Source organism: Muntiacus reevesi, chromosome 22 (genome assembly GCF_963930625.1).
Source record: "Muntiacus reevesi chromosome 22, mMunRee1.1, whole genome shotgun sequence".
Classification (NCBI taxonomy): domain Eukaryota; kingdom Metazoa; phylum Chordata; class Mammalia; order Artiodactyla; family Cervidae; genus Muntiacus; species Muntiacus reevesi.
In genome coordinates this window covers 13,820,105-13,891,009 of record NC_089270.1, presented here as the reverse complement: position 1 = coordinate 13,891,009, position 70,905 = coordinate 13,820,105, and the positions used below count along the sequence as shown (strand labels likewise).

General features: G+C 52.4%; 1 protein-coding gene across 1 annotated transcript; it reads left to right on the top strand.

Annotated features, from left to right (window-relative positions):
• Positions 1-19,763: 19,763 nt before the first annotated feature.
• Positions 19,764-70,543, top strand: PPP2R2C (protein phosphatase 2 regulatory subunit Bgamma). The gene is made up of 6 exons (XM_065914258.1): positions 19,764-19,863; positions 25,080-25,257; positions 43,302-43,466; positions 53,591-53,760; positions 59,381-59,472; positions 69,373-70,543. Exons 2-6 carry the CDS (start codon positions 25,098-25,100, stop codon positions 69,662-69,664), a joined length of 879 nt encoding a protein of 292 aa, XP_065770330.1. The 5' UTR covers positions 19,764-19,863; positions 25,080-25,097; the 3' UTR covers positions 69,665-70,543.
• The last annotated feature ends 362 nt before the right edge of the window (positions 70,544-70,905 follow it).

Here is a 70,905-nt window from a genome sequence, read left to right as displayed (position 1 = left end):
AATAGGACCTGCCTTTAAAACTATCATAATCGTGATGGAATATTATTCAGCCATGAAAAGGACTGAAGTCCTGATTGGTGCTGCAACACAGATGGACCTTTAAAACACGATGCTGAGTGAAAAAAGCCAGACACAAAAGGCCATACACTGTGTGATTCCATTTATGTAAATGTCCAGGGTGGCAAATCCTTAGAGATGGAAAGCAATTGAGTGGTCGCCAGGGGAGGAGGGAGGAGGGAATTGGGGAAAGACTGCTGCTAAGAGGTATGGGGTTTCTGTTTGGGGTGCTGGGAATGTTCTGGAATGGATAGTGGTGATGGCTGCATAACACAGTGAATATACTAAGAACCCCCTAGTATACATTTTGAAATGGTGAATTTTGTGTTACCTGAATTGCATCTCAACTTTTTTTAATGCTAAAATTAAAAAGTTAAATTGCTTTTTAATTAAAAGCAATTTAATTTTAATTGCTAAAATTAAAGCAACAATGCTAAAAAGCATCATGTTGCCAATGCCTTTCCCAAGAGATGAGGAGCCAGAGTGAGGACTCACGAGGGGAACTGTGTCAGGCAAGTGAGAAGTGAGTGAAGGGAAAAGACGGAGGCCCTTCCCACCCCCTCACCACCACCCCCACCCCCCGCCTGGTCAGCTTCTGCTTTTGTGGCATTTACTTAAAAAACCCTTCCCAACAGTTGCCAACATGCCAGACCCTGGACAGGGCACAGAAGGGAAGAGCCCACCTATGTTAGCAAGAGACACACATGAGGATAGGCGTGCTGCTAAACCCAAGTCAGATCATGACTCCCTGGCTCAAAATGCTGTATGATTTCTCTTTCACTTAAGTAAAGTCCCAAGCCCTTCTTTGCAAGGTCCAGGGACCTGGAGAGCCGTGCTGCAGTCAGATCTGGGAGTCATCCCAGATCTCTGAGCTCATGTTTTGACCCTGTTACCTTCACACATGGCCCTCCTTGCTGACGTGCAGCACACCAAGCTGTCTGCTACCTCAGGGCCTTTGCAGGTTCCATGCCCCCAGATATCCATGTGGCTCCCTCTCTTACTTCCTTCAGGTAGGAGTCTGTTTAAATGCCCCCTCCTCCAGGAAGTCTCCCCTGACCTTCCTAACTAAAAGTACCTCCAACCCTCCCATTCCTTATCAGACTTTAGTTTTTATCTTAGCTCTTATCTCCTCCACAGAAAAATCACATAGTCATGAATATGTGTTTAGTGTCTATTTTCTCCATTAGAGAGTGAGCTTCTTGTGGGGCATGAACACTCTGGGTTCCCAGTGTTTACAACATTGCTTGGGATACAGTAGGTACTCAATTTTTTTAACTTCTTCTTGTGATAACGTATACAGAAGGTTTACGACTTTATTTTCAAGGATACAGTTTAGTGACATTAATTCCATTCACAGTGCTATGCAACCATCACCACTATCCATTCCCAGAACTTTTTCATTATGCCAAACAGAAACTCTGTTCTTTTTTTTTTTTTCGTTTAGTCTTTTATCCAACAGTCCATATTAAAAACATCAAAGTCTAGTCAACAATTTCCTTTAAAGGATAATTTAAACCACAACTCCCCATTAATCTTCTTTTGAATGAGTCAGTTAGCAATGGGCAGACTTTCTGGGTGCTTGCCACATGCAGGGTAAACCTTCCAGCAGCCTTGGAGGGTGTGGAAGGCCATCTCTTTTTCAGAGACAACCAAATCAATGCAGAGAGGTGAAGTGCCTTACCCAAGGTCACACGGCCATTAAGAGTGGGATTTGAACACAGATCCTCCCCTGTGCCAGGTGGTACCAGCACCGTGGCATAACTACACTTCAAGGACATGATAACATCAGCCAGCCACAGGCCATCCAGCTTCTCCCCACCCAGGCTTCCCTCTGCAACCCGTCTCCAAAGGTCATTGTGACTGTCATGACTGTCACACAGCCGTGTCCGACTCTTTGCGACCCCATGGACTGTAGCCCGCCAGGCTCCTCTGTCCATAGGGATTCTCCAGGCAAGAATACTGGAGTAGATTGCCATGCCCTCCTCCAGGGGATCTTCCCAACCCAGGGATCAAACCCAGGTATCCCGCATTGCAGGCAGATTCTTTACCCACTGAGCCACCAGGGAAGCCCCCCCCCCAAAGGTCATTATCTGAGCCAAATATCCCCACCATCCTCACGTCTGACTGGCTGATGACCAATAGGCACATTTGGGGACCATCATTTGAGGTTTCAACCTTCCATTTCACCTAGAGTTCTCTGAGCAGGTCCTGAGATAATTGAATTATTATTATTAGCTTAACCTTTAAAATTAATTAACACTAGGCCCAGTTTAAATGTTCACTCTGGGTCTTCTATTTGGGTGTGCTTTCCTTTTACAAAGCTAGCTTGATGGAGGTGTGTTGGGTCCAGGACTCCCCCACATGGCCCCATTCTGGACATGGAGAGACGAGATGAGGCATCATGGGCAGTTCCCAGCACAGCCATCAGGGCTCTTGGTCTTTGTAGTTCCCAGTGCCGCTCATTCTCAGAAAAGGAGGGGGGTGCAAATTTAGAGAGGCGCTGACCTGCCCAGGGTCACCAGAGAGAAAGAAGTGAAATAGGCACCACATCCCGGGTGCAGGGTGGATGTCCCAACTGTGGGCTGGGACCACGGCTCCCGAGTGACTCTCTGCCTGTGGACCCCTGGGAAGGAATGCCTCCTTCCTGCCCTAACGTGAAAGGTCCAGCCCCTCACAGACAGAGCCAGGGTCCTGGCCCTCCAGCTGCAGGGCTGGGAGGTGGGTGCAGGTACCCACTCCACACAAACTCCCCTCAAACCTCCCACAAGCCCCTTCCCATCTATCTCCATGCAGGTGACCTGTCCAGGGAGGCCTGCCTTGGCCCAGGCGTGGCATCCCAGCTGTCTCCACCCCACCTCTGACCCCAGCCCTCGCCCTCCACCAAGCTCGGGATGCAGGGGGGATCTTCTCACCAGACTTGCTTGTGAGATGGGGGCCTGGGTAGGTCCATGCCTTCCTGATCACCCTCAGAGGGCTAAGTGACTTCTCATCCCACACCCAGTAATGAATGTCCAATCCCAGCCGATGGTCCAGACATGGCATTTCTCCTGTGTCCCCACAGCAGGGCCTGTTGGTGCAGTAGGAAAGGAGCTGGGGTCCTCCAGCTTCTGCCCACAACCCCCCACTGGCTGTGAGGCTGCTGGTCCTTTTGCCTGCTCTGGGTGGGCCTGGCAGGTGGACACAGATGCCCGCTTCTCTCATGGGTCCTGCGCTGGAGATCTGGAAGTTTCCTGCCAAGCTACCTTTTGCAGAACCCTGGACATGGGCAGTCACAGCTGTACGTCTCGTGGTTTTCCTCACCTCCTGGACACACTGGCCTCCCTCTGCTGCTTTCTCCTTGATCCCTGGGGAGCGAGCAGGCATGGCTAAGAGGACCTATGCCAGCTCTCTTCTGTCCCCAGGAAGCACACGGGTGAAAGCCATTGGTCTTCCACATTCCCAGCAGAGTCAAAGTCCAGACCCCAGATCCCTTTTGCTCTCAGAGTCTTAGGCCAGAGTCTCCTACCTTCAGGAAGCATCCTTTGGAGTCCTGTGGGGGTCTCCCTAAGCTTGGGGAGGGAAGATGTGGGTGAGGACTCACCCCTTAGGACCTGCTATCTCCCAAGAAATGTCTTCACCAATCTCCCTGCCCACCATCTCTGATCCCTTTAAATGCCTTGGGAAGCACCAGGCCAGAGAGTCAAGTGCTAGAGCCAGCCTTGGCGTCAATCCCACCAGGTGGGCAGCTTTTGGTCACTTATTAATCCTCTCTGTGCCTCAGTTTCTTCATCTGTACAATGGGAACAATCCCTCCAGTAACTTCATGGAGGAAAGGCCATTCATGACACGTGTAACGCGCTAGAACAGTTCCCAGGAAGTAGCACCGGGGTTAGTATTTGTATAAGCCCTTCTGGTCCATCGGGTCCCAGCGCCGCAGAGTGGGTTCTCAGGACTCACTCACCTAGTTCTGCAGTCCTGATGCCCATCTGGCCGGTGCCTCTGTTGGAGCTGAGGTAGGAGCAGCCCCATGTCTGCAGCCTGTTCTCACCTGCCGGAGTCAATGAGAGCATTCCCATCTTACAGGTGGGGGGAGGTGAGACTCACTCCAGGCTACACACCCGCTGAGCAGGGAGTGAGGCCTTGAGCTGGAGCCGGTTTCAAGCTTCTGTCCTCCTGTGGCCTCACACCCTCCCCCACCCCCCGGGCGGTCACAGGGCTCCTGTGAGAGGCTGTGATACGAACAAAGGGACCCAGAGGGCAGCACACAGGACTCCGGCGGCTTCAGCAACACGAGCTGAGGCCAGGAGAGTGAGTAGGGTTGTTGGCTGAGCTGTGAAGGGGCAGCTTGGCCATCAGAGCACAGAGCAGACAAGGCATCTTGTTGGGGTGGGGATGGCATGGGCTGGTGGGTGCGAGTCCTACTGGAGAAATAGACTACAGCTAAGAGCTTTTGCTGATCAGGAGAGCCTTTCCTTTTGAATCATTTCCCCACCTCTAAAAATAAAGATGATCTCCAAAGCAGACCAGGGGCAGGGGGTGGGGATGGCCATACTCTGCCAGCAGCCCTTTTGTCTCAGTCAGCTGCTGCTGCGTAACACACACATCTCTGTGGCTTCAAACCGCAAGCCTGCACTTTCACCCGAGTCTGTGGGTCAGCTGGGTGTCTCCTCGCGTATTGGTGGTGCTCATTCTCGTGTGTGGGCTTCCCAGGTAGCTCACTGGTAAAGAATCCGCCTGCCAATGCAGGAGACATGGGTTCGATCCCTGGGTCGGGAGGATCCCCTGGAGGAGGGCATGGCATCCCACTCTAGTATTCTTGCCTGGAGAATTCCACAGAAAGAGGAGCTGGTGGGCCACAGTCCATGGATTTGCAGAGTTGGACACGAATGACCACATGCACCCATGCATTCTCGTGTGGACTGTAGCTGCAGGTCAGGAGGTGTCTCTGCTGTCCCTGCTGGGCTTGATGCCGTGTTCAGTGATGGACCAGCCATGGGCTGGCCTAGGATGGATGGCTTCGGCTGCACCAGCTCTTCCACATGGCTTCTCGCCATCATCCAGCACCAAAACCGCTTCAGGCCCAGGCTTGGACCAGCACCCCCTACCTTCCTCTGCATTCTGTTGGCCAAAGCAAGTCACAGGCCAGAGTAGAGTCAAGGATGGGGGAATGGTCCCCACCTCTGGATAGGAGGAGCCCAGAAATCACATTGTAGAGGAAGTGAATAGAGGAAGCCGCTGAGGGGGCATTGACATCATAAATCTGCCACCCTTCCTGTTCTTCAAGACACCACTCCTGTGTGACTATGGTTCCACGAGGCATTCCTGCTTCCTACCCCTTGCCATCCTGAAGTCGTCACTTTCCCTGGCCACCTCTTCACCTCCCACACATCTCCCTGGACCTGGAGCAGCCCTTGAGAACTGGCTCGGCTTCTCTCTGGGTCCTTATCCCCAGGATTCACTCTGGCCCCTCCTCCCATGCAAACCCATACAAAGATGCTGGGTAAGCTTTGCTCATGGAGTCCCATCCTTGACGGATGCCGGGCACACGGAGCCTCCTTCCTCTCACCAAACACCCTCATCAATAGCGGACAGAACCTGTTTCCTCTCCCACCCGCCTCCCCCCGCAGCAGCCCTGATGACTCCGACAATACTAATTAAATGCAGCAATCCCATCAGAAGGATCAAGCTGGGCTTTCCATGGGCCCCCTCTCCGCCGTGAGCTCTGACGCTGATGGATCATTAATGGTGTCGACAGCACTTACCGTGATGGATGGTGAGGGACGAACGGGGGAGGAGTCCCCCTGACGAGCAGCTTAATCTCCTCCTCCAGTTTGCAGCCCTCTGCCAGGGTTTCCGGGGAGCTTTCCTGTCCACAGAGCTGTGTGAATTTCACAGAAACCCTAGAAGAACTGTGACCAGGCGACGATGACAGCTCCTGTTTTATGGAGGAGACAGTCAGGGCTCAGAGAGGGTGTGGTTTGGGTGAGGCTTCCCAGGTGGTGCTAGTGGTAAAGAACCCGCCTGCCAATGCAGGAGAAGTAAGAGATGCAGGTTCCATACCTGGGTCCGGAAGATCCCCTGGAGGAGGAAATGACAACCCTCTCCAGTACTCTTGCCTGGGAAATCCCATGGACAGAGGAGCCTGGTGGGTAGTCCATAGAGTTGCAAAGAGTCGGACACGACTGAAGTGACTTAGCACACACACACAGTATGTACTAAGGTTGGGACTGGAATATCTTCCTCTTGATGAAAAAGTCACAGTGGGCGTCTTTGAGCTCCAAGGGCTGATCTTCCCCCAAGCGGTGCCAGGAGCAACTGCAGCCCAGGGCGGGGCCTGGGTGCTCCAGGCCTTTGTCCACACAGTCCTGTTTCCTCTCTGTTCTCTCTGCACATTGGTTGGAGCCTCTGTGACAAACTGCCACACACTCAGTGGCTTGAAAGAACAGTGGCTTCTTTCCTCACAATTCAGGAGGCTGCGAGACTGAAGTCAGGGTACCCGTAGGGTCGTGCTTGCTCTGAAGGCTCCAGGGAAGAATCTGGTGCAAGCCTCTTCCAGTTCCTAGTGGGACCAGCAATCCCTGATATTTCTCAGCTAGTAGATGCAGCACTGCAGTCCCTGCCTGCGTTGTCACAGAGCCTTCCCCCGTAGGTCTGTGTGTGTCTCTACATGGCCTTCTTCTCAGGACACCAGTCAGTGGTATAGGGCCCACATCATCCAGTAGGACTTTATCTTAACGGAATCATCTGCAAAGACTATTTTCAAATAAGGTCACAGTTCCCTGGTGGCTCAGATGGTAAAATATCTGCCTGCAATATGGGAGACCTGGGTTCCATCCCTGAGTTGGGAAGATCTCCTAGAGAAGGAAATGGCAACCCACTCCAGTATTCTTGCCTGGGAAATCCCATGGATCGAGGAGCCCAGTGGGCTACAATCCATGGGGTTGCAAAGAGTTGGACATGACTGAGTGAATAACACTTTCACAGGTACCAGGGGTTAGGACATCTACGTATGTTTGGGGGACCCAGTTCAACCCACAGCATGGTCTTTGACTGCCCATCTCTGGCTCTGGCTCTCCGTGTGGACCTGTCACTGGGCTGGTTGCTTGGGACACCACCCCTGACTTCTCCCTGAGCCCATACTGGACCACAGGGTGGCTTTCTGGCTCCCAGACCAGGTGGCTCTGGGCTTGCACCGATAGGGCTGCGTTGCACCCAGTCCCAGAGGATTGACTGATGGCTCTTTGTCCAGTGTGTCCAAGCTGCCCCTTTCCACTCTGCCTCACCATCTGGGGGACTCCCAGAGCTGCAGCAGAGGGAAGAGGGGACCGCACAAGTAGAAGGACGCCATGGGTTTTCATGTGGCTGTCATCACTCACAGCAGGAAGGCCTGGAGCACCTGCCAGTCATGGGTGGGCTTGGCAGACCTCTCCCAGTGGCTGATTTGGGACCTTGAGCCTGAGGCATCAGATGCTGGCACCTTGGCCCTACAGTGTGGGGACAGGCTCCTGCCAGGGGAGTCCACTGCAAAAGCTCTGCACCATATGGGACTTCGGCAAGTATGTCGCCTCTCCATCAAGTTTTCTTATCTCTAAAGACAGAGCAGCAAGAGGTCAGTAGGCTTGTCCTGAGATTAAATCACTGGTCCATGAAGAGCTCTCATCAAAGTGTCTGTATTTTTCCTTTATCCTTGAAAAGTATTTCCATGAATACAGAAGTCTGGGTTTACGGGTGTTCAGATTTTCCTAAAAGCCTCTGGACTCCATTATTTCTGATGAGAAGTCGGCTGATGGGAAGTTATCTGATTCTTGGTGCCTCTGAATACAATATGTGATTTTTGTTCTTGCTTCTAACAAAATTTCATCTTTGTTTTGGTTTACAGCAGTTTGAAGTTTAGTTGTGATTTATTGGTATTTATCCTACATGGAGGTAGCTGAGCTTCCTATATTTGTAAATGAAAGACTTTCAACATATTGAGGCATTTTTCAGTCACTATTTCAAGTCATCTATTCTCTCCTTTCCTTCTGGAACTCTAAATGTATATATATAAAGACTTGTTGATGTTGTCCCAGAGATTCCTGAGAATCTGTGTTTTTTCCTTTTTATTTTCTTTCTGTTCTTCAGATTGGGTAATTTCTATTAATATATCTCCAAGTTCACTAACTCTTCTGTCATCTCAAATTTCCTGTTAAGCAATTCAGTGATTTTCCTATATGGCATTTTCAGTTATAGATTGTTTGTTTAGCTCTTTTTAAAATAGTTTGTATTTCTCTGTTGAAATTCTCTTTCTTTTCATGCAATGAGAGCAAATTTTCCTTTATATCCTTGGACATAGTTGTAATAACTATTTCATTTGCTAATTCTGATATCCAGGGAACTTCAGGATCTGTTTCCTCAGTTGTCTTTATATTCAGTTTGGGTGATATTTTCCTATTTCTTTGTATATCTTCATATAATTATGCAGAATATCCTTGGTGTTGAGAATGATGATACTACAGAGATACTAGATGTTTGCTATGTCCCTCCAAAGAGCGTTTTTGTTTTGCATTTGCAAACAGTTAACTTGGCTGAGGACTTCCTGGGTGGCTCAGATGGTAAAGAATCTGCCTGTAATGCAGGAGACCTGGGTTCGATCCCTGGGTTGGGAAGACCCCTTGGAGAAGGGAAAGGCTACCCACTCCAGTATTCTTGCCTGGAGAATTCCATGGACAGAGGAGCCTGGTGCAAGCTACAGTCCTTAGAACTGCAAAGAGTTGAACACAACTGATTGACTCACACACACACACACACACACACACACACACACACACATAACTTGGTTGAACTCAACTTGAAACTCAGTCCCAGCACAAATCCCAGTTCACTTCTTTCAGACTTAACATCTCTGCATGCAGTCTGTTGTAGGTGTGCAGTTTGCAACCAGCTAAACACTGGAGCAGAGTTTATGTGTTGCATTTGGGGACTCCTCTGTAAACCCCTTTTCCAGGATTAAGTACCTCATGTTCCAGCTATGAGATCTTCCCCAGATTCTGTCTTATCGAGTCGAAGAGTATGACATTCTATCTGAGTTTCAGTAGCCACAGACCAGGACCTGTCCTAAGGCTAAAAGCCACAAAAATGAGAAGCTCACCCAGTGCTGCCTCTTATTCCAATTGCTATCTCCACTGCAGGGTCTACCATCCAGGGAAGGGCACATAGTGGGCATGAGACCATAGATGTAGGAGGGACCACTGTACAGGGGAACAGGACAGCTCTCCAGGAAGCCTTCCTGGGGCAGGTGATATTGAGGCTGGAGATGTGTCAAACATTCTAAAATGAAAGGATGGACTTTCTGATCGCGTGGTTTTACTGGTGAGAACCTCCGCCTCTCAGGGGAGGCAACTTTTCCGAAGGCGAACTCTAGAAGACACTTAACTGTAACAATGAGTAGATGTTAAACACCCACCAGCCCCTTCCTGGGCCTGGGGAGGCACTGCCCTGGCCTGAGGTCTGTAGCTGCTCTGTCAGTGTTTGCAGAAGGGGACTGGAGGGCCCGGTGGTCAGGACTCCCAGGTCTGCACAGTGAGGTTGAATGTCACCTTTATCTGGCACATTTCTGAACTAGCCACTGTGATTTCTGTGGAGGCCAGAAGCAAAGACAAGAGAGAGTTTTGATTTTCTGTCCAGCAAATTTTGGTCATTCATCATTCCTTGGTGTTATAGTCCTCTGTTGTTGTTGTTCAATGGCTAAGTCATGTAACACTCTTTGCAACCCCATGGACCATAGCACGTCAGGTTCCTCTGTCCTCCACTATCTCCCAAAGTTTGCTGAAATTCATGTCCATTGAATCAGTGATGCTGTCTAACTGTCTCATCCTCTGTCACCCCCTTATCCTTTTGCTTTCAGTCTTTCCCAGCATCAGGATCTTTTCCAGTGAGTCAGCTCTTCGAATCAGGTGGCCAAAGTATTGGCACTTCAGCTTCAGCATCAGGCCTTCCAATGAATACTCAAGGTTGATTTCCTTTAGGATTGACTGGCTTGATTTCCTTGCAGTCCAAGGGACTCTCAAGAGTCTTCTGCAGCTTTTGCAGTTTGAAAGCATCAATTCTTTGGTGCTCAGCCTTACTTATGGACCAAATTTCACATCCACACATGACTACTGGGAAAACCATAGCTTTGACTATATGAACCTTTGGTGGCAAAGTGATGTCTCTGATTTTTACTACGCTGTCTAGGTTTGTCTTTGTCATAGCTTTCCTTCCACAGAGTAAACGTCTTTGAACTTCATGGCTGCAGTGACCATCTGCAGTGATTTTGGAGCCCAAGAAAATAAAATCTGTCACTGCTTCCACTTTTCCCCCTTTTATTTGCCATGAAATGATGGGACCAGATGCCATGATCTTGGTTTTTTAATGTTGAGTTTCAAGCCAGCTCTGTTACTCTTTTCTTTCACCTTCATCAAGAGGTTCTTATAGTTCTTCCTCCTTTCCAAAGGCTCTCATCTCCACCATCTCTCCTGAGTTTCTAATCCTGGGCAGACTGTGCTATAGCCATGCTACAGATGACAAGACTGAGTCTCAGAGAAGTGATGTAGCCCATCCAAGCCACATAGCCCATGTGATGAAGCCAGGACTCCAACCCAGGACTTCTGGCTGGTCCATGAACAGCTCAGGGGGTTGTCACTGTCAATGGGCCCCCATCCATCTCCTCAGCTGCCAACAGAAATAATAGTCATATCTCCCTCAGGGGCTGGCGTGAGGTTCAAAGGAGGCAGCGGATATAAAACTGACATATAAATTGTAAATTTCCTGCCGACGTTAGTGTCTGTTACTGTGGTAACTTCCCAGCATTTATATGACCACATTTACTCTGGATACCAGTGGTTACATTGGCATTTTCGTTTAATAGCGTTGTTATTTTTCCATCATAAAAATAATATATATTGTGCATGTGTCCTAACTCATTAAATTGCATACACTAAATAATATGCATTTTGTGTATATCAATTACAACCTCAGTAAAGCTATTAAAAATATACTCATTCATTACAGAAAATCTAGAATACATGGAAAAATAGAAAGAAGAAGGAAAAAATTTTTCTTTCCGCTACCTTAAAGCAGCCTCTGTTTAACATGGCAGCTCAGCTGGTAGACAATTCACCTGCAGTGTGGGAGACCTGGGCTTGATCCCTGGGTTGGGAAGACCCCCTGGAGAAGGAAACAGCTATCCACTCCAGTATTCTGGCCTGGAGAACTCCATGGACTGTATAGTCCATGGGATCACAAAGAGTCGGACACGACTGAGCGGCTTTCAAAAGCTATTAAAAATATATTCATTCATTATAGAAAATATAGAAAACATGGAAACACAGAAAGAAGAGGGGGAAAAGTTCTTTCAGCTACCGTAAAGCAGCCTCTGTTTAATGTGGTAGAAAATTCTCTTCCAGCTTGTTTGCCCTCTGCCCAGTTTGTTTGCTATCTAACATGGCTGTGATCACTGGGCTATATAATTAAAAACACTTTATACACAGTTCTATATCCTGCTCTTTCCCCCTAAGGGACTGTTGACATGAAGCAGTGAGAACCAGCCCCACGTGTGGGAACCGGGCCCTGCTGGCCTGTGGCTCCGGCTGTTACCTTCCTGTGTCCCTGGGCCAGGCAGGCTGTCCACTCAGGGACAGTGCTGAGCAGCTGGGGACTGATGCCCTTCCCAGTTCCACATTCAACAAGCATCTCCTTGGTCCCCAAGAGCTGGTCTCCTCGCTTTTTATCTCCCTTTGTCCCATTCCAGTATTCTTGCCTGGAGAATCCCATGGACAGAGGAGCCTGGCAGGCTGCAGTCCATAGGGTCACAAAAAGTCAGACACAACTGAAGCAACTTGGCACGTGCACACACGTCTTTACATTGAATGACATGTGCTCTGATCCTGATCAATGAGTACACGCAGCCCAGCATCCTGCCTCTGAACCACCTTCCCTCTGTCCCCACTGTGATGTCCTTTCGCCATCAGAGCTGGCCTTTCCCTGGGGCTCAGAGGCCAGTGTGGGTCAGGCACTTGATTGGAAAAGGAAAAGGTGTGTATGGAATTGGAAACAGGAGTGGGAAAACCACTCGAAGTTAGAGAGCAGGTCTTGAGACCAAAGGTAGCTGGTATTTTGAGAATCAGCAAGGAACCCAGATTGGGATGGAAGAGCTTGGCTGAGAGTAGTGGAGGATAAGGGGGTTCCTTACCGTTTGCTGAGTTAAAACACAGAGCATTCAACAATAAACACTGGTTATCACACATCTGCCAAGGGTTTCGGAGAAGGCAATGGCACCCCACTCCAGTACTCTTGCCTGGAAAATCCCATGGACGGAGGAGCCTGGTAGGCTGCAGTCCATGGGGTCGCTGAGTCAGACATGACTGAGCAACTTCACTTTCACTTTTCACTTTCATGCATTGGAGAAGGAAATGGCAACCCACTCCAGTGTTCTTGCCTGGAGAATCCCAGGGACGGGGGAGCCTGGTGGGCTGCCGTCTATGGGGTCACACAGAGTCGGACACGACTGAAGCGACTTAGCAGCAGCAGCAGCAGCCGCCGAGGGTTTGGAACTGTAACATGAAGGAATGATGAATGACCAAAATTTATGCAGAAAGTCAAAGTTATTTATCTTTGCTTCTGGCCTCCACAAAAATCACAGTGGCTAGTTCAGAAATGTGCCAGATAAAGGTGAGATTCAGCCTCACTGTGCAGACCTGGGAGTGCTGACCACCAGGCCCTCCAGTCCCCCAAGCTTGCTTGGGCTGGGTGAGCTGGATGGCCATGCTGCAGGCCTGGGCAGGTCCTGCTCCAGGAAGCAGCAGAGACTCAGAACAACTGCTTGTCTGCTGGCATCCCGTAGGCCAAAGCCAGTCACAAGGGGTGGTACCCCACCAAGTGCCAGGATTAGGTACCAGACAGGGTGAAGGTTTGGGCTCCTGATATGGCCTGCCTCTGGGGGCTGCAAGTCACTCAAGGCTTTAGACATTCTGACACCTTTGCTTTCTGTTGGTGGGGAGCTTCTAGAAAGTTCTGAGAAGGCTCCCTCTGGGTGCTCTGTCAGGGCCAACTTGTGTTCTGGCTGGGAGAAGTAGAGGGGCCCCAGTAGGGGACTGTCATGGTCCTCCAGGCAAGAGGCAGGAGAAGGGATGGAATGTGGATGTATCTCGAAGGCTGAGCCAATAGGATTGGACATGGAGGGTGAGAGATAGGAGTCAGGATGATCCCAAGGCTCAGGCCCGAGCCAGAGGGAGAATGCAACTGCTATTGCTGGGGTAGGAAATGATACAAGGAGGGGGTTTGAGCAGAAGCACCCCATGATTTGGCAGCCTTAAAGCTGGCCCTCTCCCTGGCCACTCTAAGGAGAACTCAACATAGGCGAGAGGAGGGGAAGAGGGATACCAGCCAAGGGACTGGCCGAATGCCTCCCTGGGGCCACCGCCAGGAGGAGTGGTCAGTTCTGCAGTTTGTTTGAAAGTAGATCCACTGTGCCAAAGCCTGACCAAGACTTTGGGTGTGTGCAGAGTCCAGGCCAAGAATGTGATGATGATGGGAGTCCCATTCCTGGGAACCTCAGTGGGGAGCAGGGAGGACTACAGTTAGTCTCCGTGGCCCCCAGAGTCGGGCTAGTGAGTTTCAGATTTGCATCCGGGTCACCTGGTGAGCACAGAAAGCAACCCCCTTTCAACTGTTTCTGAAGGGAAGGGGAGGAGGAAGGAAATAAAGTCTCCTGTGAACAAGTCTCGGTCCTACAGCCATTGGGGAAGGGAAGGAGGCCCCAGGCAGAGCTCCTACTGCCCAATGAGGGCCCTGGGGGGCGGGAGGGAGCAGTTCCGTCCACCTACACATCACTGGGTCCTAATGAGCCACGCCTTCCTGTCTCTGTTCCCCCCCCCGCCCCCCACCACAGCCGATATCATCTCTACCGTCGAGTTCAACCATACTGGGGAGCTGCTGGCCACAGGCGACAAGGGTGGCCGAGTCGTCATCTTCCAGCGGGAACCGGAGGTGCGGTGGGGCCTGGAGGGAGGCAGGGCTACTCAGCCTGGGCTTTAACCCACAGGGTGCCACGTGCAGCACCCCACCGGGGTGCCTGGGCTGGAAGGAAAGGGTGCCCTGGCATGCAGGGGTGGGACCCGGCAGGTCTCAGGGAGGGAACCCACCTGGTCAGCTCAGAGTACCATATTCTGAACCCCCTGTGCTGAGGGGTCACTGTGTCCTAGACCCTGGAGAAACAGACTCCTGATTAAACTGCCCTCTGCCTGTGGGGGCTTCTCTGGTGCCTCAGACAGTAAAGAATCCACCTGCAACGCAGGAGACCTGGGTTCGATCCCTGGGTTGGGAAGATCCCCTGGAGGAGGGCATGGCAACCCACTCCAGTGTTCTTGCCTGGAGAAATTGCCATGGACAGAGGAGCCTGGCGGGCTATAGTCCATGGGGTTGCAAAGAGTCAAACATGCCTGAGCGAATAATGACAGCACTGCCTGTGTGAGCTGGAGCTGTCCCAACCAGAGCTGGGTGGAGGGGAGGAGGGACCTTCCCCAGCCGTGGGCCGTCCCTCCTAGGGTTGATGATTTGACTCAGCCCAGGGCCTTGCCCCAATGAGTTCTGTTGTCTGGAACAGCCTGCCTGGAGGCATGTTTCTGAGTCACTGGAAGAACCAGGTGGTTAAAAGGCCGTATTTGTTGAGCACCTGCTACATGCAGACACTGCATATGCTTCTCCCATTTACTCTTCACTGCCCACCTCCAAGGGTGGGGACTGAAACCCCATTTCCTAAATGAGGACCTTTGCAGAGTCACCCAGCCAGTAAGCAAAGTCCAGGGATAGAAAGCGAGACTGGGTGTGGTCTGTCGGTCACACACAGCACCCTGCTTCCCAGAGGGGGCTGGGATCAGATGCTGAAGCCAGGATGGTGCCACACCAAGGCAGTGAGGGGAGGGGGAGGGAGGATAGGAGATGCCGGACGAGAAAGAGAAGGAGACGAGGGGGCCGGAGGGAAGGATGAAGGGGTGACGGGCAGAGAGGCTGAAGGATCACTCTCCTCCCTCCAGTTCCTCAGCATCGTCCCCATGCCGAGGTGCCCTGAGGCCTGCCTTCACCCACGTTCATTCCCATAACCCTCCCTCACCACCACCCTAGAGGTGCCATTCGGCGCTATTACCATCCTCAGCCTACAGATGAGGAGACCAGAGCTCAGAGGGTTTGCAGTAACTTATCAGGGACACACAACCAGAAGGCAGATAGCCGGGAATTGGTTATCTAAGCCCAGTCCTGTGGCTCGAGCACTCTGATTCATGAGAAGGACCAGAGGCCTCCACTGGAGATTGCAAAGTCGTCTGTTTTTGCCAAACTGCAGAAAGAAATTAAATTGGCAGAGGCAGGTTTCTCAGTTTTGAATATTTCTCCTTTAATTTTTTTTCCTAATCCCAGTCCCACTGACCTTTGCCATAGCCAATGCTAATAGGAGATGAAGTGAATGAGAGGCAAAAATATTGAAGAATGTTGAAGTTTTCCAAAAGTAAAAGAGGAAAAAAATAGAAATAGATACTCTCAAAAGGTCAACAGGAAACTTGAAGCTGTGCTTGGTTAAATTTTTTTTTTTTTGGTTGAATTTCTTTATTTTGCTCCCAAGTAGTTATAGTTTCATGTTGTCACATAAACCTGAATTTTCTACCAAGAAGTGGTCCCTAGTGCCTGTGATAGACTCACCAGCTGACTATTTGGGGAACTCCATCAGAAGGTCCTTATTCTAATGAGTTTGGCTGCCTAAACTGGGAGGGGAGCCCGGACCTCAGGAAAGTCGGTGTGTGTGGCGGGGGGAGACAATACTTTATCCCAGTCTATCCCTATGCCTGACATTGCAGGATGTTCTGCTCTAATGTTAATTCTGCTCCAAAATTCATTCATTTCTCAAGCCAGGCCCAAGTTAGACCCAAGGATGTAAGGAACAGGTCAGACCTCAGGTCTGTCTTCGTGCCAGACAGACCTCAGTGGAGTGAGTGACCACTGTGTGGACACCTGGCCTTGGGGGAGAGGGTCGATTCACCTCTGAGCCTCCACTTGCTCATCTATAAAGTGGGAGGAGTTTTGCCCATCATGGAGGGGCATCAAGGATAGAACGAGAGGAGGCATGAGAAGCACTTAGTGTCCCATGCATAGTAGGTGCTCAGTAAACGCCGGCTCCCTTGGTTGTCCTTCTTCTTACTTGTTGCCCTGAGGGGGCAGTGGGGCTGGGCCAGGGCCACAGCGCAAGGTATTGGACATTTTAAAGACAGAGCTTCCTTGGCCTTGGCCATGGCCGTGCCGGGCACTGTGCGGGTTCGGCCAGCTCCCGCCCCACCATCCCGGAGCTCAGGGTCTGGTTTCCTTGCAGAGCAAAAATGCGCCACACAGCCAGGGCGAGTATGACGTCTACAGCACTTTCCAGAGCCACGAGCCAGAGTTCGACTATCTCAAGAGTCTGGAGATAGAGGAGAAAATCAACAAGATCAAGTGGCTCCCGCAGCAGAATGCCGCCCATTCCCTGCTGTCCACCAATGGTGAGGCGGCCGGGTCGGTCTGGGTGTGTGCATGTGCATTTGTGTGCATGTATGTGTGTGTATGTGTGCGTGCGTATGCATGCCTGCTCTTGTCATCAAATGCCATTTTTCACCTCATTTATATTGTGGTCTGGGCTTCTATGTGTGTATGTGTGAGCGTGTGTGTGTGTGTGTGTGTGTGTGTGTGTGTGTGCACATGCATGCCTGCCCTTGTACATTTGTCATCAGGGGTCACTTTTCACCTCACTTATATTGTGAGCATTTTCCTAGGTCTTTAGAACTCCTAAAAAAAATAATATTTTGAGCAGTGGGTAAGTTTCAAGCAATGAATATGGTTGCTCAGCCTCTTCCCGTGGTTGGACATGGGCTTATTTCTGCAGCTGTAAATAGCAGCGCCTTGAACATCTCTGTGAATAATCTGGGGGTGGACAAAGGAAGCCAGGTCAGGATAAAGAATAAACACTTGATACAAACTTACCTCTTTGTTTGCACTGCCCCCCCCCAAAATCCCAGATCACCCCAGGGTAGAGGGTCTCACTAGATGGTGGGGGGTCTTCATTTGAGGGTGCAGGAGGAGCATTGGTGTCCTGGCCACTCGCCATCTGCCTCTGGGAGACGGCCCGTGCCCCCGCCAGGCCCCTGAGGAGGCTCCAGGCCAGACGCCTGCTTCACTGTGGTCCACTCGGAGGTGTGGCTCCTGGCACCGTCTTGCCTTGCCCAGTGGTGGGCCTGGGGCCCGAGGCCCCACTTCCCACATTCACGTCCCCCTGTTCATCTTCCTTCACCTCACCATGCTCAAAGTTGCCTGGGGTGGGGGTTAAGACAGGCCTGGCTCTGTCCCAGCCTGGGGACCTTGCGGAGTGGCCTCACTTCTCTGATCCTCAGTTTGATCACCTGGGCTCCCTCTGGGGTTACAATGAGGGTGGAAGGAGGTGGCGCCAACCCAGCACCCCAAGACCAGCCAGTACTGCTCCAGAGTGGGTGAGTCTTGCAAGATGATGTCATCTCTTCCCTGAAGGAGTCAGATTCCTTGGGGAGGTATTTACAGCCTCCCTGGAACCCATCAATCTCAAGCCACCGGCCCACCTCTGTGCTCAAACGCTGGTCCTCTCCGCAACCCCCGGCCCATCCCCTTCTCATTCCTCAGGCCTCTGCTGGGTGTCGCCTCCCACTGAGCCTTCATGACCTCTCAGCTGAGCCAGGTGAGGAAGGCCCCTCTCATGGGCCTTCCCACTCCTGCAGACCCTCCAGGGCTTGCTCTCTGGGGCTCCTACCATTCTGATTGTCTGTGTCCCCTGAGGGGTGCCTGGCACAGGGTGAAGTTCAGCAAACCCCTGTCTCAGAGCCAGAGGGGCCCTTCCCAGGTGCTGGGACAGAGGCAGTGGGAGGTCCCCCACCCCTGGGACAGGTCACCCGGGGCAGAAGCCCCTAATGTAGTTCACACCCTGGCCCTGCCACTTCCCCTTCTAAAGTCAATGGCTCTTCTTGCACCATGGAACTATTGGGAGAATAAAAGGAAATCAGATCATAACAAGCTTCGAACTGGGCCGGCAACTGAGCCCCCTTCCGGTGCTGCTTTTTCTTTTACATCATTTAACAGCATTCTCTTCCCACCTCTTTGGAGGAAAGGTCAGCTCCAGGAACTCCCTCACACGCCCACCCTGCAAGCGTCCCGCCCCTGGTTCTGAAACCCAGCTTCATCCTTTCCTCCCTAGCCCATCCCTGGGTACCTGTCAAGTGTTTAATTGATACCAGTTTTCTCCCCTGGCTTCTCATGAACACGGCAGCGATTGTTTGGGCGGCCGTACGTGTCAGGGTTCTTGGAGAAACAGAACCAATAGGATGAATGTGTGTGTGTGTGTGTGAGTATAGACAGAGATATGGATATAGATGTAGACACACATATAGACATATGGTGTTATTTGCTCAGTTGTGCCCGACTCTTTGCGATCCCATGGACTGTAGCCCACCAGGCTTCTCTGTCCATGATAGTCCCCAGGCAAGAATACTGGAGTGGGTTGCCATTTCCTTCTCCAGGGGATCTTCCTGACACAGGGATCAAACCCAGGTGTCCTTCATTGCAGGCAGATTCTTTACCGTCTGAGCCACCAGGGAAGCCCCTATATATGTAAGGAGAGGTTTATCTTCAGGAATTGGTGCACACGTCTGTGGGGGCGGGCAGGTCCCCAGCTTGCCGGGTGGGCTGGAGACCAGGGAAGAGCCGATGGTGCAGCTCAGATCTGAAGGCCGTCTGCTGGCAGAGCTTCCTCTTCCTCCCAGGACTTTGGTTTGTTTTGTTTTGTTTTCTGCTAAAGCCTTCACCTGATTGGAGGAGGCCCACACACACTGTGGAGGATAATTTACTCTATGGATTTAAATGTTAACCTCATCTTAAAAATACCTTCAGGGCAACAGCCACACGTTTGACCACATATCTGGGTAGCGTGGCTTAGCCACATTGATACCGACCATGAAACATCACTGCTAGTGAAGACGTCTCTTTTGATGTTCTTGGCAGGATCCCAGAGAAGTGAGGCTTCAGGAGAGCTGAGTGTCTGGATGAGTGAGATGCCGCTCAGAAATAGGAAACCACTTACCCTCTATGGTCTGCCCATGAAGGGTAAAGAGCAGGAAGCTTCGTTAGGATGGTCTTTGTGGAAATCAGTTGAGAGACTGATAACTGCCCTTGAAAGGGCCATGCCCAGCATTATCATGTTTGTGGTCAATTGTGAGGAACTGGAGCATGGTTACAAATGTTCCCTTAGCAAAGATGTTTGTTGCATCAGTTCAGAGAAGGAGTTAACTTAGAAAGAGCCTACACACACAAGAGGGCGTCCCAGGTGGTTCATCAGTAAAGAATCCATCTGCCAATGCAGGAGACGCGAGTTCAGCCCTGAGTCAGGAAGATCCCCCGGAGAAGGTAATGACAACCCATTCCACTGTTCTTGCCACGACAATCCCATGGACAGAGAAGCCTGGCAGCCTGCAGTACCAGGGGTCACAAAAGAGTCAAACTCAACTTAGCCACTAAACAACAACAACAACAGATCCAAGAACAGGATAAGGATCAGTCACTTGTGGGTTGATGCATCCTTATCTAGTGGGCTCAGTGGGTCCTCCATTCTCCATGCTGGTGCTCATCACGTGTCCTGTTTCACTTTGTTCTGTTTTTAAAGATAAAACTATCAAACTATGGAAGATTACCGAACGTGATAAGAGGCCCGAGGGTTATAACCTGAAAGACGAGGAGGGGAAGCTTAAGGACCTGTCTACGGTGACGTCACTGCAGGTAAGACGTCGCACACGGCGGGTTCCCGCAGCAGGGAGCCGTCTGTGCTTTGTTTATTACACAGTGAGGATCTCAGGACTGGAAGGGCCTTTGATGTCTAAATCACCATCAGGTTCCTATCCCGAACCTAAGCTGGGCTGCTCACTTGCTGGGTGTCCTTGGTTTCCTCCCCAGCAAAGATCATCTTTCTTCTAGAAGTCATGTGATGATAAGGGGAGGTGATGCGTCTCCAGGAAGTACTCTTCAGTTTCACCTGAGGTGGAGAGCACATCCTCTAATTCCTTATTATCCAGAGAGGGAAACAGAGGTCCAAACACAGGCAGCAACTCACCCAGAGCCACTCAGCAGGGCAAGGGGCGGAGCCGGGAGAACCCATGAGCAGAGCTTTGCAAGTTCCAAGCCCTTTGCCAAGGGGCAGAGTGGCACCTGGAACCTGCGATTCTTGCAGTCTTTACAAAGGATCAGCGGCAAACATTGCTGTTGACGTGAGAGCAGCCAGGAAGGTTAGGTGGTAGAGCCATGCGAAGGCAAACTCTTGCTCCCAACTCAACTAAAAGCAAAAGGACTCATCTTTCTCCAGCAGAGAGGCTGTGAGATATGAAAGAGTTTTGGAGTTGCAGGACCTGGTTTCAAGTCCTGCCTCCGCCGCCTCCTGCTGGGGTGACCCTGGGCAGGGCTCTCAGCCTCCACAGGCCTCTGATTCCCCATCTGGAACAAGAACAAACACTTCGTGGCGAGCGTGTGTCTCCCAAGCACTCTGGCTATAAAAACTCATTCAATCCTCAGCAAAATCCTGTAGAGTGGGCACATGATTGTCATCCCCATTTTACAGACGAGCAAACCGAGAGCTGGATCCAAACCCAGGGAGGTCTGGCTCCAGACTCGGCATCGCAGTCTCCTCTGGAAAAGTGAAGTGAGGTCCCTGCCTTATGGCAGAATCACAGGCATGGTTATCGGCTTCCTGCGGGAAGCACACGGAGCCACCTTGTCCCTCCCTGACCTCCAGAACCGCGCCGGGAACAGAGTGGACGCTTTCAGTCACCCACGTGTTTGCTGGAAGTGATGCCAGATGCATTCATTCAGTTATACTTATTGAGCACCTGCTGTGTGCCTGGCCATGCAGTGAAGGACCTGAGTTCAGGTCTTGTCTAAGTCTGGGGCAGGTCCTGCTCAGGGAGTGGACCTCAGAGCCCCAAGACTGGGTGAGGCTCAGGATCAGGAGGGGACTGCTCTCCTCGGCCGATCTGAGACGAGTTCACATCTCACAGAATGCTTTCTCCCTGGGCTCTTACCGTCCCTCTGCGTGTGTGATGCTCCGAGCGGCAGTGGTACAGCCTGGTGCCAGGCTGGTGCTACCCACCGCTGCTCCGGTGGCTGCAGGCACTCCCCCGATCCGTGCCTCAGTTTCCTCAGCAGCAAACTGGAGATGCTGACCCGTTTTCTCTGCCACGACTTAGCAGCTGCCCACCCAGCGGATTCATAAATATGAAATGGAAATCAATGTTGTCCCCAGAAGGAGGAATAAATGTTTAAACACGCTGGCCTCTAAATGATTGGCAAATTGCACACATAAATTCTGAGAAACGGGGAAAGCCAATTAGCTTCGATGTTGAATAACGGGAGTGAGGGTGCCCCCTGCCCCCCTCACCTCCCAACCCCAAGAAAGTTTATGAGGGCTTCATCTGGTTAGAGGATGCAATTATCACCTCTTGATTGGCCTGGCATTTGCAGCGAAGCCAGTGGCCCATGGGAATCTTGTTTATTTCCCTCCCAGGGTCTGAGATTTTTCTCTGTATATCACACACATCCCAAACTGGCACTTGACTCTAAACTAAGGCTGGAAGAGAAGAAAGAGGGAAAGAACCTGGGTGCCTGGGTCTCTCCTTATCTGGCTCCTCACCTTGTCTCCTCCCCATTTCACCAAGTCTCCCCAACCCTGTACCTAACCCGGACCATTCGTTCATGCTGGAGGAAGCTACTGTTTACTGAGGACCTGCTCTATGCTAAGCCCTGTGCTCTGGGGTCCCAGAGCTAAGCAACGTGAGACTGAGTGCCTATCCTCAAAGTGTACCCAGCCTCCCAAGGAAATAGGCATGCAGTCACCCCCATGCTGGAGGTCAGCTCTGTGACACAGGAACACACAGAGAGGCCTTTCTCTACCCTGTTTGGCGAACTCCTATTCATCCTTTAAAACCCTATTAGCCCCCACCTCTGTGAAACCTTTTCTATACAAGCCAGATGAATCCTTAGCCTTCTCCGTCCACTCTGGCCTGTATGTCCCACACTGCTTTGTCCTTACTGATCTTGTGTCTGTCTTCCTGCCCCTCATCTTGACTAGTCTGTCCCTCTGACAGAGTAGGGGTGGGGGAGGAAGTTTTATTCATGAAACCTTCAGACCTTCACAGCAGGTATCTCTTCCCTCTTCTCCTTTCTTTGCTTCACAACTTTGACATTTGGTCTGAGGGTGGTGGTGTCTGGCTGGAGCACTGGGTGACCTGTTCTGAAGTTGTCAGGGGGAAACACTGTTGCTGGGATGAAGGATTACAGGCTGTGGGAGCCCCAGGGAGCCCCAGGCCCAGTTCAAGAGTAGGCGGGGTTGCAGAAGGTCCCCTGGGCCAAGGAGATTCTCTTGGGTCCAACATCAGCCCGAGTTCGATCCCCACAGCATGTCTCAACCCAATCCCACACATCACTTCCTGGTCACCCTTCCAGCCTGGCATCAGCCCCTTCTGCCCTGTCACCCTGTCCCCTCACCTGTTTTTATTTTTCTTTGGAGCACCCACTGCTACCTGAAACCACCTCCACACACACATACACACACACTCAGCCCATTGTCATCTCTCCCATGTGAATGCAAGCAGCGGGCCCCCCATCGCCTGACCCCTCCCACTTCTGATTGGAGTCATGCCTTTTCATTAATACCTGGTGCTTGCCCTCAGGGATCGGAAACCCTGCAGTTAGCTGCCAAAGGTCTGCATTGCCTTCCCTGAAATCTCCTTGTCTTCTTCACTCCAAGGCTGACCTCACTGACTCTCTCTCGGACACAATTTCCGTCACCCCTACAGCATCCCCCGAATGCCCAGGGCCCACTCTGGAAACCGTGGCTGTGTGAGCCCTGGCCTGGCCACCCCTGGTCACCCCCCGAGGGAGGGGGAGGAGGGCACTGTGTACTGAGTGATGTGCCAGGCGTAATGACCCGCATTAATTCCTGGATGCCCTGAGCAGGCACTGGCATCACCCTGGTTACAGATGAGGAAAGTGAGGCCCAGAGAAGTGAAATCTGCAGTGGACATGACACCAGTAAGCGGCTGGGCAGGGCTGAAGCGACAGTCAGGATTCAGGTCTACACCTTTGCACAGTGATGCCCTCGGGGGCAGTCACACCTGACTTCTTGTCCTGGCTCTGTTACTTTCCTCCTCCATGGCTTAGGAAGTCTGGTTCATCTTGGCATCTAGTTTTCTTATCAGTGATGTGGGGATGGCAATGCCCAATTCCTGGACATCAGGTCTGGGCCAGGCCTTGAAGACCTCACAGTTTACTGGAACTGGTAGTCCTGCCCAAAACACCCTGCAGTGCATGCCCAGAACCCTGAGAACAGTGTGGTGTGTGCAACATTCTAGGGGTGAGCAAGGGTGTGACATCCCAGCAGGCAGGCTGCACATCCAAGGGGCTATAAACTCCAGATCTTGCAAGAAGATTTGGGGTTCACTAGGAGAATCCCATGGACTTGGGATCCTGGTGGGCTAAAGTCCCTAGGGTCGCAAAAAGTCGGACACCACTGAAGTGACTTAGCATGTACAGGTGTCCCAAGCGGATGTGCATTCCAGGCAGAGGGCATGGAGGTAAGCAAAGGCGTGCTATCTGACGCTGTCTCCGGGAGTTTGGACCTGTTCGGCTAACACCGGCAGCGATTACAGCCGCAGCATCCCAGGGCAGAACTCACAGAAATGTATTTCTCACTCATGGAAAGCTCTGGTTGGGCATGCTGGATGGCACACCGCTTTCCTACAGGGACACAGGTTCCTTCCATCCTCTGTGCCTCCATCCCTGAAGCTTGGGCCCTCACCTTCCGGCTACGGAAGAGGAAAGGGAAAGGGAAGGTACAGCGGCCTCTTAACTGCCTTGGCCCCCAAGTGCCCGGCATCACTGTATTCACACCCCATTTGTCAGAAGTCATGTGGCGACACCCAGCTGCTAGGGCAGCTGGGAAACGTAGTCCCTGCCTGGGCAGCCAGTTCCCTATGATCTGTTCAGTATCAGTTCAGTTGCTCAGTCATGTCCTACTATTTGCAAGCCCATGGACTACAGCATATCAAGCTTCCCTGTCCATCACCAACTCCCAGAGTTTACTCAAACTCATGTCCATCGAGTCAGTGATGCCATCCATCCATCTCATCCTCTGTTGTCCCCTTCTCCCACCTTCAATCTTTCCCAGCATCAGGGTCTTTTCCAATTAGTCAGCTCTTTGCATCAGGTGGCCAAAGTATTGGAGTTTCAGCTTCAGCATCAGTCCTTCCAATGAATATTCACGACTGATTTCCTTTAGGATGGACTGGTTGGATCTCCTTGCAGTCCAAGGGACTCTCAAGAGTCTTCTCCAACACCACAGTTCAAAAGCATCAATTCTTCTGTGCTCAGCTTTCTTTATAGTCCAACTCTCACATCCATACATGACCACTGGAAAAACCATAGCCTTGACTAGACGGACCTTTGTTGGCAAAGTAATGTCTGCCTTTTAATAAACAATCTAGGTTGGTCATAACTTTTCTTCCAAGGAGCAAGTGTCTTTTAATTTCATGACTTTAGTAACCATCTGCAGTGATTTTGGAGCCCCCCCCCAAAAAAAAAATAAGGGAACAAAAATGTTTGGTGGACAATCTGACTCTGCCACAGTGACTTCTCCTTCCGTTTTAGAAATGAGGAAATTGGGGGTGCAGGAGAGTTTAACCATTTATTCAAAGTCACACAGCAGGCTCAGAACCAGTCCCAGGAGGCAGCGCAAAGGAGGTAGGCGTTCCTGCAGGGCTGTCACGATGGACGTAGCCACGTGGCCCTGCTTACTTCTGACCCACGCCGGATGGACACTCACTGGCTGCACTCCCAGCGCTCTGACCACGCGGCCCTGGATGCTTCCTGCCAGCACCCCTCCCCCATTGCCTTCCCCTCCCCCGCCCCCACCCTCCGCCCCCAGCTCTGACCGCCCCTCCTCTCCACAGGTGCCGGTGCTGAAGCCCATGGACCTGATGGTGGAGGTGAGCCCGCGGAGGGTCTTCGCCAATGGCCACACCTACCACATCAACTCCATCTCCGTCAACAGCGACTGTGAGACGTACATGTCGGCAGACGACCTGCGCATCAACCTCTGGCACCTGGCCATCACCGACCGGAGCTTCAGTATCCTTTCCTGCCGCGGCCCCGCCGCCGACTCCGCGGGCTGGGCGCCCCAGGTCAGGCATCCGTTGGCCTGTTGTAAGCGAGCTGGCTCGGGGGCTGCCGCTTTCTTCCACCCCTTCAGCCGGGTGCCTCCTGGCTCACAGGGTGGGCATCATGATGAGTTTGTTTATGAAAACTTTAAAACTACGGTCGCTGAGGGTTACCTTTGACCCTTAACCTCCTCCAGGGGTGACCCCCGTCATCTGGGGCCTCACAGGGAACCCAGAAGGAGATGGAGACCTGGGTGGGCCTCCACAGTGGTGGTGAGCAGCAGATCAGGCCTCGCAAGCCCAGAGTAAAGTCCAGCAGAAAAGAGACAGCTCTCGCTGAACTGTCCCACCAAGCTCCCAGGTGGTACCCCACGGGCTCTGATTGGGCCTCAGGGACACCCCTGAACCCATCACTGTTGGGGATGCAGTGCTCTGGTTGGCCAGGCCCCTCCCTGGTGCCGGAGGGGTCAGCTCCACCCCAGGATGGTGTCTGAATGTGGGAAGGAGTGATCTCCTGGGGAAAATCATGCGCTGCTTCAGGAACTGGGGGCCCCTGAGATGGGTGGCACGGACCTGCCTGACCTGCTTCCCAGCAGAAAAAGATGAGGCAGGAGCCCCGGGTCTGCAAATGGGGCAGGTGTGGGACTCACGGGACTGTGGCTGGCCGACCTCAGCTTTCTGCGCAGCACGCTACAGTTTACAAAGTGGCTTTTCATTCACAACCTCACTTGGTGTTCATGGAGGACATAAAAGCTACAGAGCAGTAGCAGTGATACCATAGCCCGTTTTATAGATGAAGAAATGCGTGCTCGGAAAGACGCCCTGGCAGGGACAGAGTCCCGTGGCCTGGCCCAGTGCTCTTTGCCCTGCCCTGGGGCCGCGGTCTTGGGACAGTGACTTCCTCCTCCTGGAGCCCGGGTTTCCTTATCCTAGGACTAGGGTGGGGATGGTAACCTCTGCCCGATCTATCTCCCTGGGCTGTTGTGAGGATTCGGTGACACTGTGAATGCCGAGGCCCTTTAAAAATTACAAAGCCCTGCAGCTGTGTAAGGGGTTGTGTTTCATTTCATTCATTTAACCATCAATTCCTCTTCCGTCCCAGGCCCCATACTGAGGTCCAGGGACACAAGGGTGAATGAAAGAACCTCAGCTTCTTTCTCAAGGGCACCTCTGGGGGACACAACCCTGACCTGGGTGGTATCAGAGATGCAAGCCTTGCTTATAACTCAGGTCTGCACACTCTGCCTGGGTTACCAGGGAGGACTGAGGTGGGGGCAGGGTTAGGATGCTTCCAGTAGCTTAAGGAGGCTGCTGAAGGGTTCAGGGTGGATGGTGGTGGCGGCGGGGGGTGGGGGGGGCGGTGTAGGTGTGCATGATGAAACAGGAAAATGGGAGGTCAGGGCAGCTGCATCAGGCCTGGTTGATGGTGTGAGTAGGGGACATCGTCCTGGGGACCCCTGTCTCCAAACATTGGTCATTCACAAACCCCTTTTGCAACTATGACTCTGTCTGTACACTGTGCATTATTTCATTTTCTTTTCTCATTTTTATTAATTTTCTTTAAATTAAGTGACTTTAATTTTACCTAAATTAGTGCATTTGGAAAAGATCATTAATTTTACTACCACATATGAAAATAAGATGTATCAACACACGTAAGTCAGAGGAGCCATAGAGATAAATGCCATGAAAACAAAACAAGGGGAATAAAATCCATCCCACGCCCTGTCTGGTAGATCTTTTCGTGAAGACGGAAAAGTTCTCTATTTGCATTTGTAGGATGGTAGCTGCAAGTCACATGTGCCTGTGGAGTACCTAAAATGTGGCTAGAGTGACTGAGAAGCAGAATTTTTTATTTAATTTAGTTTGAAAGGATTCATACTTTGAGTTAAATAGTCACATGTGCAGACTTTATAAATGTGTGTGTTAGATGAGGCTGGTTCTTTCTGTCCGACATGGGGATGAGGAAGTGATTCCTCATCAGGTGTTAGAGATATGATTGCACAAATAGATACCTTCTCCCTCATTCAGCAAAAAGACTGGAAAGTAATTGAAAGCCTTGCTTGGTGTCTGGATCTGTGTTCTGAAAACTGTCCACCTCCTAACTGCTGTCAGGTGATAAGAAGCTACTGATGTACCCTAAGGAAAGGAATGGGCTTCCCTGGTGGCTCAGATGGTAAAGAATCCACCTGCAATGCAGGAGACCTGGGTTTGATCCCTGGGTCAGAAGGATCCCCTGGAGAAGGGAATGACAACCCACTCCAGTATTCTTGCCTGGAGAATCCCATGAACAGAGGAACCTGGTAGGCTACAGTCCATGGGGTTGCAAGAAATCAGACACAACTGAGTGACTAACACTTTCACATCACTTTTCACTTCAAGCAGGGCATTAATATTAGTCAGCTTGCAGAGGGGTCCCTGAGGCTGTGGTTGTATGTTGTGGATGGACTGGATTCTAGCAGATAAGTCTGGAAGCCAGGAAACTGAGTAGACCAGAGAGACACGGACCTGGGTAGGGTAGAGTGTGGCCATGGACAAGAAGCCATGAGATAGATCGATAGTCAAAATGATATTTGTAGATATGGGCCTGTATCAGAACTGTCTTTTGGACCAAGGTGACCACAGGACATTGGAACAGGTTAGTTATTATCAAGAAAAGAGGACTGATCCATCCCAGGCCCACAGGCAGACCTGCCCAGTCATTGCTGTCAGCTTTCTGTGCCCCGTCCACTCACTGGAGAGCATGCCATCACTAGTACACTTACTGAGCCCCTACTGTGTGCTAGGCCCTGTGTTGCTGTTGTTCAGTTGCTCAGTTGTGTCTGGCTCTTTGCGACCCCATGAATCTGCAGCACACAAGGCCTCCCTGTCCATCACCAGCTCTCAGAATTTACTCAAACTCATATCCATTGAGTTGGTGATGCCATCCAACCATCTCATCCTCTGTTGTCCCCTTCCCCTCCTGCCCTCAATCTTTCCCAGCATCAGGATCTTTTCCAGTGAGTTGGCTCTTCCCATCAGGTGGCCAAAGTATTGGAGCTTTAGCTTCAGCATCAATCCTTCCGGTGAATTTTCCTGGTTGATTTCCTTTTGGATTGATGGTTTGATCTCCTTGCGGTCCAAGAGACTCTCAAGAGTCTTCTCCAGTACCGCAGTTTGAAAGCATCGATTCTTCAGCACTCAGCCTTCTTTATGGTCCAACATCCATACATGACTACTGGAAAAACCATAGCTTTGACTAGACAGACCGTTGTTGGCAAAGTGATGTCTCTGCTTTTTAATATGCTGTCTAGGTTTGTCATAGCTTTTCTTCCAAGGAGCAGGGGTCTTTTAATTTCCTGACTGCAGTCACCATCTGCAGGGATTTTGGAGCCCCCAAAAATAAATGTATAGGCTAGGCTCTGTACCCTTTGCTTAAATTAGGGAGATAAAGATCCATATCCCCCTGGAATGGACATATAATTTAATGTTGATAAACCATTAATACAATAAACAAGCAAATTTCCAGTACATGAGCAGGTGGTAAGTGCTGTGAGGAATGAGAGGGACCAGCGAGCATGGCAGTGTGAGTTTTTCTCCAGCCCCGTTTTCCTTCATGTCGGCAGATGCAGAGTGGATGGAGAGGGAGCCAGGGTGCTGTGTTTGCAAAATGAAGATGCAGACAGAGGGCCGATGGTATATGCAGGGAGTGAAAATAATGGTTGGTCCCAGAATCTCAGCCAGGGGAAGAGGTGATGGCTGGGGCATCAGTGGATTGGGGGTCCCCATGGGTGCCCAGAGAGACTTCCTTGGCTGCAGATCCTGCCATGTGATTCTGTTAGACCTGTGCATAGACCCTAATTTTGTGAAAATGAATTGGTAGTTGATCCAAATATACAAGTGTTTTGGCCCTTAGGGGAGTATGAGCATTTTAGCATGCTGGTGATGCCAGGGCCGGGCTCAAGGCAACCCTTGTCTGTAGGACCTAAGAACCAAATAGGCAGACAGAAGGAGCTGAGTGAAATCTCCAGGGCATGTGGTGGCTGTGGAAACGTCCCTTGATTAGATCAGTTCATCAGGGACCCAGGTTGCACAGGGTACTCCCCATGGCCTGCTGCTGCTTTGCTACCAGAATGACGAGACACAGGGACCCTGAGCAGAGAGGCCTGGCACCATCCCGTGGCGTCCCAGCCTCCCCCTCTCAAGAAAGGTGTCAGGACTGTGGCTTGTAGGTGTGATGACAGGTCTGATAGTAGCTGAGTAATTAGAAAAGGCGTTTCATTTCCAACATAGGAGGAGGCCAGAAAAGCTGCTGTGACTCCACGCTGAGCTGGGGAATTGCTCTGAATTTTGCAACACCTTTTGAACGAGTACTTCCTGGCGGACTTGGGACCTGGGGGTTCACATTCCTTTAACTCTTACCCTTCAGGGTCTTGATTTGCTCTGATGCTGCTATTAGGTCCCCCAGGCCACTGGGAGCTCTCTGCTGTGTTACCATTCTCCTTGTGTCCAAACAGTGACACTTTCTGTGCCTGCATGCTAAGGCACTTCAGTCACGTCCGACTCTTTGTGACCCCGTGGACTATAGCCCGCCAGGCTCCTCTGTCCATGGGATTCTCCAAGCAAGAATACTGGAGTGGGTTGCTATTTCCTCCTCCAGGGGATCTTCCTGATCTTGGGATCCAACCCACATCTCTTATGTCTCCTGCACTGGGAGTCTGGTTCTTAACACTTTCTACTTTGGTAGAATTGATTTTTAGCAAAGATTTTAAGGGAAAAGAAAATCTTTTTAATAAAGGAGAAAAAGTGGGCATTATTTTGGCCAGTAAGAATAGTGATAGAGTGGATTCAGAGGACCTTTCCTCTTGTAATTCTAGAATTGGATGCTCTGAATAGAGGGAGGTAAGCCTGGCACTTCCTGAGCCTCCGCCGTGTGCCAGGCACAGACAGGGTGCTGTGCCTTCATCTGTCACCGAGGCCCCAGCCTCCTTCCCCTCTTCACCCACAACGTGGAAAGAAGTGCCAAGCCCTTCCTATTCTCCCCCAATGACACTGGAATCCTGCCCTCCTCACCCTGACCAAGGCTCAGCTCAGGCTGCACCATTCCTTCCTGGAGTGTTGCCTGAATTCCACCTTGATCGCATGCCCAGCGAGAATGGTTCATCACCACCTCTGGTCTGACCACATCAGTCCTCTTGGGAAAGCTCAGTGGCAAAGCCATCTCCTGGTAAAGCCATCAGCTTCTGGAGAATGTCCAAATCCCCCCGCCCCCAGAGTGCCCTGCTGCTCTTGGTTACCCTCACCACCCCCCACTCACCTCGCCTGGGTCTCATGTATCAGACTTCCCCACACCTTCGGGTCATTGGGTTCCCCTTCCTGTCGGCGGATGCGGGCAGTGCTCAGCCTTTCATGTTCCTTCTCTGGATCATCCTTTCTCCCTCCAGTCGCCTGGTTGACTCCTGTTTGCCCACAAGGATCACTCACAGCCCTCTTTGCCTGGTCACTTCTCCTCTGTCCTCTCTGGGTCCCTCTCAGGCTGCTCTGAGCCCCTCTGGGCCCACACTCCCAGGTCACACTGGGCTTTTGTCATCTGTTAGTAGGAACATCTCATCCATTTTCTGATGAAACCGCTGTGATTAGGAACCCAGGCTGAGCCTTCTCTGTGTCCCCACACATAATGCAGGGCCTGGCACATGGCAGGGGCTTATGAATGATTGCAGGTGGTGATTTTGGAGGGAGGAAGTTCCCAGTTTCCACAGTTCACACGTCTTCAGATGTAGATGCCTCCTTGTAAGTCTGGGCTCCAGCGTGGGGGCTCTGGGACCCCAGACACTAAAGAGAAGCAGCTGGGCTCTGGGGTCTGGCAGAATTGGGCTCAGATTCACTGCCTTATCTCCTTTGCCATCAATTTCAGCTATTGCAAAATGGGCCAAATTCCTTATCATGTGGATATTTGTAAGGAATAAAGGGGATCATTCACATAAAGGAGTCTGGCAGTTGGCTGACATTAAAGCCCCATTAGACCACTCCTTAGGCGCCTCAATTACTTAAGACTGCTTTTCATAAAATCCCTGCATCTTCTGGAATAGTTGAAGCCCCTTTTCCCCAGTGCCATCACCACATCTGTTTAAACAACCTCTCATGTCCTTTAATACCAACATTTTGAGGCTCTTAGGCAGTGCTGGGTGATTTTTCTTGAGTCTGAAACATCTTAGAGGTAACAGATTGCACAGGAGGCCTCAGCTGACGGACCCCAGCTTTATTTTTAGTACCCGGAGACTTGTATAGATGGTTCAATTGATTTTTCTCCCCCCTGAGCGATCTCTCATGGTGGAAGCTGGCACCACACCAAGCCACAGCCTGGAACAAATTTCTAATTCTCATGTATGGAGCAGGTGCTGAAGCTCGGCTGGATGGTGAAGCAAATCCAAATTCTTAGTCAGCACCCAGCCACCTGTGGGCTGGGCTTGTTCTCCACACAGAGAGCCAGGGAGGGGACTGAGCAAGGCTCCTCCCCATGCAGAAACCCTAAAGCCTGGGGTTCAACCCTGCCTTCAACACGCTCTTGCCCAGTGACACTGCCTGTCACTCAGGCTTTCTGAGCCTCGCTTTTCTCTTCCATTTGGTAGGATGTGCCTCCTGTGCCGGGGGCTGTGATAGCAGAATGGCTGGTGAACATGGGGCCTGATGTGCTGTAGGCAGGATCCACATAGGCCCATGACCACTGTTAAGAACCTTACAGGCTGCCTCGTCTCATCCTGCCACAGGAAAGGAAAGTGGGGTGTGTCTACACAGAAATGCCCCGAGTCTGAATCCCCCAGGTCGGCTTTCCACCCAGAAAACACACAGTTAAACTGTTATCAGCACCACTGCTTCGGGGGCTCAGCAAGGCCAGGGGATTTGTCAGTTTCCACCCCAGTGGATGGTGCGTGCACGCTGTCCATGGTGCTGACTACCATAGGCGCCAGGGCTGCCTCCCATTATCATCCTCACCACCTCGCACACCACCTTCACCTCTTCCTGAGGACTTACAGTGTGCCAGGCAGTGCCCAATCACTGTGCACATATTCACCTACTTAATTCTCCCACATCACTCGTGGAGTAGGCATGATTAACAGCCCCCCTTTACAGGGGAGGTAATTGCCACGGACAGAGGAGCCTGGTGGACTATAGTCCATGGGGTTGCAGAGTCAGACATGACTTAAATACTGAACAAGAACAACTAAGCCACAGAAAGGTTAGGCAATCTACCCAGAGTCACCCAGCTGGCAAGAGGGTGGGATTCAGACTTGGGGCGTCTGGACACAGAACTGTGCGTGTCACCATCATGCCACACTGTTTCTCAGTCACCATATTAACAGTCTCCATGACAGCCATGTTACTGCATATTTTCTTGCAGGCACTGAGCTGAATGCACTGCACTTGCTACCCTTTATCCTCATGGCAGCTCACTGAGGTCATGCTTCATTCCACTATGCAGCTGTGGAGATGAGTTCTGAGAAGTGGGACACTTTCGCATGGCTCCTCCTGGCCCTGGTCACTCAGATTGCCTTTCCATTTCCATCCATGCAGTCGTTTCAGGCTCTCGTTTTAGATCCTAAGGTGCTTTTCACACTGTTGCAGGGCAGAGTGGGGATTAATTCATTACATAGGTGACGAGATGCATGGGCTTTGGCAGCTGAATGATGTTTCTAACATTTCCTTTGGGTGGTGGGACACACAGCTGTGTCATGCTTCCTGCCCCTTCCTGAAGGCCTCCATGGCACTGATTAACCTCCACATTGACCCCAGGCTAGAACCCTGTCACCCACCCTTTCTGTCTCCCTCTTAGGGCTCAAGCAACCTGCCCTCTCTCAACTCTTCACCCTTATACTTCCCTCTCACCTGGAACACTTCTGCCAGCCCGACCCTCTGCCTGGATAACTCCTGCTCACACTCTGGCCTCAGCTGAATGCCTTTGCCTCAGAGGACCCTTCCCTGACTCTCCAGATCAGCTCAGGGCATTGTTACAAATCTCATCACAGGTGCCCTTTGTGTATCTCCTGGAGCATCCATCATGGGGCTAGTATCTGGTTTCACTGCTGGGCTAGGAGCCCTGAAAGGTTGGGACAGGATCTGGTTTGCCCCTTCTCGGTGCCATGGAAGGGAGCCACCTAGGTGTGCATCCCAGCTGTGTCCCACCTTGGGTTTCCCCTCCCAACCCTGAGTTGGATGCAAACCCAGGCATGTAATCCAGCGTGAACCCTCACTGTCCTTCTAGGGTGCAATGAACATTATACCATTTGCAACCAGGTTAATTTCATGTCTGTTTCAGAAGAAGAGAACTCCACTGATTCTAACTACCTTTAATTGTTGCTCAAAGTACCAGCCATGTGCTAGATCCTTATCTCTTTGATGAAGGAGATGTCATCTCCCTAAACTCTTCACTACAGCCATACAAAACAGATAGTATCCACTCATTCTACAGAGTTTTGCAGACAAGCATGTCACAGAGAGGCTGAGAAGTTTTTCAGAGATCACACAGCTGTTATTTGATGAGGCCTGGACTGTCTAGCCCTGGTTTTTGTGACTCAGAAGTCAGAGCTTTCTTGCCTGACTAAGCATTTGGGAATCACATAAGCTGGCGTGTGGTAGAGATGTGCAAACTGCTCATCACAAAGAGAAAACACTCCAGGGTTTCAATGAGCTTGCACAGTGAGTAGTTACTCAGAATGCCTCCTCTTTCATGGCTGTACGTGGCCCCAGCATTTTCTCAGAGTGAGATTGCTCCATCAAAGCTCATGAGATTCTGAACAGAGAAGAGAAGGAGGCTGTTATGGGCTGAATTTTGTGCCCCCCCCCAAAAAAAAGCTGTATATTGAAGCTCTATCCCCCAGTACCTCAGGATATGACTATATCTGGAGATGGGTCTTTAAAGAGGTGATTAAGGTAAAATGAGGTCACTAGGGTGGGTCCCAATCCAATGTGACTGGTGTCTTTATAAGAAGAGGAGATTGGCACACAGACACACACAGAGGGGATGATCATGTGAGGACACAGGGAGAAGACAGCTATCCACAAGCTCAGGACAGAGGTCTCAGAAGGAACCAACCCTGCTAACACCTTAATCTTGGACTTCCAGCCTCAACACCATGAGAGAATAATTTTCTACTGTTTAAGTCACCCAATTGTGGCATTTCACTATGGCGACCCAAGCAAACTGATACAGAGACACAGGTCACAGGAACCTCCTATAGAATCTCACTCTGTTAATGGAGTGCCCATGCCTCATGCTTATAGCCAGGTCATCTTTTGGAGAAAATTTGCTGAAAAAAAAGCAGCTTTGTTGGCCATGCCCCAGTGAGACTGCCTCCACATGCAGGAGGCCTTCCAGGCCCCTCCATGCCAGCATCCGTGGGGAGCGTGTGTGGGAGGCCTTTTGTGGTGTGACCCTTGGCAGAGCTGCCTCCATCCTTACTCCTGTTTGGTCACCATGGTAACAGCCTCCCCTTCCTGAGAGGGTGCTTCTATGAGGGCATCTGAATAAACCATGCTTTGCTGTGTTCAGTCAGTGAAGCTCAAAGGTCCATCCTTCTCATCATGGAGCCCTTGCCCACTCTCAACATCCAGCTTGCCCAGGATGCAGCCAGTCCAGCAAGCCCTAACAGCAGAATCTTTGCGGGTGCTGACCCCATGGGAGAACTCCACGGTATGTGGAGGTACAATCTGGAACAGAGCGGGCAGTGAGAGCAACAGTTAAGGCTGGAAGTTAGGACGCCACGATTCATCCTTGCTCTGCTTCTACCCCTGGCCCTGGGCCAGTCACCTCCCTGCCCTTGCTTCCCTCTCCTCCTTCATGGGATTGGAGGGCAGGTGGTCCCCTTCTTCAGGGATGTCCAGGTGCCTGGCCTGCAGGGGGCTGCCCTCACCAACTCTCCAAGTGTCTGACAGTGTCTCCAGGCTTAATTACTGGCTGTATCTTCAGAATCACTTGTCACAGCATAGCCACTAAAGCCTTTCACGACGTTAGTTGATACTTGTGTGATTCCTGGGCATCCATGGATGCTTTCCATACCCGTTTCTCATTGGAGCTTCTCCCTGAAATGAACCAATGACATTTATTCATTTCACGTGCCGGACTTATTTTATGGTGAGCAGAGATCTGCCTGGGGAATGAGTGACAGCGCTTGTGCCTGTGATCCTGGGACGGGTAAGGGAGACCGAGTTTCAAAGAGCTGCAGCTCAGAGGAGTGTGGGCCACAGAAGCACAGCCACCTTCTGTCCAATGTTTCAGGACCCTCCAAGTGAGATCCCACGCAGTGGTGTAGCTTCAGACTAATGATTGGCCAAGGTGCCAGGTACATGTGTCTGTCTACCCGCGGGTTTCAGGACATCAGGAGATGCCCTTGGCAGCAAGAGATGAAGGTGTTTCTATAAAAATCTCTGCAAAGTTGATGACTCTGCAGAAGACCCACCTGAATTAAATTCCTGTGTCCTTGGCGAGAAGAACCACAGACTTCACTCTGGGATGAAATAAACCCTTGATTCTGAGCTTTACTGACCTCCAGGCATTTTACAAACTGGCAGTAAAGGGAGGCTTCTGTTACAACAGCAAGATTGCAGCTCCCGTTCTAAACCCCGGGCTCCACAAAGAGTAGCCCAGGGGGGAGAGGTGGGCGCAAGAATTTTATAAAGCTTGATGGGCACACTGCCACGCCCATTCGTTTACATATTATCTGTGGCTGTTTTTGCATCACAGAAGCAGACTTGGGTAGCAGGAGGAGTTCTTATGGCCTGCCAAGCCTGAAATATTTCCTCTCTGGCCCTTTACAGAAATTGTCTGCTGATGTGGTGTGGAGGGTTGCACTTGGGCTTGTTCACACAAGCACCGAAGGAAAAGTGGCCAGAGCCAGGCAGCTGTTAGAAGCAGCGCCAACTTCCCAGGCCCCCTCCCGCCCGCCCGCCCACACTCCCACAGCTGGGCCTTCCCTCTCCTGCTCCTGGAGCCTCCGCCCACACTGGTCCAGAGAAGCTGAGTGCCTGGCCCAGGGGAGTCTCCACATGGATTAAAGGCGGATTTGAGCATGGAATCCAGGCTCCCTGGAGGCCAGTTCCGCTCTTGCCTGCACTGTTAGGGCATGTTCCTTCTTACTAGTTCACTTACAAAGCACCTACTCCACACCAGGCCCTGTCCTCAACACATCACGTGCATCATCCTAATTATAGGAGGTAGACTGAGGATTTACAAGGAGAAACAATGATTTTTCATAAGAAATCTTGTAACTGAGTAATTAGTTTCTGTGGTGGCTCAGTGGTAAAGAATCTGCCTGCAATGCAGGAGATGCAGGAGACACGGGTTCAATCCCTGGGTCAGGAAGATCCCCTGGAGGAGGAAATGGCAACCCACTCCAGCATTCTTGCCTGGAGAATCCCATGGACAGAGGAGCCTGGCAGACTACGGACCATGGGACCACAGGGAGTCGGACATGGCTGAATGATTAAGCATACACACCACCCTAAGAGGTAAGGTGTGGTGGTGATGGTTTAGGGGCTTCCCTGGTGGTTCATTCAGTAAAGAATCTGCCTGCAATGCAGAAGTTTCAGTCTCTGGATCAGAAAGATCCCCTGGAAAAGGAAATGACAGCCCACTCCAGTCTTCTTGCCTGGGAAATCCCATGGACAGAGGACAGGGGTAAGGTATACCACTGTCATTGTGAATTGGGGAAACTGAAGCACAGGGAGGCTTGCACACACAGCTAGCAAGCAGACAGAGCCTGGATTCAGCCCCAGGTTGTCAGGCTGTTCTCACCCTATTCTTCCCTGTCTCCCAAGTCACAGCATACTGCATATTGTAGATTTTGGAGCTCAATTGTGTTGCTGTCCCCGGCTGGCCACCCTCTGCCTGGCCCTGAACAAGTGGCTTCTTGCTGAGCCCCTGTTTACCCATCTACAGGAAGGGGCATCTCACCCGCAGGTGGAGAGGATAACAGCAGACACAGATGTGATGCCATCTGCTCGGGGCCAGACACGGGGCATCTCAAGTGGGCACCAGGTTGGTATAGACTGAAGTCTGGGTGTAAACGATTTTGCCTGCACTCAGATGACTGAAAATGGTCAGCCAATGTTTGTAACCTAAAAAGAAGGCCTTCTCTTGTGGCTGGGGGCAGGAGGCGAAGGGCACCTATAGAGCAGGGCAGTGGGGGGAAACCCAGCCCCATTTTAGGAAGCTCACTCTGGCTGAGGTTGAGGGGCTGATCAGGGGCAGGGAGCCCTCCTGAGGCAGAGACAGCTTGGGCTGAGGGCCAAAGCAGAAGGACCTCCAAATGGAGAAGCCAGGACATGGAGACAGGCTGGAATTGATGAAGGAAGAAGCGGGCAGGGGATTCCAAAGCTGCCCTGATTCCTGGCTCAGCATTTCAGGGTTGGAGCTGCTAAAACAGGGACCTGCAGGGAAAGAAGCAGTCTGGAATGGATGTTGAGGAAGATGTCTATGGTCCTGGCAGGACGCCCATGTCTTTATTTCCCAACTTCCAGGAAACAACCTGGGTGTCTGAGTTTCCTATAGATGGCATAACTTTTCACACACCATTTGGTTTAAAACAATAAAAATCTATTATCTCAACAGTTCCAGAGGTCTGAATTTTGCAAAATTCAGGTGTTGTCAGGGCTGTGTTCCTCTGAGGGCTCTGGAGAGGGTCCTTCCATACTTCTCCCAGCTCCTGTAACCCCAGGCATCGCTCCAGCCTCTGCCTCTGAGATGGCCTTCTCCTTTGGGTGTGTCTGCTTCTCCTTTTGTGTCTCTTATAAGGAACTTGTGATCAGATTTAGGGCTCACCCAGGTAATCTAGGAATACCCCCCCACCCCCATCTTGAGATCCTGAACTTGAACACGTGTACAAAGACCCTTTTTCCAAATAAGTTCACATTCATAATCTCTGAGGGTTAGGACATGGATTTGTATTGGTGGGGTGGGGGGAACCATTCAACTTCCTACACTGGAGAGAATTACCTTGCACTCAGCCAAAGGGTGGGGACCAGAACTACTCTACCTTCTGCCCTTATTCTCTCTGCGTGACCTGCTCCTCTCTCCACCTACCTGTGTCTGACAAACTTTCCTTGTAGGGAAAAATCATTCTTAGCTGCCAAAGTGTGATTGAAAGTGAAACAAAAGCCATCAAACACTTGGAGTACAATTAAATGGAAAAACAGAACATGAATAATTCATCCAGCTGTGCCAGGGGGAGGGGGGCTGGTAAATGAGTCTAATTATACTTCTTCCCGAGAGAGGTCAGTCCTGCCATGGAAAAAGCACTGCCTACACATGGGATTCATGCAGCTGATTCCAAAGTAGGGCTAGGGGCAGCACCTTGGGGGTTAATCCTCAAAATGAAATGGTGTTCCAGGGTCATACTCAACCCCTCATTTTGCAAATAGGGGAAAACAAGGTTTACGGATGGAAATGATTTTTGCATATGGAACTGAACATTCCAGAGAGAGCTAAGACCCAGATACCCGGCCCAAGACCCCCCAACTTCCAACCCAACACTGGTCTTGCCAGTGTCAAGGCCACCATGTATGGTTGAGTGTCTCAAAGTCCACAGGCATGTGGCCACTCGGGTGGGAGTCCTAAGGGAGTGTTTGTGGTGTCTGTTTGGGACATTAATTACAGAGATACAGAGGCCTCCCCAGGGCTCCCCAGGTGGCACAGTGGTAAAGAATCTCCTGCAGAGCAGGAGACAAAAGAGATGCAGGTTCAGTCCCTGGGTTGGGAAGATCCCCTGGAGGAGGAAAATGGCAGACCACTCCAGTATTCCTGCCTGGAGAATCCCATGGACAGAGGAGCCTGGTGGGCTACAGTCCATGGGGTCACAGAGTCGGACATGACTGAGTGACTAAGCATACACACAGAGGCTTCTCTCCACCTACTTCCCTAGTCAGGAGTCCATCTCCAGGCTCCTGCTCAGTAATGTGACCACACAGATTTAGCAGGGACAGACCTACTCAATCATTCGCCCCTCACACACCCAATGGCCAGCAAGGAGTTGGACACCCACAAGGAGAGCCTTGTCCTCAAGCAGAGCCAGGGGTGGTGGAGAAGCCATCCTGAGGCCAGGCGATGGTGGACCCGACTGGATGGCCACGCCCTGAAGGACACTGTGCTGTCCGAGGTGGCAGAGATGGCTGTGGATTCAGAGGCGCAGGTTGGCCGTGAGCATGCTCTTGTCTTCCTCCACCAGCATCACGTGGAGATAGGTCCTGTGCGTCACATCATCTTTCCTCAACACCCACTGCATCTAGGCCTTTGTTTGAAACAACAGGAGATTCCCAGAGTGATGCATGAGTCGTAAGAGCCATGGTTCAGGGCTGTTGGTGGGACCCAGGCATCAGGACTCTGCCTCCTCAGCCCATAGGGCCCCGGTCCCTGTGGGTTCCCCCTCAGCCGGCTCTGGGTAGCTCTGGTTCAGGCATGTTCACTGTGGAGCCTGCAGGCCTGATCAAGTCCTGTGGACTCAAGCCATCATGGCCTTGATCAAAGTTCTAGTGAGTGTCTTCAGAAGGCTGGCCAAAACTGAACATGGTAGTCATGAGGCTGTCAGAAGGGCTGTTAGAGACAGGTGGGTCATGGGAAACAGAAAGTGAGGAGCAGGGACTCTGCGATCAAGCAAAAGGCCACACTCCTTTGCTTGGCCTTGGCCCCTGTGTGAGTCTGAGGCCAGGATCTGGGAACCTGGGAGAGGAGACTTCAAGATACCACACTGCCTTCTCTCTGGCCACCAGCATCCACAGCCTCCCAGGTTAGAAAGTGTTTTATAAACCCCAGCTTCAGCCTCCACGAGCCAGAAACTTTAGACATCACATCTCCGTTCCTTCTCTGTTGAGCTCAGATCTAGACCATCCAGAACATCTGGAAAGGAGAGAGAATTTGGATGCTGATTCAATCAAGGGGGTCAGGTGACCCTGAAGTAACAATCAGAAAGTCTTGGAGATGACAGGAGCCCCCTCATGCTACGAGTCAACCGCAGGTCACCTGAGGCTCACTGCCCAGCACGTGCTGGCTCTTGGAGCTTCGGCCTGGAAGTGATATGTGTCACTTGTCCCTTCTGTCCTCCATTCACTGACGAAAGCAACAAGTCATGATGACCTGAGTCCCCTCGGGTGGGGGGGACGGCTCCCCCTGGGATGCTCAGAGGACAGTCTGCAAGGCAAGCATCTTCACTTCCCGAGGAGGGAGGGAAACACGGTGAAAACCCGTGTCCCTTGACAACTGACACAACCAGGACTTGAACCCAACCTGCGTGCCCTGAGGACTGTATCTGTTTCTCCCAGGCCCTCTCTGGCTATTTTGTCCCGGGTCCTGCGGGAGAATCTGGTCCCTGTTTACAGAACGTCTGACAGGTGCTGTACTGATGTGCATGACATTTCGTAAACAACAGCACTTTTTCTCCAGACACCACTTGAAGTTCAGTAGGGAATTAAAGTGGCTGGGAGGAGGCACCGTCCTGTGGAAAGTCATCAGTGGGTGCTCAGACCTGCAAGGACAGGGTTGCAGGTTGATGTTGATGGAATTCGCATCCTAGATGTCTTGGCTCTTTTTCTCTCTGAAACTTTAGTCTCACGTTTTCACGATTTAACCTCTGCTTCTTATTGAACCAGAAACCACAGTTTCCTGAGAAACCAATCCAGGCACTGACAGCATGCCTCCTTCTGTTTTGATGTGATTCTAAGTTTCTGGTTAATGGTGTGCTTCTAGCAGGCAAGATTTGAGCGTTTGCACAGAGACCCTCCTTGGTGCCTCTCATTGCAACAGATTCAACCATGTTTTCTGATGTTTTATAAACTCTGCTGTTTACAGAAGTCAGAAAATACCTCTTTCTTACTGAGAGAGGAAGCAGCCTGCGGCAGGTGGAAGAGGCAGGGCTGACAGCAGATGAATCTCAGAGTTTCAATTGGTATTTTCCAGATAATAAAAATAATAAGAGCAACTGACTATGTGTCGGGCAGTTGTCAAGGGCTTTGCCTCTTCTCATCTTCACAGCAAATCTATGAGATTAGAACTGTTAGCCCATTTTATAGATAAGGAAACTGAGGCATTGGGAGCTGAGAAACTCACCCATCCAGGAGGTGGCAGAGCTGGAATTCTCTGAATCCAGAGCCCACATGCAAAGAAGAGGGAGGAGGGGGCTTTTCAGAGGGCTTTTCAGAAGGGGCTGCAGAGCTCCCACATGGCTGGGAAGAACAGAGACCAAGGGTTTCGCTGTCTGAGAGGAAAGTGCCTTCAGGGCCCAGTGACTAATAACATCTGAAGCAGGAAAGATAGAAAGAGGCCAGGGTATGCTAGGCCTTGGGTGCTGTATCCAGGGGTTCCAATTTGCTGTTGTAGGCAATGGGGAGTGGACAGGAATCCAGCCTCACCACTTACTGCTGAATCACCATGAACTTGTTGTTTACTCTCTCTGGGCTCCAGCATATCAGCCAAGGATACTTCCTTTCCAAGCAGCAAAATTCTTGGCCCTAAACAGAAAATGCTAGTTTTACTTCCTTATAGCCCTTCACAGGTAAGCAGGGCCAGGCTATCTCCCTGTGAGCCAAACAAAGGCACCCTAGCCCAAGGGTCAGGCGGAGGGGGCCAGACAGGGCTCCCTGAGGCAGGCCACAGTGTAGGCCTATAACAAATCTCTGACAAACCTAGATGACATATTAAAAAGCACAGACGTTACTTTTCTGACAAAGGTCTGTACAGTCAAAGCTGTGGTTTTCCAGTAGTCATGTATGGATGTGAGAGTTGGACTGCTGAAGAATTGATGCTTTTGAACTGTGTGTTGGAGAAGACTCTTGAGAGTCCCTTGGACTGCAAGGAGATCCAACCAGTCAGTCTTAAAGGAGATCAATCCTGAATATTCATTGGAAAGACTAATGCTGAAACTTAAGCTCCAATACTTTGGCTACCTGATGCAAAGAGCTGACTCACTGGAAAAGACCCTGATGCTGGGAAAGACTGAAGGCAGGAGGAGAAGGGGCCGACAGAGGAAGAGATGACTCAAAGGACATGAGTTTGAGCAAGCTCCAGGAGATGGTGAAGGACAGGGAAGCCTGGCATGCTGCAGTCCAGGGGTCTCAAAGAGTTGGACACGACTGAGCGACTGAACAACAACAAAACAGCAAATGGATTTATTGGCTCACATATTTAACCATCCAGGGGTCAAGGCTTCATTTGGATCCTGATCTAGGATTCTAAAGGCACTGCCAGATCTCTCTCTCCATCCACTCCGTCTTTGAGGCTGTCTGCCCCACCCCCAGGCTCGGTTTCCCCTTGTCATGGCAGCAGACCCAATCCCTTCCTCTCCACACCACCCAGCCCTGCAGAGATGACAGAGCTGCATCCAGCATTCCCAGTATTTGAGTCTGGAGTCCTCTACTGGCACATCTGGTGCCTTATGCCCATCCATCATGGTGATGGGAGTGGGATGGAAGACACGGGTCAGAGCTGAAAGTCCAGACGGGCAGAGAACCTCTTCCCCAGAGCAGAGTCTTGATGCTGTGGGCTGAAGGGCCTGGGTCTGGGGGCTGTGGAGGGGAGCCAACTCATATCCGTCCACTCAGATCAGACACAATGCAGAGTGATGGGAGAGAACTGAAGTTCTTCACCTGTTGTGTCCATGGTCCTGAACTCAATAAAGGCTCCTGGCCTTCTGATTGGCAGCTGGGAGAGGAGGGGCAGAGGGGAGACGCCTCACGGGTTGCCCTGTGTGGGGTCTGGGCAGCTGATGGGCACGGCTGGAGAGAGGGTACCAGGCAGGAAGGAGGCGGAGGTCCCGTCTTATGGGGACAGTGGATGGGCACCCACAGGGGTGTTGGAGAGGCAGGTCTGCAGCCTGGGGGCTCTCTGGGGCCAGCTATTTGTCCAGGAGTCTCGGTAATGGAGAGACAGCTCAGACTCGGGGTAGGCGGATGTGCCCGGGAGAGGTGTCGGGATTACCCCAGGGTCTCCGAGCAGGGGAAGGCAGAGCCGCGAGGACACCCTCCCTTTGCCGCGCCTTCCTTGACCCGGCCGCCCAGACATCGTGGACATCAAACCAGCTAACATGGAGGACCTCACGGAGGTGATCACCGCGTCCGAGTTCCACCCGCATCACTGCAACCTCTTCGTCTACAGCAGCAGCAAGGGCTCCCTGCGCCTCTGTGACATGCGTGCGGCCGCCCTGTGTGACAAGCACTCCAAACGTAAGTGCGCATGCCCGCCAGCGCCCCAGCCGGCCATGGATGTGGGCGGGGCCTCCTGTGTGTGGGTGGACGGGCCCTCCTGGGTGTGAGTGGGCGGGGCCTCCTGGGTGTGAGTGGGCGGGGCCTCCTGGGTGTGGGTGGGCGGGGCATGGAGGTGTTCCTGAATGGGCTGGGAGCGGGGCGTGGACTCAGGGCTTCTTTAGTGCTGCTGGCAGGGGACACCCGGTCCTGCCACCCACTGCCCCCACCCCAAGTCCCAGCAGAGATGAGGGCCAGGGAGTGAGCTGGGCACTGGAAGCCAAGAATGGACCCCACTCAACTGTCACCTCCTCCAGGAAGCCTTCCTTGATCCCCACATTGGGCCAGGTCCCTCTTCCGTACCTCCCAGAGCCCCGAAAGCTTTCTGCTCATGACTGCACACCGCGCAGAATTTCTGTGCTATTCCACCTCCCCCAGCAGGCTGGGTCACCTCATACTGGAACCCCCCAGAGAGCAGCTCGGGGTTGCCACAGAGGTGTCTGGGGATTCAGGGCTGGACGAGGTCCAAGGGAACTTCATATGATAACCAACCACCGCAGAACAGCTCACACTGGACAGAGCCAGGCGCCCAGCCACGCTCTCTACCGGCATTAGCTCATCTTGTCACATGAGCTGTCCCGGAGCCCTGCACGGAAGGTGAACAGGCTCCAGAGACGGGCCCGAGGTCACTCACACTGAAAAGTGGCAGGGTGGGACTTGAACCTGGGACCCTGGGCTACCCCGACTGGTGCTCCTCGCCCCCAGTCTGGGCTGCTTGGTGCTGGGATTGAGCTGGCGGCTGTCCACTAGTGCGGTGCTCCCCAAAGGCACCTGAAGGCAGCAGATCAGCCCACAATGTCCTCCCTGGATGACCTTGCAGGAGTAGCAGGGGGGCGGGAGCAGACGTGGCCCTGGTCGGGAGGGCAGGGAATCTAGTTCATCTCTGTATCCATCCCAGTGCCTCCAGCAGGATCTGGAAATGTTGAATGAATGAACGAACGAACAATGAATGAGTGGTGACCAGTTAGCCGCTGGAGGCCTTTATCAGTGTCTCGGTGAAGGAGGCAGAGGGCTGTTGGGAGGGACAGAGTTACTCTCTTCCCCCAGGGGCCTGGTTTCCCTGGGCAGCCAGAGAGGACGGTGCTGCTCCAGCTCCCAGGGACTCAAGACTCGGGACTCTCTAGCCGCCAGCTCCTTCTCCCTCCTTGGCTGAGTTCTGTCCCCTCTTCTCACCCCGTCACACTTCTCTGGGTTCACCCACACTGCACAGACTCTCCCAGCCTTCCTCACATTCACAGCCAGGCGGGATGTCCGCTGTCTGGGTCTGTACTTAGTACTGGAGCCGCTGACCCCCATCCACAAGCCCCAGGGCTCTTCCAGCAGAGCTCCCGCGCGGTCCTGGGAAAGCCCCCTCCCTGGGTACCAAGCCTTCTGAGGGCTGAGCTGTGGGCACTCAGGGTGGGGAGGGCAGATCTCCCTCTCTGGGTGAAGCCGGGGCCACCAGGGCACTCATGTGCCACACGGCGGGCTGCCACGCTCTTGACACTGTCCCTGGGGTGCAGCAGGAACCAATGGACCGACAATAAACTCCTAACTAGGCGATACGATGCTGAGAGGCGGTGAGTGGTGTAAACAGCCACCAAGAAAGCAGAACGCAGGGAGGGTCGTGTCAGCTGCACTGCTAGAGGCAGTTACAGTGGAACAGTCTCTCTGAGGTGCTGAGGGGGTGCACCATGTGGAATCTTCCAGAAGAAGGACACAGCAGAGGCGAAGGCTCCGAGATGGGAAGGCACCTGTGTGGCCGGATAATGCCGTCTGTATAATGGAATATTGTTCAGACATTTAAAAAACTGACTTAGGAGGAGTTTAATGACATGGGGAAATTATTATATTGGAAAATTCTATGGGGGCGAAAAGCAGGATAATGACTACTTCACCAAAAGAATGGAAACAGAAAATCATGGAAAGAAATAAGCGCAGAAATTGTTTCTGAATGTGGGCTCAGGAAGGAACAAGTTTAGGGAGAACAGGGATGGTTTTGTGCCGCACCCCGCCCCGTGCTGCTTGAATGACGGTCTCCGTGGGCTGGACGTGGAAGTCAGATACCCTCTTGGCTTCTGGAACTGTATCAGCTGGTTCCCTGGGATCTGAACAAGCAGCCACCCACCAGGACAGCCGTCACTCATCCGTTTCCCGAGCCCAGGCACACACACAAAGATTCCGGGCACGTCATTGTCACACACCGGGTGGTGTAGATTTGCATGTGACTCAGCCCGCAAAGTCAAGTGCAAGAGCTGTAACTTTATTTCAGTGACTCAGCCCCATTGAATTTCTCACCCCCCTCTCCGGGGGCTGCAGTGAGCATTCATTAGGGCCACGGAGAATCCTGCATCTTCAGCAGGTTCCAGAAGGCTCTGACAGAGCCGAGGTATGAAGGGAGGGACATGGCACCATCCTGACCCCCCGGGGCTTTTTCAGTGCCTGGTGACATTGAGGGCAGGAAATTTCCTTGCTGAGAACATTTTTGCATGGATGCAAAAATTCTGCTTTAGGCATAAACGATCAGAGATGAAGTTGGCCTTTAATTTTCTTTGCCTGCAGTCTTTGTCCAGTTTTATTAAGAGGATTGTTCTCTTGTAAAATGAACTGGCCGCTTTCTCTCTTTTTTCCCCTAGAACAGTTAGTATAATATATCTGCTCCTTGAAGTCTTAGTAAAACTCACATGTAGATCCTTTTTGTTTATTGGTTTATATGGGTTTTCTAAGGGAATTAATTTTGTATTAAAATGCATTTTTCTAGAATTTTCTTTTCATTCTCAAACTCCATATTCTGCACAGAAACTTTCTCATTAATGCCAGTGACAGGATTGTTCACTAGGCTCTAGACAATACTTTGCAGCTTCTGTCTTCCTTTCTTCATCTCATTTGCCACAAGTCCTAAGTCGAGGAAATACCTACCCTACTGTCTGCATTCTCCAGATGGCGTATGTTCTTAGTTCTCCTGAGAAATTAAGCAAGCAGATGATTGCCAATTTGGCTGTTATTTTTAATCAGAACAAATGGCTGTTATTGGAGCCAAATCTTGTTTTAAAGAGACTTGGAGGCTAGGACCTGTTCTTTACATCTCACTTCTACCCATTTAGTTACTATTCAAAACTCAGGGGATGGCTGATCGTGACATCCCAGAGATGAATGGTCCAGGCATCATTTTCCCAGTGGGTAAGACTGTGATTTTCTGTTCACTGAAGGAAGGGCGTCCCAGATCACAAGTGGATCACGTGTTGACTTCTGTCATTGGGCAGATGAGGAAACCGAGGCTCAGAGAAACAGTGGCTTCCCCAGGCCCCTCCCCATCATCAGGGGCAGAGCCAAGGGGCACAGACTGCTGCCCAACCCACAGATTCCTGTCCTTCTCCAACACACTAGAAAGCTGGGTCTTTTGTCTGCTAGTCATAATGACAGCGTAACCATGGAAACAACTGTGCTTGAATCCTCAAAATAGACAGTCACTTCTGCTTTTCACAGCACAGAGTCTGCCAAAAGGAAGGGCCATGCCAAGAGACATGAAGATTCCCTAGAATAGGCGGTAATGACAGTCACTCCCCTCGGTGGGCCCCCTACTCCACGCCAGCCCAGTACTGGGTGAAGCAGGAATCACTGATGACGTTGGTGCTCAAAGTTTACATCTCATTAAGTCCTGAGAGCTGTGCTATGATGCAAGTCCTCGATTATTTGAGGAATAATTTTATAGATGAGGAAACCGAGTGTATTGGTTTCCCGTGGCTGCTGTAACGAATTGCCATGAACTCAGTGGGTTAAAACAACATGAATATATTCTTTGACAGTTCTAGGGGGCAGAAGTCCAAAATCCAGTGTTATCAGGCCTGCATTCCTTTCAGAGGCTTCAGGGGAGAATCAGTCTCTTTATCTTTTCCAGCTTCTAGAGGTCACCTATGATCCTTGGCTCGTGACCCCTTCCGTCTTCAAAATGCATCACTCCAACCCCCGCTTCCATCCTGTCCCCTCTTCTTCTGCCTTTGATGGTCCTCCTTTCCTCTTATGATTACCAGTGGGCCAGCCCACATGAGAGAGTCCAGGGTAATCTCTGCAACTCGAGATCCTAAGCTTGTATATGCAAAGCCTTTTGTCATGTTAGGTAACACACACACAGGTCCCAGGGATGAGGATATGGCCATCTTTGAGGGCTGTTATTGTTCATCACAGCTGTTATTGTTTATCTGAGAGGCACAGAGAGGTTAAGACATTCCCCTAAGGTCACACAGCTAAGCAGAGCCTATTAGAGGCTCCAGAAGTCTCATGCCTATCAGCCTGTGCGCTTTCTCACTTACTCTTCACAGAAACCTTGAGAACAAAGAATGCTCATGGGAGTTAGGGGTGAACCAGGTTCTTTTAAAGGGCCTGGATAGGGTAGATTCTCAGAACTCACCCCTGCTAATGGATCTGGGGTGGGAAAACCAGACTCTTCTGCTGGGGAGGCTCCTGATGTCTGGGGACGAGTCAGGGCAGAGCCCCCAGCGGAGGGCACAGCCAAGTGCAAAGGTCCTGCAGCTGGATCCTGAGGCCCACGTAGCAGGAGTGGAGTCAGGGAAGGTGGGGGGTGAGGGCAGAAGTGCATGGAGTGAGGAGGGTCCACGTGAAGAGGGCTTTCCAGACCTCGGTGAGGTGCTCTGGGTTTACTCTGAAAGCACAGGGACCACGGGTGCTTTGGCCTGGGTGTGTTTTAACAGGATCCATGGCCCACCCCTTTGCTGATCCTGGAGCCCAAGGTGGGACGCATCTGGGCACACGTGTTCATCTTTCAAGTGGATGTTCTCATAATATCAGAGTAGAGGAGGGACCCGTTGCTAGGGCAGCCAGGAGCATGAACCGGGCAGGACCCTTCTGTTCCTTCAGGGCGGTCTCCTCCCGGGCTCTCCACCTCCGCAGCCCCGCAGCCCCACAGCCCCACCTCTGTCCGTCCGTGTTTCTTTCCAGGGTCTCACTGCCCTGCACCATTGTCCCAGAGCGTGTGGCTCAAGCCAGGGCCATTCTTCCATCAGCCCTGAATCTCCCTTCCTCCCAGTCCCACTTGGTCAGTTCTGCCTGCTCAGTTAACCCCCCACCTCCCCATCCCTACCCAGAGAAGACCACCCACAGGCTGACAAGAGCTCACAGCCCCACGGGGTAACCAGGTTATCCCCAATGATATCCTCACTGATGCCATACAAGAGGGTACCCCTGGGCTGTGCAGGCAACAATGGGGAGCATTTGATTTCTTTGGCGAACAGCTGGACAAGCTGCACGGAGAACAGGATATTTGAGTTGGGGTTCTGAAGGGTGTATAGAAGTTGGTAGGAAAGACAGGTAGGAAAGAAAAAAGCAAAAACAATGCGAAAAACAACTCTTTTATTGAGCAGCTACTCAAGGACCTCACTGGGCCAGGTGCTTCCAGGTGTTACCTCTGGAGGTCTCACCATGATTGCCCTCCAGGTGAGGAAACTTGGGCTCAGAGAGGTTAAGGGGCTTGCCTGAAGTCACACAGAGCTTGGCTCCGCTCTGCTGCCTGGTATATGGCAGGGCAAGGGCTGGGATAAGGCGAGTGAGATCCCTAAGCTGGACCATGGAAGGAGACATTCATTTCAGGCGACCCCGAGAGTGAGCTGCTCAATGTGGCGCCTGCCCTCAGGGTCTGCTTGCCTCACCCTATTCCAGGCCCTGGAACCCTGGTAGGGAAGGGGGTCGGCGTGTGGCTGCAGGAGGGGAATTTGGGTTTATGAGGCTGCAGCAGCAGGGCCCGATTAGGAAGGAGCTTTGTTGGCTACATGTGGGAGCTTGAACCTTGGGCCTGTGGGCGCTGGGAGCAACGGAGGGCTTTAAGCAGAAGCACACATCGGAGTTGTATACGAGGCAGGCCCCCATCTCAGGTTTCACTTCCCTTTTCTTGCATCTCAGGTGCTTCAGAACCTCCCCAGGGTCCTTTTCTTCACTCAGGCAAGCATGACAGGGAGGGGGCTCCTCACCCCTTCCCCTCCTGTGACACCCAGAGAGGAGGGCGTGGTTGTCAGGGAACCAACTAGGGCCCCAGGTGCCTTCATTATGCAAAATTAGTTTTTCTAAAAAGATAAGGCATGGGTGTCTGCTGTTTCAGAGCCTCCCAACTTAAAAATAATCAGGGCAGGGGAGAGAAGGTGGGATGGAGCCCGCCAAGCTCTGGGATGCGCTTCTTTAAACTCCTGGCGGCAATAATTACTGCAAAATGTCCTTAGTGATTCTGTCAATCAGAAGGGAGATCCCCTTGTCTCATATTAATGCCCTGGGGATGTTCAGGCTGTGGGGGCAGGGATGGGGCAATCCCTGGAGATTGCCCCAGGAGATTCTGCAGTCTTTCAACAACAACAACAAAAAAATAGTTGTATTGAAAATTTCAGCCCAACTCAGTGCTCTGTGGTGACGTAAATGGGAAGGAAATCCAAAAAAGAAGAGATATGTGTATACTATAGCTGATTCACTTTGTTGTACAACAGAAACTCACACAAGTTGTAAAGCAACTGTACTCCAATAAGAATGAATTTTAAAAACACATGAAAATAACAGCCACAAAACAATGTCATAGAAAAGTTTGAAAAGAAAGCTGAGAACTTCTCCATATAACTTTTTTCAAGCTTGTTCATGTCCCTTCGCACTAATCTTTTTCAATTCTGGTGTTTTGTGCTTAAAACAAACCTGCAGAAATGCCCACAGACAGCCAGACCTGAGGCTGCCATGGCTGTTTGGCGCTTCTGTTTCCAACTATGGATTCAATCATCTTCTCAGCCTTTGACCTTTGTGGCTCCCTGCTCCTTAAAGCTGGCAGAAGACACAGCCATGGCTCTGTGACATCCAGTACGGATGCTCCTCTGTGATTCTGGCCCCCATAGGTCTACCGAACCCCCGCAAGGCGTGCTGGGAGCTCTGTAAGGAGCAGACTGCAGTGAGCTGGACCAGACCTAGTGGTTTGGGTGGAGGCCAGAGAGGACCCCTGAGGCAGGCAAGGGGTACAAAGTCGGGGTGCAAGAGACAGACCCCACTTTATGCTTTTTATGTATTTTAAAATTATTTTATTTTATTTTTAACTGGAGGATAATTACTTTACAATATTGTGATGGTTCCTATCATACATCAACATGACCGAGCCACAGGCATACATACACATGTCCTCCCTCGTAAACCTCCCTCTCACTTCCTTCCCCATCCCACCCCTCTAGGTTGTCACAGAGCACTGGCTTGGGTTCCTTGCATCATCCAGCAAGCTTCCGGTGGCTATCCATTTTACATATGGTAGTGTACATGCTAAGTCACCTCAGTCGTGTCCGACTCTTTGAGACCCTATGCACCATAGCCCCCCAGGTTCCTCTGTCCAAGGGATTTCCCAGGCAAGAATACTGGAATGGGTTGCCATTTCCTTCTCCAGGGGATCTTCTTGACCCAGGGATCAAACCCGGGTCTCTTTATGTCTCCGTCATTGGCAGATGGGTCCTTTACCACTAGCACCACCTGGGAAGCCCAATGTATATGTTTCAATATTACTCTCTATGCTTTTCTATCTTACTTTCTGTCTGATCCCTAGCAGCAGAGATGCCAATTCAATTGAGAAAGAATTCCTGCCACATACCTGGGGAAGTGCAGGGTGCCACCCAGGTCCCTGCTGAGAGTTTGGGGTACATCTTCTTTCAATCCCTCTGCCCCATTTCCCCCAAATGTTAGGTCCATATCCCTGTTCACTAAAGACAATACAGAATCTCACTGCTTTAGTTTAAGTAGGAAATCAAGTATTGAATTTTTTTTCTTTACTCCAGGCATCTGAGAGAGGGAAATGCCATTGGTTTAATTTGGGGCTTAACAAAGAAACGTTATGAATGTTGGTATCTGCAGAAATAAAGGTGTCAGTGTAATTACTATTACCAGGTACAAAACACAATTTTGTGAAATGACCAATCAGAATTCAGAGGTTTTAGAGGCTAAAGGTGACCCATCAGAAGGCCTCCTCACCACCGCAGGGAGCAGAAATCTGGAGAAACCCACAGCTCGCCTTTCCCGCCCTCTCTCCAAGCCCTGCTGTGTCTTCCCATTGCCCACAGGATGATGCCCTTCCCCTGGTTTACAGTTCCTGGCTCACACTTTTCTCAGCTTCCATGACCTTCAGCTCATCACTGCCCCAGGCCCTTTGCACATGATATGACTTCTGCCTGGAGTTCTCCTCCCTGGTATCTCACTTCATTCACATCTATGCTCAGATGTTCTCTCCCATAGAGGCCCCGTCCGTCCAAATCACCAGCCGCCTGTTCTCCCTGTCTCCTCACTTGCTTTGTCTTTCTTCCCAGCACTCACCACTCCCCCAGAGTATTGCATGTCACTGAACTATACTGTCTGTCCCTGGGAGGAGAATGGGGGACCCAGGAGAGGGGGGCCTTGCTCAGTGCAGCATCCCAGGCCCACAATCACTGCCTGGAAATGGTGGGCGCTCAGCATAGACTGGCTCACTGAGAGAACGAATGCATGCCTGCAGACATGAGCATGTGAGACCATCAGATTGGCCTTGAAATGTTCCCAGCCACCCTGCAGGAGCCTTTCTGGGAAAGGCAGGAGCAGTGTCGACCTTGGACAAGTTGGAAATTGGGTTCTCGGATGCGGTGTAGTGTGCTGGGACAGACTGGGCAATTGGCATATAGGATGTCCCCAGTAGGTGGGTCTCTCTAATGAGCCTCTGGGGACACATGATCAGCTTTCTGCTCCCTGTTTGAAGCCTGGAGGCTCATAGTGGGCCAGCAGGCAGGACAGTCACTCAGCTGGTGCCTGTGGGGACAGATCAAATGCTTGAGTCCTTCTAGACTGACTGTAAATGGCTGCCCACTCACCGCCCCATCCTCTTCCCTGAGCCAGAGCCATCCGTGGCTCGGGTCCTAATTGGTCATCAGGGACCCTAATGTCTGTCCTGCTGCAGAACCAGGGCCGCCACAGGGTCTGATTGGCCAGGGAGGGTGTTGGTCGGCAAACTGTTGGGACAGCCAGCAACAGACGTGAGCCTGGAAGAGCTCGTCCCGCTGCACAGGGACCTGTCAGGCGGCAGGGACTTGGGGACCCCGCTCTGGGGTGTCTGGTAGGGGCAGGAAGCTCTCGCCTTCAGGGGCCAGGAAAGCAATGTCCTGTGTGGAGCCGCGGGCCTGCAGTAATGGGAGGTGGGAGGCCAACGGGACTCACAGGTTGTACCCGTGGCGGCGAGATCTGATTTTGCTGCAACTCCATGGCAGCCGAACAACACACCTCAGAGTGGGATTCGGTCATGTGTGCCCAGCACACCAGGAGCAGAGGCCCCTGAGCCAGTTAGAACCGCAGAGGGTGCCCCGGCTGGTCCAGAGCGTGGTCCAGCGCCTTCGAGGATGCCCGAGGCCTCGCGGGCCCGGAGTTCAGAATCGCCAGCAGGAGGCAGCAGAGAGCAGCAAGGGAGCACCGCCACTCCACCACTTCCAGCTCTGAGACCTCCTGCATGGCTTTTAACCATCCATGCCTCCGTTCCTTTGGCTATAAGATGGGAATATTAATGGCACCAACCTGACATTTTTATTGGGGGATTCAGTTCAGTTCAGTCGCTCAGTCGTGTCTGACTCTTTGCGACCCCATGGACTGCAGCACGCCAGGCTTCCCTGTCCGTCACCAACTGCTGGAGTTTACTCAAACTCACGTCCCTCGAGTCGGTAATGCCATCCAACCATCTCATCCTCTGTCGTCCCCTTCTCCTCCTGCCTTCAATCTTTCCCAGCATCAGGACCTTTTCCAATGAGTCAGTTCTTCGCATCAGGTGGCCAAAGCGTTGGGGAATTAGATAAGGTCATGTTCGGGAAAGTTCAGGGCAGAATCTGGCTCAGAATAAATGCTCCATAAATGTTGTTCCAAGAGCTGGTTCTTCCTCCCTAGGAGGATTCATTAGGGCCTGTGCCTGCCGGTATTTAGCTATAGGTTTGATGAATGAATAAAGGACTGCATGAGCCCAGGGTGGAAGTGGAGCCGTCTGTTGTTCGAACCTCACAGGTGGGAGCAGCCCAGTGACCTGGTTGTTTCTGTCTCCGCAGTATTTGAAGAGCCCGAGGACCCCAGTAACCGCTCCTTCTTCTCCGAAATCATTTCCTCCGTGTCAGACGTGAAGTTCAGCCACAGCGGCCGGTACATGCTCACCCGCGATTACCTCACGGTCAAGGTCTGGGACCTGAACATGGAGGCGCGGCCCATAGAGACCTACCAGGTGGGCACCGCGACCCGCAGAACCTGGGGGCCCGTCTGTGGGTGGGGGACCCCCAGCCCTCCCCTGTGCCTTTGCACGGAGGGGCTTCCCCAGCTATCAGTGGCTTTCATCAGCCCATTCTGCCGGTGAAAACACTGAGGCTCAAGAAATCAGGCAGCTCATCTCACGTAGCTCAGCCCAGGGGCAAGCTCAGCCTCGCCTCATGGGGGCGCTGTGGGTCCTCTGCTTGCTGGCTCCTGCTGGGAGGCAGGGCTGTGACTAGGCCTTCAGTTCAGGCCCCAGGGGACAAAGATGAACCTCACACTGGGCTCAATTTGAGGGTGCAGATGATGACTTCCCTCCCCTGGAGCCAGTGTCTGCAGTCCTACCCTTAAGGCAAGCTAAGCACTGCCCTTTCCCAGGGAGCATCCCTAGCTGGTGATGCAGTGGTGAAACTGGAGCTTGGTACATTTCTAAATCCTCAGGGCAGGCTTTTTCAGCCAGGCCTATAGGATGAAGCCTGGAACGCCTGCCTGGAAAGTTGTTTATTATTTTTCTATCATGATTCATCCATATATGAGGGGATGGAAGACAAAATCCATGTGATGTTACAATTTGGTAAGAATACAGGACTGTTTTAAAGCTGATCCAGTTTTGTCTCTAGCTGGGGCAATCTGGGAGGCTTCTTGGAGGAGGTGACATTTGTTCTGAACTTTGTAGGAATTGATCATGCAGGTAAGAGTGGGAAAACACCCCATCAGAAGAGCCAGCCAAATTCTCACAGTGTCACCAAGTGTTAGGTGCACACAGGATGCCACATACACTTGTCACCTCTATTCCTTACTGCCCCTGTGAAGAGGGCGCCATGGGCCCCCTTTGCAGGAAGGAACCTGGGGTGCTGAAAGGTGATGATATGGGGAGCGGCCTCACAGCTGGGCAGTGACAGACTCGGAGCCCAGATGGGAGTCCTACAGCCCCCTTCCCTGTCCTAGATCCTGCTGAGGCCTGGGGTACAGCATGTCCAGAGAGAGGGAGGGCCCCCCTGGGAAGGGGCACAGAGCTGAGAGGGGAGGATTGGGGTTCAGAGTCTGATCTTGGACACGTATGCTCCTGGCAGCCCCATGCCCACAACGATGTCTCAGAAGGTCCTGGTGCACCCCCCGCCAGCTTCCTCAGGACAATGGAGTCATGAAAGGGCTCCTTTGTTAGCCACGTGTGTTTACCAGAAGTCCTGCCACTCCCTGCATTTCTGACCCAGGCAGGGCCTCCTGCTCCCAAGGCACAACCCAGGAATGGGTCAGCTCCTCCTCTGACCCTCAGGAGTGGCAGGGGTCAAAGATTGGGGGAGGAATGACATACACCCTGCTCAGGCCTGTGGGGATCACTGTTCTGATGCCTTCCTAGAGCCTGTCCAGGGACATGACTGTTCCAACCCCCTTAGCACCGTCCCCCCCCCCCGCAACCAGCCTTTCATGTCCCTGGAGTCAGCAAAGGCCCACAGACCCTGAAACTAGATGTTGAATATGAGCATTTTGGGGGGGAGGGCCCAGAGCCTTCAGATTCTCAAAGCACATGAGGACCCAATAAAGCAGGAGAATCACTGCCCTAAAGGACAAGGCCCAAAGCTGGTTGCTTGGCTTCTGGCCCCACTGACCTCTTGATTCTAAAATAGTAATAGCTACATAAAACCAACATAGTAGCTAATATTTTAGTTGTTGTGCACTAGAAATTGTGTACTACAGATCTGTATTTGGCTGACTTGCACTAGTGAATAGATAAGAGTTTTTCTCTCTTTACAAGAATCCAGGGTGTCCCAGAAAAGTGAGTGGCTTCAAGACCCATTCAGTGTCCCAATAGCTACTTTGGTGATTTAGTTCCCCATCATTTGCATGTTGGTTTTCTACCTTCCTGAGTGATACCTCATGGTGGGAAAATGGCTGCCACAACTCCAGGAACTATGCCAACCTTCCAGGCAGGAAATAAGAAGCCATGTGAAAGGCTGTGCTGGTTGGATCTGCAGCATATTTTATCAGGAACACAAAAGCTTTCCCAGAACACTCCTCAGAAGACCTGTTATAACTCATTGGCTAGGATGAGCCCAGGACTAGACTGGTAAAATTACTAGTTTTATGGCCTCTGTGGTTGAAGAAGGCAGGGAGAAAGGGGAGTTGAGTCAGCCAGCCCTCAGCACGTGCTGCATTGATCTAAGACCTTGGCACACTTTCCTCTTCTAAGCCTCCCTGGGAGGTGGGGACGGTGTTCTCGCGATCCCATTTTATTTGGAGAAAACTGAGTTAAACAGCATATCTGTGGTGGTAGAGTAGCAAGCAACAGACCTTAGATCGGTGCTCACATCTTCCTTACACCAGAGCCCACGCCCTTCCTCACCCTGCCACCAGAGGGTCGGAGGCACTCTGTGCAGGAGACAACAGCACGTGTGTTTGGACGAGGGCATCAGTGAGGCTGCCTTGACTTCATGGGGCCCACACGTTAAACATGCAACCTGGAGGGGTGAACATGAGCACCTTACAACCTGTGGCCGGGAATGAGGTCAGGCATCATTTATCATTTATCCCATTCATTTTCATCGTTACACCAGGCCAGGTCTGTGCCCTGATAGACCCTGGGCTCAGAAGGAGGGTAGGAGCCACCGCCTTACCCTCCAGTTCTGATGCCTCCAGGGTCCCAGACGACAGAAACACAGTGAACCTGAACTTGGCGTGGCCATGGGTCAAGAGACCCCAGGCCACAGACACACACCATAGGAGAGGCACCAAGGGCTCTTAAGGAAGCAGAGTGAAGAAAGGGAAACGATGGGGGGAGGGACCCCGCTATTTCTTTCAGACACATGGCTCACCTGGGGAGCCCAGTCACACCATCTCCAGGTGCCTCTAATACCACTTGTTTATTTTTTAAAACTGTATTGAAGTCCTGTGATATGCCAGGCCCTCTGCACCCCACTGGGAAGTTGTTGGGGAATGAGATAAACAGATCTTGCCGGAGGGCCATCCATTCCAGCAGGGAAGATGGCCAGAAACCAAGCAAACAGACAGATGAAATAATCACAGGCTTCCCAAAGGATGACAAATAAACCAGAGGCTGAGGCAGAGGAAACAGGGGCGCTGAAGCCTAGGAGAAGTAAGGGATGAGCCCTCTGCAGGGAGGGTGTTCAGGAGGCGAGAACAGCAGGTGCCAAGGCCCTGAGGCAGGAACGTGGTTAGTGCATGCAAGGAATGGTGAGGAACCGGCTGGAGCAGAGTTAACTAAGGAGGGAAGAAAAGCCTGAGGTCAGAGAGTGACCAGGGGGACTTGTGTGCCCTGGGGGGCTTGAGTAGAGGCGTGACATGGTCCAGCTTAGTTTCCAAGGAATCCCCCTCGCTGCCTATAAGATAGATCGGGGTTGGGGGGTGTGGAGAGCAGACACAGTGCTACCTGGAGAGTTTTTGCAGTGAGCTGGGTGGGGGTGCTTGGAGCAGGCTGGCAGCGTAGGACAGATGTGGTGAGAAGGGACTGGCCCTGGATCACTTTGAATTCTGGACAAGCTGAATGTAGGTATGAGAGATAAGGAAAAACGTGGTCATTTGTAGCCTTGGACCAGTGGAAGGATGTGGGATAGAAGGACGACCAGGGCTCAGCCACGCTCAGCCTTGAGGGGTCTCTGTCCCGCCCTTGTAGGCTGCTAGACAGTCCAGTGTGGGCTTCTGGGAGAGAGGTCCTGGCGGGAGAGAAACATCTGAGTGATGTCAGCCTGGGGACAGGATTTAAAACAAGAGCCAGGTCGGGTGGAAGAGAAGGGCGGGAGAGCAAGCTTTGTGGGCGGGGCGGGCAGGGAACCTTCTCTGGGGAGGGGCGTGTTGGCCAAGGCCTGAGGAAGTCTCGAGTTAAGAACCTTCCAGTCTGGCAGAAAAAGCCAATATTGTAAAGCAATTATCCTTCAGTTAAAAATAAATAAATAAAAGCTGCCTGAAAATAACAAAATCACAATCATGAAAAAATAAAAAAGATAAAATTGATTATCAGACCTAAAATAGAAAGACACCTCCAGGCTGTGGGGTCAACATAAACACAAAGTCAGGGCAAGAGCCTCAGGTGCCCCACGGAAAGAGTCAGAGGGATGTGCAGCCTGGGGAAATCCAGGGAGGCTGTCAGAGGAGGCATTCGGTGTGCTCAGCTGCTCAGTCGCGTCCGACTCTCTGCAACCCTGTAGACTGTAGCCCACCCAGCTTCTCTGTCCATGGGGTTCTCTGGGCAAGAATAACTGGAGTGGATAGCCATTCCCTTCTCCAGGGGATCTTCTAAGACCCAGGGATTGAACACATGCCTTTAGCGTCTCCTGCATTGGCAGGGGGTAGGGTGGGAGGGGGCGTTCTTTACCACTAGCACCACCTGGGAAGCCCTGCTGGAGGAGGAGACCTCCTCTAAAGCTGAGTTTTTTTAAGATAAATAAGAGATTCCCAGACAGAAGTGGATGAAAACCTGCTTTTTCTTTCCCCCCTCCACCGTCACTGCCTAGCAGGAGTTGGACATTTCTCTCCATCCCTCTGTAGTTAACGGGGGTCACAGATAGCTACCTGGTGCTTTGCCCTGCCTCCATCTCCTAGAATCCTCACACTCTTCTCCAGGGGTGGGGGTCTCATGACCCCCTTTTCAGACAGGAAACCTGAGGCTCCAGGCAGCTAAGTGATTCCCCTGGGTCATGAAGACGCACAGAGCCAGGAGTTGAGGCTTCATGTTACCCACTTACCCGTCCCTCCCCCACACAGGTGACTCAGTGGTAAGAGAACCCGCCTGCCAATGTAGGAGACTCAAGAGACATGGGTTCGATCCCTGGATCTGGAAGATCCCCCGCAGTAGGAAATGGAACCCCCTCCAGTATTCTTGCCTGGAAAATTCCATGGACAGAGGAGCCTGGCAGGCTACAGTCTATGGGATCAGCAAGAGTTGGGCATGACTCAGCACGTATGCACTCCCCCCACCCAGAGGCCAGGGCCATGTCCCTGCAGAGAGCCGGCACCCAGGAGGCCCTGTGGGTACAGAGCTTGCGGGATCCGGTCACCAACTCTCCTGTGGTGTCAGGTTATCCTGGGAGAGGATCCTGGTCTTCCACTTGTAAGCTGTGTGACTTCAGGCCAGTTACTTAACCTCTCTGAGCCTCAGTGCCTCATCTATAAACAGGACAGATAGCACCTACTGCGATCACACTTGAGACACCTGTGTGAACGTCCTCTTTTTCTCCATGATGGTCACCAGTGTGCTCACAGTGACCACTGTCCTCAAAGGACAAGGCCCTATACCCATCACTTACATTTGATCCCAGAACAGCCCATGAGGTGTGTGCTCTTATCACTTTAAGGAGGAACAGACCTCAGAGAGATGAAGTCACTGTCTAGGGTCACACAGCCAGGGAGGGGCAGAGCCAGGATGTGGTTTCCTCATCACTGTGACTGTCACGTCTGGCCACAGCTCAGGGGTTGGCCGTGTGCCAGGCTATGGACCCTTGCCAGTGATCAGGGCTGAGTCAGGAGTGCCATCCAGACCCCAAAGGGCACAGCCGTGCTCAGTGAGACCCTCCTCATAGAGGGGGAGCCAGGACTGTCAGGGCACCCCCTTAACTCACCCTATCGTCCCCTTCTTTCACCAGGTCCACGATTACCTTCGGAGCAAACTCTGTTCCCTATACGAGAATGACTGCATTTTTGACAAGTTCGAATGCGCCTGGAATGGGAGTGACAGGTAACCTCAGACCTTGGCCCTTGGCCCTGCGGGCCCGGTTGCTGATCTGGCGTGGGGGGTTGGTGGGACCAGAATTCCCTGTTATCCAGCCAAAGGAATCTAGGTGTTCCAAGGAGCCCCAGCCTTTCTTGTAAGCAGGCTCAAGCTCTCAGCTCTGAAGTTCAAGGATGGAAATGAAACTTCACATTCTGAAACTACATCCATTTGGAGCCCCGTTCTTCTAAATGGTAGTGGAAGCATCTCCAGACAGTTCTGGGTGCCTCACCACGCAGCCTCTTCCCCAGGTTGTCAAGGGTGAGGGGTATATCAGTGCCAGGTCCCCCGAGGGGCAGAAGGCTTTAGCCACTGGTCTACACCCGCCTCCAGCTATTATGGCTTCTGCTTCCGGCCCACAGGGGCTCCAGAGAGCGCTTCCAGCTCCTGCATCTTCTGGGACTACGGGGCTTCCACAGGTGTACCTGCCCCTCACAGCCCTGCCCACCCGGGAAATGGACCTGAGCCTGACTTGAGCTCCTGTTTCCCCATCACCCGGCTCAGCCCAGGGCGAGCGTAGACAGGGAAGGTCCGTGTCAGGGACTCGGGGACCCAGACCACACGGGGATGAAAACCACACTGGGCCGGGATGTCAGCACGTCACCGGTCACACTTCACAACCGGAGCAGGGCTGTGATGGGTGAGGAGGGGCAGAGTGCAAGCCGGCAGTGGACTCCATCAGTCCCAAGCGTCCAGCCATAAGAAGGCTGGGATGTAAGTGTGGCTGGCATCGCCGTGGTCCTGTGAGAACCTCTGTGCTGTGAGGCCGTGTGGCTATGAGCACAGGCCCCCGCGACCATCAGGGAAGGCGGGCGGGGGGAGTGGCAGGACCACAGGGACGAGACCTGAAGGGCACCCTAGGAGCAGGCTGGCCCCAAGTGGGACCAAGCTGCTGTGTCCGGGGGTGGGGGATCCCCTGGGCTGCTGCCAGCATCTTCGGGTTCACTTGGCTGAGGGGTCTCCACGTGGACAGCGCTCTCATAGGGACTGGGATGGTGGACACAGGGGGTCCACTGAAGGATGCTCAGAAAAGCAGGTGGAGGCCCTGGCCTGGGACTGGACTGATGCAGCTGGCTGGGTCAGGGGGACATGGAGCTCCCTCTGGGGGCCTGCAGCTGGGCTGACACATTGAGGGTCCCCCAGTGAACACCGGCAGCAGGTCTGGGGGTCTGCTAGAGCCTCAGAAGACAGACTTACTGCTGGAAAGAGTAGATCGCAACACTGCTCCTTGCATGTCTGTCCGTCCTTGATGGGCTCCCTACTGGTTGTGACCATTGCCCGCCCTTCCTCCACACCACCACCAGGGGGCAGCCATGAACAGTGAATGCTGGGCCTCCAGAGACGGGAGCCGCCTTCTCTTCCTGGCTTCCCCGTGCCCAGCCTGCAGCTCAGCTGTCCTGCCTCTCACCCACCTCTTCCTGCCATGCCAGCCACCCCAGCCCTGGTAGTCCCTGGCACCCACCTCCACAACCCACTCTGCTCCCACCCCCTGGAACCCTGACCACATTACACCTGGCTCACTCCTGCTGTCACTTCAAATGACTGACTCAACCCAAGGCCACCTCCTCCAGGAAGCCCTCAGGGTGTTCCTCTCCATCTTGACACCCGCAGCCTCCTGGGTTTTCCTTTTGTCTTTGCGTTTATTACACATTTTCACCTTGCCTCTTCCCCACTGGCTGCAGTGCCCCGGGAGTGAGACTGTAGCTCAGCTCATTCTAAGCCCCTGACTTGAAGCCTCAAGACTGTCTAGTCAATGACTGTTGACCTTCTGGAAGGCAAAGGGATGTGCCACTTCCTTCCACTTCATCGCAAGCATCCTGTGAGCCCAGCAAGCCCCATAGAGGAGGGATATGTGTGTGTGTGTGTGTGTGTGTGTGTGTGTGTGTGTGTGTGTGTGTGTGTTAGTCATTCTGTTGTATCTCTTTTCAACCCATGGACTGTAGCCCATCAGACTCCTTTGTCCATGGAATTCTCCAGGCAAGAATACTGGAGTGGGTAGCCATTCCCTTCTCCAGGGGATCTCCCTGACCCAGGGATTAAACTCAGGTTTCCTGCATTGCAGGCAGATTCTTTACTGTCTGAGCCTCCAGGAAAGCCCATAGAGGAGGATCCCAAGATAAATAAAGCCTGGTCCCTGCCTTCCAAGAACTCAGAGGCCAAGGGGAGAAGCAAGTCCGCCCTTCAGGGCCCCCACCCTTGCAGACCAAAGCCAACCTTCTGAATGTTATAGCTCAGCATTTCCTGTCCTTCTTATGTTAATGGGAAACTTCCAGCATCCCAACTGTATACGAGGCAGCAAAAATCTAGTGGACATCTGATAACACTCACGGTGCCTCTTACCCACCTCCAGCAAGGCTCGAATGGGCAGCCTGGGGTACAGGAAAGAGCGGAGGCTCTTGGATCCGACACCCTGGATTTCCAGACCACACTCTACCAGGCTCCAGCTACTTGCTTAATTGTTGTTCAGTCGCTCAGTCGTGTCCCACTCTTTGCGACCCCAATGGACTGCAGCACTCCAGGCTTCCCTGTCCTTCACTGTCTCCTGGAGTTTGCTCAAACTCATATCCATTGAGTTGATGATGCCATCCAACTATCTTATCCTCTTTCTCCTTCTCCTCCTGCCTTCAATCTTTCCCAAGCTGATCTCTCTGAGTCTGCTCACATGGAAAGTGGTTCGAATAAACCACATCTTTCAAGGTCTGCTTTGAGGATGAGACCTTGTGTCTGATGCTCCTGGCTAGGTCATGCCCTGTATTGGCAGTGGACGGTCCAGTGATTGGCGCACATGGCTCTGTTGTCTGTCTTGTCTTAAAGAACCCCACTGAGCCTTCGAGACCCACCTCAAGTGCCATCTCTTCTAGGAAGTTCTCCTTGATTCATTCTGCCTGGGAAAAAGGGATTTGTGTCAACTGAGCATCTTCCAGCTTCCCTCTTGGCTCAGATGGTAAAGAATCTCCTTGCAATGCAGGAGACCCAGGTTTGATTCCTGGGCTGGGAAGATCCCCTGGAGAAGGGAATGGCAACCCACTCCAGAACTCTTGCCTGGAGAATCCCATGGAGAGAGGAGCCTGGCAGGCTGGAGGCCACAGAGTCTCCATGAGTTGGACATGATTGAGCGACTAACACTTTAAGCATCTTCCAGTTGCAGGAATCAGACAAGCCTGAGTTTGTTCTGATAAGTTCCAGCAAGACTATCTCAGAGCTCACGCTGTACCTTTGGGGCCAGTTCTTCTCTGTCCATGCCCATCTCGGAGCCTCCCTGCTTCTTACACACTAGGTTCTTCCTCCCTGACTATGGCTGGCTCCCCCTTGCAGTTAGGGATGGTGACCCCAAATAGTTCCCCTTCCTTTGTCCTTCCAGACCACAATTCCCCTTCTAGGTATATGGAAAAATTCTCAGAGAAGGATCTGATTGGCTTTGTTGGGGTCACATGCTCACTTTTGCACCCGGTCAGCATGGACAGGATCTGTTGCATGCCACAGTTGGCCATAAGGGGGCAGTAGAGCGTCATGATTGACAGACCCTCCAGTCCCACAGGGATGGGGCAGGAGTCTTTCCCAGTGGAAAGAAGAGAGGCCAAGGACCAGAGCAGCCAAGGCTGTGATCCTCAGCTGCAGACAAGGAAAACGAGACTGGCAGGGATGAAGCAACTTGCTTAGGTGCAAGCCAGGATAGGGACTCCCCCTTTCCCTGTTAAAAGAACCTTCTGGGGGTGTTAGAGCACACCTAAGAATGGGAGCGATGGGTCAGTCTGACCTGGCGTGGTTTGCAGGATGCTGGGACCTGGTGGTCCGAGGTGGAGGAGACCCCTCCCTCTGCCGGTGTGTGGGCGTCTCCCTCCTCCCCAGGGGTGTCCTCTGGATCCTGCACCTGAATGGAAGGAGCATTAGCAGCGGTGTGGCTTGCAAATGACTTTAATGATCTCGCTCTCCCTTCCCTGGTGGCTCAGGAGAAGGGTGGGTGTGATGTGACAGTACCACTGGGTTCCATGAACTGTTCCCTGGAGAACCAGGGGGCTGCCTTCTCCCTTTTCTTGCCCCTGCAGGCACAGAGGGAAGGGTAAGGCCCCCAGCCCAGCCCTTCGACAGGCAGCACCCTTCTCTTGGACTCTGTCACCCACTCCCTCCTTCTGCTTCCATAGTCTTGGGCTCCTAGTCAGACAGGTGGGCCACAGGGATGGTTAGAATCCATAAATGTTGTTCATTGTTCCACCACTAAGTCATGTCCAACTCTTTGTGACCCCATGGATGGCAGCATGCCAGGCTTCCCTGTCCTTCACTATCTCCTGGAGTTTGCTCAAACTCATGTCCTTTGAGTCGGTGACGCCATCCAACCATCTCATCCTCTGTGACTTCAACATCAGTCCTTCCAATGAATATTCAGGGTTGATTTCCTTAAGGATTGACTGGATTGATCTCCTTGCTACCCAAGGGACTCTCAAGAGTCTTCTCTAGCACCATAAATACCTGTTGGCATTTAACACATAAGAGGAGGTGGAATTTACTAAGCCCAGCACTGTTCTAAGCGTTTTAGCATATTATCTAATCCATTCTTGGGGCTATTCTCACCAGGGGCTGGGGTCCCTCGTCACTCCGTCTTATAGATGGGAAACTGCGCGGGCCAGCCCTGTGACCCGCCTGCAGAGCCCTACCCCAGTGCTCGCCAGCTGGTGCAGTGACAGGGCATCTGGTGGGGTCCCGGGCAGGCCCCCTCTTCTCTGCAGAGCCAAACAGGCCTGTTGGGATTGCTGCCCTGGGTCTGGAGGTCAGAGTTCATCCTGGCTGGTGACCCCTAGGCCTGAGGATCCTCTCTGCAGGGGTGCACATGCGCGCACACACACACACACACACACTCATTGGTACCTCACCTACCTCGCCCTCTCTCCTCCTTGCCTCTGCCTCCGCCTTGCTCACCTTGCTCACCTGGCAGCAGGCGCTGCCTGGGCGGGAGTCCAGGCCTCTCCCCAGCCCTGCAAACCCTCCTAGACATGCTCACTGCCCCGCTGTCTGTCCTGCACATGGAGACTCTGGCCCAGCTTCCTCATACCCACAGGGTACCCGGGTCTCTGCCACCCGCTCCCCTGCCCACCTCTCCTCATTCACAGCCCTGCTGTGTCTGAGAGGCAGGAAGAAGGGGCAACGGAGGGTGCAACCTGGGCAGCGGTCCCCTGTGTCATCTCCCAAGCTCTGTGGGGTCGCCCCTAAGAGTCTGCTTGTGATGGCCAGGGTCAACCTGTCCATGCACCCCCCCTGTTCCCCCACACCATCCCCTGGCCTTGGGGCACTTGAGCGCTGGGTGGTAGGATGGCCCCTCTGCTGACTTCACTCCACCCTCCTCCAGCCTGTCCTCCAGCCTGAACACAGGCGCCCCACGGCTGGCAGAGCTGCTGGTTAAGGGGTAGGCACTGCGGTGATGAATGCATTCCAGCGGCAGAGGATGAGCTGGTTAGATGGCATCACCGACGCAATGGACAGGAATCTGAACAAACTGCAGGAGATAGTGGAGGACAGAGGAGCCTGTTGGGCTACAGTCCACGGTGTCACAGAGTCAGAAAAAACTTAGCAACTGGAATAGCAACAATACTTGGTGATGACCAGGCCAAGGGTCACATGCCTGGACCCCAAGGGGCAGCCGCTGGCACACCCAGCATCCCTAGGTCAGCTCTAGAGACCCAGACTTGGGCTTCAGTGACTCTCAGGCGCCAGATCCTCTCTGCTTTGGGGGCGTCTTCAGGCTCAGCCCTCTCCCTGTCCCACACTGGGGAAGTCACACTGTCGGGAATCCTCATGGGTCATAACTTAAGTGACAAAGGAGCCCACCCAGTCTTCCCCGGGGTGAGCTGACATCAGGGGAGAGAAGAGGGACCACTTTGGGAAGGAGAGCGCCGAGGGCATCCTCTCCACCAACCAGCCAGCAGCCAGCGGGCCAGGAAGGGGCGGGTTCCTCACACCCACCAGCGACTTGTCATTTCATTGTCTCAACAACACTCAGATCTATTCACACCAATTAAGATTTTAAAACAGAAAAGAATAGAGCCAGAAAGTACATTAGAATTCTCCACCCACCCTCCCTTCACCTCCAGGGATTAGAAGAGTCTCTTAAAAAGGAGAACCATTTGACTGCCAGCCCCACCCCACCCCATCGCTCCCCCACATAATGTCAGAGAAGCCGCTCCACTCACCCCCGGTCTGTTCCCTGTCCGTGTGGGGTGGGGGGTGGAAGGGGACCAGGCAGGGCATTTCATGCCTTTCTAAGACTTCAGTTCAGTTCAGTTGCTCAGTCATGTCCGACTCCTTGTGACCCCATGGACTGCAGCACGGCAGGCTTCCCTGTCCATCACCAACTCCCAGAGTTTACTCAGATTCATGTCCATTGAGTCGGTGATGGCATCCAACCATCTCATCCTCTGTCATCCCCTTCTCCTCCCACCTTCAATCTTTCTCAGCATCGGAATCTTTTCCAATGAGTCAGTTCTTCGCATCAGGTGGCCAAAGTATTGGAGTTTCAACTTCAGCATCAGTCCTTCCAATGAACACCCAGGACTGATTTCCTTTAGGATGGACTGGTTGGATCTCCTTGCAGTCCAAGGGACTCTCAAGAGTCTTCTCCAACACCACAGTTCAAAAGCATGAATTCTTCAGCACTTAGCTTTCTTTATGGTCCAATGTATGGAGTCATCCATACATGACTCCTGGAAAAACCAGAACTTTGGCTAGAATGGACCTTTGTTGGCAAAGTAATGTCTCTGCTTTTTAATGCTATCTAGGTTGGTCGTAACTTTTCTTCCAAGTGTGGCCGTAACTGTGAGTGACCCTTTCATGGCACTCGCTTATTCATTCGGTCAGTCATATTTGTTCATTCATTCATTCATTCATTTGGCAGATACTCACTGCACTAACACCTATGAGGCAAGTACCTTCTGAAACTGCAAGTCTGGCCGTGACTAAGAGAAGCTTCTGGCTCTTCAGTCCATTTGGTTTACAAAGCATTTACTGCGTCCTTAATCTTCATGGGTTGGTGGGGGTGTGGGGGGCAGCAGTGCGTTTCCTCTGCTTGGTCAGCTCCTGTTGGCTGTTGCTGGGGGTCGTCTTTCCTTCAAGGACCACTTACCCCTAGGAGGGCCAAGCCAGGCCCTGGGGACTCAAACAAGACACATGGGTCCCAGGGACCCCCGCCTGGTGTGGAGACAGAAGCACAGGTGGATGCTTGCCTGTGGATGATTGATTAGTGTTTCGAGGTGAGCCCAGAGGTGTCCCCCACCCCGCCCCCAACTCCTCCAGCTCCCGTCTCCACCCTCCTCCTCCTAAGAGACTGTAGCTGGATGTTGACCCCGTGGGGCATCCACAGGCCTGTGTGCCCACTGGCCCCTGGCTGGGTTTAACCATGGGGAACAGTAGAAGGAGACTGAGGGTGATGAGAGAGGCCGGATCATTTATCCCCCTGTTCCCTGTCATCTTGGCTAACCGTGTCCCTCAGGGCACAGCTTCCTTCAGAGGACAGCCCCCTTCACACCGATTTCTGTGTCTCTGGTTCTTTCTCTCTCTTTCCTATGACTCCTCCCTCCGCTCATGTCTCAGGCTCGGGGTGGGGGGGAGCGGGTTTCAAAACTGACAAATGTACCAGTCCCTAGGCACAGCACTTTCCCTTAGAACCTTCCAGAACATGTGTGAGCAGTCCTTTTATGGAGCTCCTCTCCAACCACACTGATGGCATGTGCCCTCTGCTCCCCACTGGGGCCTTAGCGAGCCTAGCCCCCCTTCTGCCTAGATGCCCCCAGAACAGCCTCGGAAGAGCCACTTTATGCAAGGAGTGTTCCGTCCTCATGGCCCCCAAACACCCACCCACCCATCTCTGAACACGAGGTCAGAGAGAGTGTGGGTGTCAAGAGGAGGTGGCGCCGATCACTAGCACTGCGGTTGTGGCTGTGGCAGAAGGTCATGGGTGCACGGCATCTCCAGGAAACACACAGCCTGGGCAGAGAGCCACTCGCGGGCTGGAACCAAAAGAGAGCTCCTGGCCCAGACTCGCCAGGCCCCAAGCCCAGGAAAATGTCCTTTCTGTGAAGGAACAGAGCTCAGAGGGGCAGATTGATTGGTGAGAAGGAGTCACAGTGCTGTGTTCTCGCATGGGGAGACAAATGTCCCCCTCCCCTCTGCCCTCTGCCAGGGGGACCCCTCTCCCTGAGAAGCGTTAGTGACCAGGCAGGGGCCTCCCTCCCCAACCCACATCCAGGCCACCCCCACCCAGCAGAACCGACATAAGAGATGGTCCACAGGTGAGTTCAGTTCAGTTCAGTCACTCAGTTGTGTCCGACTCTTTGCGACCCCATGAACCACAGCACGCCAGGCCTCCCCATCCATCACCAACTCCCGGAGTTTACCCAAACTCATGTCCATTGAGTTGGTGATGCCATCCAACCATCTCATCCTCTGTCGTCCCCTTCTCCTTCTGCCCTTAATCTTTCCCAGCATCAGGGTCTTTTCAAATGAGTCAGCTCTTCGCATCAGGTGGCTAAAGTATTGGAGCTGCAGCTTCAGCATCAGTCCTTCCAATAAACACCCAGAACTGATCTCCTTTAGGATGGACTGGTTGGATCTCCTTGCAGTTCAAGGGACTCTCAAGAGTCTTCTCCAACACCACAGTTCAAAAGCATGAATTCTTTGGCACTCAGCTTTCTTTATAGTCCAACTCTCACATCCATACATGACCACTGGAAAAACCATAGCCTTGGCGAGGTGACTTGTAATCACAACTTGTCCGTTCTCAGGTAGGCCCCGGGGAGGTGGGCTTCCCCAGGTCTCCCATAAAGATGCTACAGGCCGGAGCCTCAGCTCCCACACTCTCCTGGTTCACCCAGGTGGACCCCTGCCCTCGTGTGTCTGCTCCACGTGGGATTATTCCTGTAGCTCGGGTGATACTGAAGCCATGGCTAGCGTGCATAAACCTTGTAAACCTAGGGGTCCTTGTGCCTCCTCTGGGAGCAATGACACCATCGGGAAGCACAGTTCATCTCCAATAGGGAGGAGGCGTTCCAATCGACCCGCATCTCTCCTGAAGAACACTGAAGGGGATCATTTCCATGCCCTCAGTATTGCTTTCTGGACTGTTCCCACCTCCCCAGTGACTTCGTATGCTCTACCCCCAGATGCTCCAAATCCTTAACCCCCTTCTTTCTCCAGGCCCAGATCCAGGTAGCTGCTATTCTTTCTCCCCCAGCTCTTACTGTGTAAATTAACATCCTTTCCCTGATTCAACAGGAATCCCTTCTCCTTAGGAGAGGTGGGGGAGAAGAGATGGGCAGTGGATAGACAAATGGAGAATACGCTTTAGCTGGACATGGTGGGAGGAGGTCCGTGAACACATGCACATGGATGGTGTGCAGAGTGATCGCTTAGTCACTCAGCTACTCAGACTGCGGGAGGGTCCTAGGTTTCTACCAGAAGGATATGTCTGGCTGATTCGGGGGGACCTGCACTTGGTCGGTGCTGAGCTTATAGCCCCGTGTCTCCTGTGGTTGTTTTCCTTTGCCCTCCTTCTGCTGTTGGCTAATCTCATTGAAAGTCTAGGGCTCTCTCGCCTGGGATACAGGGCAAAGTACAAGGGAATGTTTTTATGATGCTTGGGGCAGAGCCTTCAACGGTCTCAGCTCCAGGCTCTAAGTCTGTGTGCTGATGCAGCCGAGATATGAGGGGGCAGATATGAGACCCCCCCCCACCCAGAGAAGGTGGGAGGAGGCAGGCCTGTCCCCCGTCTGCTCCCACAGGGAGCATTCCTGGGGTGACGGCTCTGCAGCCCCGGGAAGCAGCGACAGGTTTCCTTCCTCCTCCGGGGCCCCGCCTGACGCCTGCCTCTCCTTCTCCCGCCAGCGTCATCATGACCGGAGCCTACAACAACTTCTTCCGCATGTTTGACCGGAACACCAAGCGGGATGTGACGCTGGAGGCGTCGCGGGAGAGCAGCAAGCCCCGGGCGGTGCTCAAGCCGCGGCGCGTGTGCGTGGGCGGCAAGCGGCGGCGCGACGACATCAGCGTCGACAGCCTGGACTTCACCAAGAAGATCCTGCACACGGCCTGGCACCCGGCCGAGAACATCATCGCCATCGCGGCCACCAACAACCTCTACATCTTCCAGGACAAGGTGAACTCCGACATGCACTAGGTACCCGCGGCGGCCGCGCGCCGGAGCGGCCCCCGGGGGCGGTGCCGGGCCGGGTCCCTCCAAGCATCCCAGGACCGGACCGGCTTCGCGGATGGTGTCTGTCGGAACGCAGGACCAAGAAGGAGTCACAGTAAACCGACGGGATCGTCGGCCTGGAAGTTCACTTCTTGCATCCCGTACTTTAATCGCGTGCAGTCTTTCCACCTTCCTAGGATGTTTTCCGTCTGCGCGTTCATTTTCCACGCCAGCGGTTTCCTTTCTTGGGGGCCTCCGGGGCCCCGGAGCCGTGTGTCTCACGCGCCTCACTGGCCCCAGTTCAGGGCTCCGGGGACAGATAACGAAGCTCACCCAAGCCAGCCAGGGATTCTTTTGATGCTAAATGGAGCAGTTGCCACTGTCTCAGAGCCGAGGGTCTCACCTTTTTGCATTTTGGATGGTGAATTCATGCTGAGAATTTGCCAGTTCCTCTTTTAGGTTATTTTAATGACTTTCAAAATATCCCAGGTCCCTTAGAATTTCTCCAGAGGAAAGGGAGTGGAATCCACCTACAGTGCGTGCCTGTTTTCTCCACCGCTTAACCACCCTTCTCAGAGCATTTGCCCAGTGCTAGGCGTGGTGTCGGCCCTCCAGGCCCGTGGGTGTGACCCCTGTGGCTTCTGTGCCCGCTCTCCTGTGATTTTGCAGCCGTCCTCGGCATCTCCTGGGAACTCGTCCTGGCTCCCTCCATGATCTTCCCGAATCTTCATCATGACCCTGAGAAGTGGGCGCCCATTCATTTCCTCCATACCTGCCAACTCCACACTGAGGCCAGGCTCCATGCCAGGGATTAAAGGTGAATAACTTGTCATTCCCCACTCTGCACATGGGAAAAGTGAGGCCCCAGGCCTACATCAACCAAGGAGGGGCCAGGAATTCCATCCAGGCCTTCCCACAAGACCCCTTCCATCCCACCACGTTGGTGGCTCATGTTAAAGCAACATTCCAGCCTGGAAGGTTCTAGAAACATCTCTCCATCTTGTGAAGCAGGACAGAGCAGGTAGGACGATGATGAAGGTCGGGGAGAACTGAGACGCAGAAAGGAGAAGACCCCCCTCCCCGGGTCTCCTCGCCTGTTTGGTGATAAGGACCTCTGCCCTCTCTCCACCCCAGATGTGGACCCCAGCTCCTTTTCCAGATGCACTGAACTGTCTCCAAAAGAAAATTGCATGTTATGACCATTTTAAGATACCTTTTCTTTTCTG

Bases quoted from the DNA above. Each gene is read 5' to 3' on its own strand.
- PPP2R2C (XM_065914258.1), top strand. From the start codon at position 25,098: ATGGACCTGATGGTGGAGGTGAGCCCGCGGAGGGTCTTCGCCAATGGC. The intron at 43,467-53,590 runs GTAAGTGCGCAT...CTGTCTCCGCAG, and splicing joins GTGTGACAAGCACTCCAAAC to TATTTGAAGAGCCCGAGGAC. The intron at 59,473-69,372 runs GTAACCTCAGAC...TTCTCCCGCCAG, and splicing joins GCCTGGAATGGGAGTGACAG to CGTCATCATGACCGGAGCCT.